This window comes from Mizuhopecten yessoensis, unplaced genomic scaffold, assembly GCF_002113885.1.
Source record: "Mizuhopecten yessoensis strain PY_sf001 unplaced genomic scaffold, ASM211388v2 scaffold371, whole genome shotgun sequence".
NCBI lineage: Eukaryota > Metazoa > Mollusca > Bivalvia > Pectinida > Pectinidae > Mizuhopecten > Mizuhopecten yessoensis.
The window spans coordinates 88,810-152,934 of record NW_018403513.1 but is presented as its reverse complement, the minus strand read 5'-3'; the positions used below and the strand labels follow the sequence as shown (position 1 = coordinate 152,934).

The window sequence follows — 64,125 nt, the reverse complement described above, 5'->3', positions numbered from 1 at the left end:
GGGGGGGGAGAGATTTTTACTTTTTAACACTTTTATTCATAATTCATAAGTACAGCGTTTTTAGCACAAAGTCACACTTTTATTTAAACATACCTCCGACTTTCAGATATATAAAAAAAGTAAGCATTCACATACATTTGTTTTTATTCTGGTCAGATATCTCGTCGGTGTACCAAAAAACATAGTTATTACGTATGAATAAAAGGGCTAAAAAGGATGACGAAAATACGTTTTGTAAAATAGCGTCCATTTGTGATTTTGGTCCCCCACTTTTCCCCCTCGTATCTCGGAATGGTCTCCAAGCTAACCTTAATTTCATGTCATATCAGGATGACATTACCCTAATGTATGTTTATACAAACAAATACAAATTTGAATTTTTCAAATAGTTCTCTCTTATATTTTGTATACTACAATGTATTCAAGCTCTTTATGTTTTTGTTCATAATAGAAGTATTCAGTCTTTGTTTCGCAGTATACCATACATACACATTTTAACTGACCTCAATATCCAGAGCAATGATGCCCTTGCTGTTTCACATGGTAATAATACAATAAAAAGAATCATTTTAAAATAGCTGTACAAACAGATGTGCTATGAAAGTATACTGGTAATTCCTGCTCTTACTTAAATACATAATTTGTCACAAGTTACACATATTCAGGATACTTTCCTCCACCCACATAGTCAGGATACTATCCTTCACCCACATAGTCAGGATACTATCCTTCACCCACACAGTCAGGATACTATCCTTCACCCACATAGTCAGGATACTATCCTTCACCCACATAATCAGGATACTATCCTTCACCCACATAGTCAGGATACAATCCTCCACCCACATAGTCAGGATATTATCCTTCACCCACATAGTCAGGATACTATCCTTCACCCACACAGTCAGGATACTATCCTTCACCCACATAATCAGGATACTATCCTTCACCCACATAATCAGGATACTATCCTTCACCCACATAGTCAGGATACAATCCTCCACCCACATAGTCAGGATATTATCCTTCACCCACATAGTCAGGATACAATCCTCCACCCACATAGTCAGGATATTATCCTTCACCCACATAGTCAGGATAATATCCTCCACCCACATAGTCAGGATGCTATCTTCCACCCACATAGTCAGGATACTATCCTCCTCCCACATAGTCAGGATACTATCCTCCCCCCACATAGTCAGGATACTATCCTCCTCCCACATAGTCAGGATACTATCCTCCCCCCACATAGTCAGGATACTATCCTTCACCCACATAGTCAGGATACAATCCTCCACCCACATAGTCAGGATATTATCCTTCACCCACATAGTCAGGATTCTATCCTCCACCCACATAGTCAGGATATTATCCTTCACCCACATAGTCAGGATACAATCCTCCACCCACATAGTCAGGATATTATCCTTCACCCACATAGTCAGGATACTATCCTTCCCCCACATAGTCAGGATACTATCCTCCTCCCACATAGTCAGGATACTATCCTCCTCCCACATAGTCAGGATACTATCCTCCTCCCACATAGTCAGGATACTATCCTCCCCCCACATAGTCAGGATACTATCCTTCACCCAAATAGTCAGGATACTATACTCCACCCACATAGTCAGGATACTATCCTGCACCCACATAGTCAGGATACTATCCTGCACCCACATAGTCAGGATACTATCCTTCACCCACATAGTCAGGTTACTATCCTCCACCCACATAGTCAGGATACTATCCTCCACCACCCAACTAAGCTCAACAGGCTATTCGGATTGATCTTGATTTCCATAATTTGAATTAAAAACACTAAGCGATTACAGATCAGAACTCTAGTCCAGCAGAAATAGCAATTTTCTGGCAAACATGTGTGTGTCGCAAGTTTGAAGCAATTTAGAACTGATTGCCAGAAGGTTGCCACTAGCAACAAAAAGCTGGCATTCTGATTTAATTGTGGCAAGTCTGTCGCAAACATTACTTTTCTGCAAAAGTAGTCATGATTTGCTATTACACCATGAATCTGAAACAGACATATATATAAGCTTATGACTCAACTTTATTGAACTCTGGGTCAACCATATCTGATATTCCATGTAAACTACATTGTACTTTATGATGTTGACACGTGGTTTAATGAAAACAAGACGTCAATAAATGTAAATAAAACTTTATTTTAAAAATGTATGTTAGTTACTACTACTAAGTAGAAACCTGGCAGACTAAATGAAAGCTTCAATCTTGAACTAAGGGGCAAAACTGTGTCCCAGGTAAGAAGGCTTGTATTTTCCCCAATTTCCTGTACCTAGGGTATTCTAACACAGTCTGGTCTGGTGCTTCTCCAGACAGATTATCAAAAGCTCAAAAGCGAGCAGCGAGATTGATTTTAGATGTATCATAATTATGATGCTCCTTCATTAGAAATGTTCAGAATTTTGAAATGGTTGCTAATTCAAAAATATTTTAAATTTCGAAAAGTCAATTATGACTGATAAATGCATCAATGTAATGGTACCACATTTTCTTTCCAAATATTTTATTTTGGCTGGAAATGTTCTTCAACGTTCTACTAGGCATGATCCAGTTAAATGAATGAGTTCCAAAACACACAAAAAAACGTATTATTCAAAAGAGTTGTTTTTATCTTACAGTCGAGAATGGAACAAACTTCCAAATGAAATGTCTTTTTCGATGTTCAAAAAGAGGCACTTACGCAATTATTTGAACTATGAACACACCATTATTTTTATTTTTTTCCAATGCCATAATGCTTTAATAGCGTATAACTGTCAATCTTTACACTTCACTATATTAGTATTAATGTTGCTCCTATTTGCATGAACTTTTGTGCATTCTGTGATTATTTTAAATATGTATCTATGATAAATGTATCATAAATCTTATGCATTATTTTGTTACCAATCTTGTATCTTAACACTTACCATTTTTCACTTACAAGAGGACCCTGTGAAGGAAAAGCATGAGCTAAACAGGTTTTCAATCCTCATGAAATAAAGTTTATTATTACTATTCTGCCACAACTATTTGGTTTAAATATGTCCATTAATTTCTGCAAGTAGATGTCAATTAAAGCAAACTAGCCAATTTGACTCTTTTTAACCGACCACTCGGATCCTTTATTCCTTTTAACTTTTGATTGCTATGGGCCAAGCATACTGCCATTACAATTTGGTTGAAAATTATTCAGTATTATGGGGGCTGTCATTTAATGCAAATTAGCTTATGAGCCCAACTGGTTGAATTCTACACATTAGTTTTGGAGATGCCCCACCACACAAGTTCACTCCGGTACTTGTTACAATATGAGCTTATGAGCCCAACTCATCCCTCAGCACACAGTAGTGTCTGCCCTATATCTGTACGACTTTTGATCACAATGGTCCATTTGATAGTAGCTCCAAAATTTGGTTGAATTCTACACATCAGTTTTGGGGATACCCCACCACACAAGTTCACTGGGGTACTTGTTACAAGATGAGCAAGGATGCTATGATGGACACAAACTTCATGTTTATAATGTATTGTATGGATCGAGGATGGACCAAATTTGTCGCTATTACTCAGCAGTTTCAATGTACACTTGACATTAACATTTTTAAAAACATAAAATCTTCATTAAAGTTGTTTTTTTACTCATTCACCCCCGAAATTTCATAATGAACTATTCCAACCTATGAATAGGAAGAGTTCAAATGTGTCTTCAGGGGTGAATGAGTTAAGGATTAGATAAACTTTCACTTGAAGTGGGGTTTTTTCAAGTACAAAATATCTGTGCCAAAACAAGTCTGAAATATGGTAATAATATTTTAATATTGCACAAATCATATCAGCATTACAATACAATCATAATACATTCAACACAGAAAGGCAATCAAACATCTTCATCTTATAAACACTTACAGGTAGCGTTTTATTGTTTGAGTGTCAGATTTACTATATACTAGTGTATTTTTTCTTTCTTACTGGTTGACTAAATGTTGATTTTGGTCAAATCTGTTAAATAAAGTTAGCTGTGAAGTCTCGAATATCTACGAACAGACTGAAATCAGCTCACCAGGTACATTGTATATTGCAATGATGGCTTTAGTTCAAAATGATAAGCTTTTCTAAACATCAGAAGAGGTAAAAATCTTCAACCAAATTGACTGTTCCTGAATAATTAACTTCATTAGATAAAAACTGTACATAGTCAAGCCGTTAAGTGTCCTAACTTCTGACCTGATATTACAGAGAACATAGCATGACATTTCAACTGAACAAATAATTCAACTCTCCTTGATGGAATGGAAATGGTACTATCAACATATAATCACTCTTCTTTCTTACAGGTTCACTTGCCTATCTCCATTGTTCTAAATTCATTTTTCCACCTCTAACTTATTTTCTCTCTGTCATAATCACTTATTCGTCACTATTTTTACTTTCTTCCTCTCATTCTCATACTTTTGTTCATTCTAGTCTCATCTACTCCTTTTCTATCTCTGTCTGTTTCTCTCACTGTCTCTCTCTCTCACTGTCTCTCTCTCAAATGTCTCTAATGCTCTTGTTCACTTTCAGTCTCTTCTTCTTTCCTCCGCATTCAGTATCATTCCTCTCCTTCCCTCTTCCTCACGATGTGTAGATAAATATCACCCAAAAGTTCACCTCAGTCCTGTTGCATCATGGATAGCACTGTATTGTCAAACAACCTGCAAAACAAGAAATACTATTCATGGTAACAGACTGTGCAGATTGTTACAAAAATGTGATTACTGTACCAGGTATTTATAAATCAGGCGTTGTCAATACAATATAAATGTGGTTACCAGGTAGTTCATGGGTATCATAAATGTACATGTGGCTAATTTGTTTCGGTAATTTCTCCACAACAAAGACACCATTACAACCTATTCTAAAGAAAGGAGTGGGTAACGGGAGAACAGAGTGGGGAATGTGGATATGTTTTGCTTTCACTGATCCACAACAATGGGGGAATGGGGAATGAGATATGCATTACCTTAGAGAGGAAAGAGAATACCAGATGTCTGACCTTGACAAATTCAGAAGAGAGGGGAGGTGAACAGAGCATGATTAACCTTGAATATTCATTTTGATCCACCTTCCCTTGCACATTAACTACAGCTAATACAGGAACACTTACCTGGAGGTTATGTTCTCCCCTGGAGTGTAGAAAGGATTACAAAGCATGTCAACATAGCCATTGTGCAGTTTGCGGAACATCTGAAAAAAATTCAAAATATTTCTTGGGTTCAAATATTCCTCTAAGAAATTCCTGGCATAGAATTGTATCAGTCAGACTCAACAATCAAAAAAAAACTAGAAACCTGTTTTTGTGAACAAAAACATGTCTCCCCTTAAAAGCCAATAGACAAACTTCGATATAAAAAATTAACAAAGGGCCATATCTCTTTAAATATTGGGGCACGAGACCTGAATTTAGAATGCGACACTCCTACTTCCCAAGATACATTAAAACTATAGCATGTTTGGTCAACGTAGGTGAAATAACATGGAAGTTATGCTGTGGACAAACTTCGGTATTAAAAATAAACAAAGGGCTATAACTCTGTATACAGTGGGGCATAAAACCTGATTTAGTGCGAAAGATTACACCTTCCCAAGATATATAAATATATGGTAAGTTTGGTCAACGTAGGTGAAATAACATGGAACTTATGCTCTGGACAAACTCGGTATCAAAAATAAACAAAGGGCCACAACTCTGTATAAAGTGGGGCACGAGACTAAGTTCCAGTGCACTGCACACCTTTTGTGAGTGATGCAGGTATATTTCAAGTTTGATTAAGATATCTTTAATGGTTTAGAAGTTATGCCGTGGACAAACTTTGGTATTACAAATAAACAAAAGGCCATAACTCTGTATATAGTGGGGCATAAAACCTAATTATAGTGCACTGCACACCTTCTCTGGGTGATACAGGTATCCTTCAAGTTTGATCAAGATATCTTTAAACGGTTTAAAATGTATTGGCCAGACAAGAATTTACTGAAAATGTTGCACTATTTTAACCTTTGACCTTGAGGTGAAGGTCACAGTAATCTACATTTGTAATTCCAGTGCACCGCACACCTTCTGTGGGTGATGCATGCATACCTCAGGTTTCATCAAGATATCTTTAACGGTTTAAAAGTTATAGCCCGGACAAATTGGGATTAGAAGAACCAGTACTAATACAATATGTCTCCCTTTATTTGAATGGGAGACATAATAATGTCATGAAGGATTGATTGGTAGAAAATGAAAAAAACATGGTTGTAACAACAGGCACAGAAGGAACTTTATAAAAAAAAAGAGTAGAAATGCAAAAGATAAATATTCTGACTGTTGCAATATTAGTGTAATTCATCTACCAGGTACCAGGTAGTTTGGTGTCCTAGGTAGTACAGAAAGCGGGAATGATTGGTAGAAAATGGGAAAAACATGGTGCAAGAAGAGATGCAGAAGGTAAAATATGAAGGTAGAAATTCAAAAGATAAAAACCCTGACTGTTGCAATATTAGTGCAACTCTTATTTTGCTGTCTTAGGTAGTATAGAACACAGAAAAAAAATCCACATCTGCAGGGAGTCCCATATCAGTAGCCTTGTACAGTCATCCACTGGGACACAGCAGGCCTACTCTTTCTGGGAACCTGCACATCTAAGGCAGTAAGTTTAGACAGTTCACCTGATGACTTACCCCTCTGATCTCGTTGTCTCTCAGACTGGTATTAGACGACTCCACCACAATGACAAACTTCACCTTAGTATTGGTAACATACCCATATCTGTTTGGAAGTTAAGGCAGTGTACCATTCATATCTATTTGTCTGGATTTATATTTTAAATTTTGAACATGAATATTGTTGATTAAATTCTGGTTTCTCTGATTTTTTTTCAAAGATGTGTTAGTGCTATTCTGGAAGCTTTCATAAAGCTTTCCACTGTAAAACAGGAAATTTCATAGCAATTTTATCTTTGCAATCGAAAATAATAAGATAATAACTCATGAGACAAAACTTGTTTACATGTATCATTTTTAAAAACAAGATGAAAAATCAACCCTAGATGAATTTGTTTTAAAAGGCAAAGGAGCAAATCTGGCAAGGCCTGGAACCATGTGTACTACGGACCACAGTAAAAAAAAAATAATGAATGATTTCTAACTTTAGTTAAATAATCCATTTCACATCTTAACACATATATGCATTTATATCTTTATGATACATAACTTAAAACCCTTCAGATCCTCATTCCTTAAACAGAAATGAATGTGTGAGCCACGTCACTAACTCATAAAAGGATACACTTTGTAGTCTTCAGTTGGGTAGAGAAGTCCCAGGTACAGCTCCCTCAAGTCATTGGTGTTCTTTCCGACAGAAGAAATCTTCTCCTCCACAACATCTAAGGAAGTGTGGACTGTGTATTGAAACTTCAACTCATTATCTGTGGGTATTGTCTTAATATACAGCGGGTAGTTCTGAAATATAAGATAATTAATAAGTTTACATATTCTACATTCCTGTACATGTACAAGAAAAAGAAGACACCTGAGTAAAAGTTGCCCCCACATTCATCTGACAAAGACATATTTCAGTAAACATCAAAACAATTAGTTCTCTTTTTTCTCAAACAATCATCGAAAATTATTCATAGCAATCCCTACTGTAGACCATAGATTCTCACCTGTACAGATTTTAAATTGTTGGAAAATTTGGATTTTAACACTGGGCACACTAATATGATTTGTAGGCTATAAACTATATAATTCTACCCATCATAGTAATGTGTTCACAGGTGCTAGACACACTAATAGTAATATAATATCTGTCATATTACAGTAGGCCTAGTGTCAGTGTGTCCAGCACCTCAGCCTGCACTGGAGGTGTGGACAGTTATTTACTACTTGAAATTTCAAAGCATTGTGAATATAATGTATTGTGAAACATCAGCATACGGTCCTGACACGTGTGTCTCACAAACGATAACTATTTAATCTCAATATGATCTATACAGCACAATAAACATATACCTCCTTGGCAATGACAGCAACACACACCGCCATCTTCTGCTGAGCAATACGGAACTCTTCGGACACGATTAATAAATACACGGATAAACGATTCCGAACAGGTCAGACTAATATATAAAACGATATTTTTTCCGGAAATATGATTAAAGAGGCGTGTTCGAAGAAGTTTATTCTGAAATCGCCCTGATAGTTCGACAACTATTTCTTCACATCAACATGTAATCACTGAAATCTTACTTACATATATGTAATCCTGCAAGTCAAGTAAATAAAGTGAGGCTCATTAGATTACATGCAGCATGTCTCAAAAATCCGTTCTTTGAAAAGGGCATTTCATCCTTCGGTAGAAGCAATTCAAAAGATGATGTCTGCAATATCAAAAATGACTAAAAAAGACTATCATAAAGGCAAAAGATTCCACAGTAACAGAATTTTAGCTTATACAAATTAATAAGAATCATTTAAAACAAAAACAAAACAAAAACAAAAAACTAAAACGAAATTCTGTGTTTACATCATACTGATCAAAACAAGAGTTGAAATATACCATTTGTATAATTAGTTTACCATCCTTAAGTTTTACCTCGCTATTAAAGGATCGTGGCCTCTATGTCAAAAACCTTCCATAAATTATTCCACGGAATTAGATTAGTCCGTGATTATTCCAAGGGTGCACCATGGTCATCACAGAGCAACATATATATGATTCAGTATTTTTATGGATTTGGGTGTACCGACATCACCCCAGACTGGCCGATCTCCAACATTATCGACAGCCAGGTCAAGTAAAAACGTCCAAATCACTTGCATTTGATGTCCGATCAACCAGCTCAACGGTGAACCGCTCTGTATTATGCTGTGTTATAATTACACTGCTATGTATATATATTGGTGTGCATTCCCAAAGGTGAGATTTTCTACCGTCCAGATGCACTTTCCATCCTCCATTCATGACATCCAAGTTGTTAGTTCTACATAGTGTGCAATAGCTGTCCTATCTTGACCTGTCGTTGCATTGTGCAAAGCGAATGAAAGTAAGACCTGTATGTGTTCACTACCTCTTTAACGTTCTCCAGAGATACCTGCTATTCTGTTCAGGTTGCAATATGTATCAGTCCTCCCTCTTGGTTTTTACCGCGTAAAGTCGCAGCACTTCTTGTTCCATGATGCCTCGTTTCCCATGACCACAATCAACTGGGCAATATTTAAAGCAGATATCACTTACGATGATATAAATGGCATTCAGCGGCTATGCACATGTCCTGGTAAAACCCCGGATAAACCATACGAATCCGTCTACTGGAAGATGACAGCAGACAACCCTTGGAAATGTCCACAGATGATTCAATGACCCTACTAAGCTATTCATCCTAGTAAGTTGTTCCCTGTGCTACACATGAGTACTAGGATGCGTCGGTCGTGGGATAAAGTTAGATGGGATGAGTTTTTGTCATTCTAGCTTGTGTAGAACATGAAACGGGATGGGTTGTAGGGATACTGATGTCGTTGGCCATCTTGTTGAATGTTGTAACCCATTCCTTCCTTCTCTGCTCCGAATACTCCCAGTCGGTAATAATAATGTTAACTAGACTGGTGGTAGATTGTATGTAAACGTAGCCAAAACAGGTCTGACTAAGGTGTTGTACGTCTCAGATGAAAGCTTCCTCGGTGCATGCCGTGGGTTACGTCCAGTCAAAGTTTTGTTGCAAGGCGACGGACATGGCATTGTCTGTGGATATATCTAGCTAGCTATAGATAGTTAGTTGTCAGCATGAAGACTCATATGACTGTATGTTGTCTACGAAGTCATAGAAGAAGATAAAAATGACAGATGCAAACGAGGATCTTTTTGGAACCCATGAAGTAACATTTCCAAATTTAACTATTGGCGTCTACCATTATCTGCGTTCTCCTATTCAAAACGTCAATTGTCAAGCCATTGACAACGTTCCTAGTGCTGCAAAGTTTTGACGGAAGGCGCTAGTCTTGTTAGATGCCTTAGAAGATTCCAACATAGCAAGACCATTAACTGCCATGAGAAGTTGAGTGATACAAGAGTGTGAATGCCTAAAACCAATTTGTACTTCCGTCAGTATATACTGTGTTGGTCTATGCATGCAACCCAGAATATCGCTTAATACGTCGATGAAACTATATATAAACGATAATTAAATAGGTTAGGAACTAGTGTTTCACAAAAGACCTACCCCCCCCCCCCCCCCCCCCTTAAAATAAATCTAAAAAGGGGGATTGTTAACAAACTCATAATTCGCACATCAAATCAAGAAAGCTAAGACAAAATGTGAACAGAGGAAATGTATGCAAGAAGACCCTTAATAAATTACAAGGAAAAAGGAAAATAAAGCAAGGTGTTCCAGAACGGTAAGCGTTTTCTGTGTTATCGACGACACCCTGTATGTAATATTAGGTCAGATCCAAGTAATGTCAAGTTCTCTGAGCGAGAACTGAGGTTGTGATAACAAACATATCGCACAATGGAATAATGTCTTAAGTGATGTAGCAACAACGTAAACTTATCCAGGACATGGAATGTCGTCACACAACCTGTCCATGACAAGGGCGGATCTAGGCCCGGCGCGCCGGGCGTGCGCCCCCCCGTTTGGAAAATCGATCTTTATATATTATATATATACATAAATAAATAGCGCTAATAAATGGCAATAATAATTTGTATGAGAAAAATATTGATAATATAATTTGGATTAAAANCCCTAACTCATGGTTCCCGCCCCTAACTCCCGGTTCCCGCCCTAACTCCCGGAAACCTCCTTCCCTAGCCCCCGGTCTCCCGCCCCCTATCCGCCTCCCTCCTTGAACTCGATGGTCAGGTGGTTGCGCCCCTCCCTTTCCGCACCTCACCCACTCCATAATCAGGTGCGCACCCCTTCCCCACCATGATTGAGTGACTCACCCATCCGGTGCCTGTGGGTAACTCAGGATGGGGAAGGAGGGGCGCGTGACCCTTCCCCCGTAGCACCCCACCCCACCCCGTCACCCAACTGGCGCCGTACCTATGCAATATTTGCGCTCATGAGTGGGTTTGGGTGCATATGGACTTTGTATGGTTATATTATTGATTGTATCAAAAGTAGGGTGATCATATTAATAGTATATGCTGTACTCTTGTGTTACTGTATATATGTTATGTTGTATTTTGAACCGATGAACCGTAAGCCTCAAGTTAAGTTTAAAAGTACTTGAACTTGAAGACAACTGCTTTAATTTTGAGACTCTCCTTAATGTTGATTTGCATTTCTCAAACCTCTGTTAAATTTATGATATTATCACACTTATTTTTGTACGAATTTCCACTTCAGTATAATAATGTACCAGTTTCATAAGGATTTAAAAAACAACGAAATCGAGTTTCTTTTGATGTCTCGTTTTTTAACGGCTTCCAAAGTCGTGAAATGCTTTCAAAAACGAAAATTGTTCAACCAATAGTTTTTTGTAATGACCAATAGATATAGCGATTTTCAATAACGAAAATTAATCCATTTTTTTTATAGAGGTAAATTAAAGTAGATTAGAAGTGCATTCAGCAATAACATTCAAAGGAATTACGCAACTGTGTGGTAGTCATGAATATACGGAAGTGTGCCAAGATGCTTAAAAAACATCACATCAAAACTGAAAAAAAAGAGACTTTACAAGGTAATATACACCAATCTGAGGCCAGATAATTTGTTGATTTTATGATGGAAAAGTGCTGAAATGCAACCTCCGGCCATCTACATATTCAAAAAAATCAGGGGGAGACCCCCCCGTACCCCCCTTACGAGAAGGGGGCATCCATGCCCCCCTCACGTGCTCTCCACCCGGCTCCGGCCTATACGGCCCTCGTTAGCCGGCCTGCGGCCGCCCGCAACGCCTGCGGCGGTCAACCTCGCTGCGCTCGGCGAACACTTTTACCGGGAGCGCGCCCCACCCCGTTCAAAAAATCCTGTATCCGCCCCTGCATGATACAGTTATATTTCCTCTGTTCGTGTTATCACATAGTGTCCATTTACGTTTGTATCTACTATTTCCGCCATAAAGAATGATAGTATAACGCTAGCTCTCGTGTCTTTGTAATATTAGAAGGCAATGTCAACATTGATTGACGATCGTATATGTTGGTTACTAATTTCTACGATGCCCCAAGCCTTAATGTCTTCTGCTCTTCATTGATACGTGTAATTTGCTGTTATTCCAAAACCTTTTCAATCGATACCTACAACGATTTCCTCCACATTTGAATCTTTCAATGCCTCTATAGCTGTCCAATTACAATAAAGGAATCCGTGATATAAAAACGTTCTTACAAAAAAATATTTAAAATATTTTACTGTCATGGAAGTATGGTTGCCGAATGGTTCTCTATGTAAATTCAATGTATTTTATTTGATGTTATGCTTTGGATTCCTATGTGTACATATGTAAAAAAAAAAAAAAAAAAAAAAAAAAAAAAAAACAGAGAAAAAAATTAAGCGGTGTCAGACACCTTAATAGTATTTTTCCGGAATTATTTTTCCGAGTTCCGTTTCAGAAAGTAAAAAGAACGTTGCTAATCTCCCGCCATTGCAGTAAAATAAGGGTCCTCAAGTTCGCTGACTGTGCATGAAACACAGTCATGGCGAATCTTCACGCCGATAAAGATGCTTTCTATAGACGAATGGGGAGGTTTTATGCCGCATGGAATGTAAGTAATTGTATGTCAAATGTAATCGTGTGTAAATCTGCCTGAGGGAGAGCCGAAAGGAGATGACATTTTTTATGCAATTTACGCACGTGAGCTCATTGTAAACAATGTCCTATCGTCATTTGTTGATTTTAGCGGAGTGTCAGTTAATTGATTAAATGAAAATACATATACAGCCCATTTGTCACCAATCAAACGTAAAGCGGTCAACTGTTATGTGAAAAAATCCCAGTGTGGCTAATAACGGTAACGGGTTGTTTCGCGCTAAGGGTTGTTTCGGCCTAAATCCCGTTCGCGCTAAAAAAAGAAACATATATACGCTAATATAATAATCAATATTTAAATATATCACCTAAACTTATTGATAACTTTCTATATTGTTGTTAGATATATTTCGTGTAGAAAAATACGCAACTGTGAGTACGGAGTCAGCTTTTCACAGCTGCCGTTTGAAAACAACAACAAACAAATTTCTTTTTATAAAATTTCTTTTAATTAATTGGAAGACTAAGAAAACTTATAACTACTAAAATCGAAAGAAAAATACCAAACTATGTTTCGCCCTAAAAGTTTTGTTTTAGGGCGAAACAACCCTGAACCGCTAATAACGGACTGGTCGTTATACAATTCATCATGGTAACAACGGTCGCTCTATAGCTACTCCATTTACATTTGCTAGCATTTCTCCTACGCTCCGTATCAGAACTTCTGACTAGAAAACTCAGGGTCGCTGGTTCGATACCCAGAGGCAGCACGTATCACTAAACAATGTTGACAGTTCACATTTACTTATCTATTATTCAGTAGTGAGTTTATACGGTAGGTACTTGAGCACTGGCAAATATGGCTAAGGAGGCAGTACCCAAATCGTATTAGTACCCAAAACGGATCACTTTTTTGCAAAAATACTTGTAAATAAATAAATAAATGTGTCAACAAATCAGTTATAACAATGATGTAGTCTTAGAATAGATAGCCATGTACCATTTTTTGGCGCCAAAAACCTGGCACGTCCTTAAATGACCATAGCTGTTAATAGGACGTAAAAAAAAAAATGATAAACGCTTCCCATCCGTGTTTCAAAAGCCATTGCATCACAGATTACGTAAGATTATTCAGGTTATCAAAACAACATGGCCACCATGTGTAGTGAGCTAGGCTGAACTTCTGTGTTTGTCTTATTTTGTTAGTCACCTGATGAAAATCAAAACGCAGATTGAAGCCTTGCTAACTAACAGACATCATTAATTATAATTATACGCATTACACGCTGCTAATTGTGGTCTATTGTTCACGTTTCACACCTATACGTAGTTCACATCCCCACAGGTAAATCTACTCGCAGGGCAGAGTTCGTTGATCAGGGTGTCAACCGTAGAGAACAATAAAAAGCTGGTCTAATGAAATGTAACAAAATTATTGATCTGGGCAAGATGTGGGAACACGCCCTTACATCACATATGAAAAGTAAAAAACATGTGAAAAGGAAAGGAAAGCTTACACTACGTAGTAACACAGTCAAACTGCATGAGAAAAAGGTTGAGGGAAAAGCAGGATCGAGGACACCTTGTCAAAATAAGTTGATTCTTTAAAGCAGTAAATTTGTTGTTTTCTTGCAAAAAGAAGAAAACTGAAAATAGTAAAGTAAATGTTTATTTTGCAATATAAATGAGCCCTTGAATTTTTAAAATTTGTCTTGAAAACCCCTTGAAAAGTCTTTAAATGTTCAGGTCAAAAGTTTATATGGACCATGTCATGATTTGTGAGAAGTTGTCAGTTAATGTGTAGGGATAAATGCATGCATATTAAACGGTAAAATGATGATGCGTAGCGGCTCAAAATTCATGCGTAACGGTACCATTGCGCTTAAACAGCCTGAGGATAACGCTGATTAATAGTGTTCTGAAGAAAATAAGTGAAAATGTTCTTCAAAGTATCAAATGAAGAATGTGTTGTTGTTTCCAATCAAAGCCAATCCTCATTATAACATATTGATTGCAATATAAGAAATAACAACTACAAATGGCTTTTTTGATAGAAAAAAAGAAATACAAGAAATTAATTTCAGATACGTTTTTGTTTTTAAATATGCGAAAGAAAGTAAACCAGTTTTATAAACAACCAGTATCGGTCAGGTAAGAAAAAAAGGAAATACAATTTTGTAAGCAGTTTATTCGAAGTTTAAAAATTGTAATGGTTTATGGTGAAATTTTGACAACGAAATTGCACTACAATGCCATCAAAATCTATATATCTGAATTTCTCCAGTTTGAATTCTCCCAACCATGATTGTACAATTCCACCAGTCGAAATACCTATGGCTAGTAGATCAGATAGTAGGACTAGCAAAATTATTCAAATTTTAAATTTTTACTCTGAAAATATGGGTTTGATTTGTAAACATTTCGTAGTATGCTTACAAGCTAGTACCTTAAATAATGAATTGCATAGCTCCTGCTAGCTTAACATCATTGAGTATATATTTCTTACAAAATTTCTCAAAGTCATTTTACTTGTGAAAATGTATAATATTTAAAGATTAACTGATTAATTTATGTGAGATGTTTATAGAAAGCATCGGGTGGAGAACCCATGGCCCAGATGGATGCTTTGGTGGCTGCTGTAGGAGTTGATGAGGAAGTGGTGTACTCTAAATCTACAGCCATGCAGGTAAGTTAGGATAGCTCACACCATTCTATATAGGATACAGGTAATAATAGGAAATTAAAACAGGTACAATCAGCAGACCCTCTGGACTAGAACTGAAGTGATGTCACATTTCTCACACTGATCTATCTAAATTATATATATATAAAAAAACAGTATTTCACTGTTATTTTTTTATGTGGGGCCATGTGGTGGCATATAGTGGTTAAGGCTTTTGACTGTCGACCATCACTGACCCTGCACCACTTGGTCAGGAGTTCGAGGCTTATGTGGGGCAGATGCTATAGGTACTTGCGTGGTTCAGTGGTTTTTCTCTGGAGACACCGGCTTTCCTAGGCCTCCACCACCACCAGTGCCTGGTGCATCCTTAAATGCTCATAGCTGTTAATAAGACAAAAAACAAAACAAAAATAAATTAAACGAACTTTATTGTTTTACTTCCTTGAATGATTTTAAATTGGCTGATGTGTATCTTATATTTCAGACCTGGTTGTTTGGGTATGAACTGACTGACACCATCATTGTGTTGTGTGAAAAATCCATCAACATCCTTGCCAGTAAAAAGAAAATAGAATTTCTGAAACAGGTTGACTCCTCCAAGGAAAATGATAATGGTGTTCCATCCATGAACCTTCTTGTTAGAGATAAGGTGAGTTTAATTAAATATTTAATTGCTTCTTTAAAAGATGATTTATCTAGCAAGGAGATATTCAGGAAAGTTTCTGATATCTAGGACAAGGGTGTGCAGTTTCACTAGCCTGTTTGATGCCTGGTGCTGGTAAATTTATGTCCAGGCTGTTGACATTTTTCAAAAGTTACTTTGAAGTTATATATTTTGTTACCGTAACACAATTTTAAAGGACCTGTTACAGGAACAAAAGAATTTTGCCCACAAAGCAATTTAACCATTACTGGTTTATATTTGTAGCTCCCTAAGACACGACCCATGAGATATTTTTAAAAAATTAAAAAGGTCCCCAGGGCCTGTGCTATGAACTATTTAGTGCCGCCTTCCAAAGGTGTACGACAGGGTTCACTTTATTGTCCAAAAAACTATCAAAACAATGTTTTACGCTATCAAATAATATTATATTATTTAAAGTAGGATCTGCTGCAAATTATGAACTCAAATATTTAACAAAAAATTGCATAATAAAAAAGTTATAAAATCTTAAACTCTAAAAATGTTGGTATTTTCATACACTTTTTTGCTACATCAATTGTTTTACGGAAGTAAAACACCAATTTCCGGTTCTTGTACACCAAAAATCTTTTAATATTATTTGGTGCATTATGTTGTGATATGATAGTGAAAATTTCAGGAAATTTGAGAACCGGTAAATTTGTCATATAAATGTCAAATTGTAGCAACGTCTATTTCCAATAAAATCCAACAACCTTATGACCTATAGTCATGTTTGATAATTTAACAATATGTCGCACCAATTTATTATCGCAACTGATCAAATTTTCATCAATAAGGTCTGCTGCTCATGATGAGCCCAACTATAAAGCTAGATGTTGCAAAATAAAAAAGTTATGCAGTCTCACACACATAAAAGTTTAGTATGTTATGTACATTTTTAGTTGTTTCGCATCTTTATGGAAGTGATAGACATATTTCCGTTTTTTGTACACCAACATACTTTGGATATTATTTGGCACATTATGTTGACTGACGCTAGTAGAAATTTCGAAAAAATCGGTATGCGGTAAATGTGTCATCTTAAGGATAATATGTTGTATGACCAATTTCAAAATAAATCTTCAATAACTACAGGTCAATGCAAGAACTTCATAATTAACCCAAAATCATTCCAATATACTATCAAGGTGGATGATATGGTTTATAGTAGAGTATACGTATGACTGTTTAACTAAACTAGGTAGTTAAAGGGGGGAATACAGCAAAAGTTAGGCAATTTGTCAGAACAATTGGTGTACCAGTATAATATGTTGAACCCATCACATTGTTTCTTTTTAGGAGAGTTATAGTTTCCAATTCATGGATTGTTGTATTTACAGTGGTTTTTTTTTAATTTGACAACACAAAGTCAAAATTGATCATTCAAATTTTTATTCTGAATTTCTCCTTTCTCAGTTCAATCTTAGGTCTCATTATTTTTTCATATTATTCCCGACAAGTAATTGGCCAGAAGTGCATCAAGTGTCGACTGATAAAAACTGATATTGACTTGGAGCACATGATTTTTGTTGAAGGACTGGGTGTTTCTAAAAATAGAATTATGACGTGTCTCCAAACAATGCACCATCCCACTTCCGAAGTTTTTTTGTTTTTTTTTCAGATTGCTTAGATTACTGTTTTGTAAAATAATAAAACAATTGAAGCTTTTAACTTCGGTTAATACCTGGATTTATCGACCCGAGAAAAGATATATTGACCTCGGAATGCGTCCTCGGTTAATATATCTTTTCTCGGGTTGATAAATCCAGGTATCGACCTCAGCCAAAGGCTATAATTGAATAATGTTTCTTTTTTGAATGCATTCATAATATGCAGTCTCTGAATTTGCGAGCTGAAGGCTGGAGCGGTTTAGCATCTGTTAAATGTGCATAGTATCATAGATAATACAGTATTGATGCGACATGAGTACACATACCCGATGTTCTCTTTCCTGCAGGACACACACAGTAGTATGCTTTGACAGGATCTTCTGATGCGTGTAGGTCAAACTCTATCCAGATATTGTATTTTGCCTGCGACCTGTGGCGAGGGTGTATTTGGCCTCGGAGAAGGTCATCAGCATGTTGGTACACCCATATCTCACAATCACCCCCATCTGCCTGATGTTCTGTGATATAGCCAGGTGCCAGCTTCAGCTGATATATACCACAAGCCAAAATCGCATTGACCTGTAGTTATTGACGATTTATTTTGATATTGGTCATACAACATATTATCCTTAAGATGACATATTTACCGGACACTGATTTTTTCGAAATTTCTACTATCGTCGGTCAACATAATGTGCCAAATAATATCCAAAGTATGTTGGTGTACACATACCGAAAATATGTCTATCACTTCTGTAAAGATGCGAAACAACTAAAAATGTACATAACATACTAAACTTTTATGTGTGTGAGACTGCATAACTTTTTTATTTTGCAACATCTAGCTTTATAGTTGGGCTCATCATGAGCAGCAGATCTTATTGATGAACATTTGATCAGTTGCGATAATAAATTGGTGCGACATATTGTTAAATTATCAAACATGACTATAGGTCATAAGGTTGTTGGATTTTATTTGGAAATAGACGTTGCTACAATTTGACATTTATATGACAAATTTACCGGCTTTCAACTTTGCTGAAATTTACACTATCGTATCTCAACATAATGCACCAAATAATATTAAAAGATTTTTGGTGTACAAGAACCGGAAATTGGTGTTTTACTTCCGTAAAACAATGGATGTAGCAAAAAAGTGTATGAAAATACCAACATTTTTAGAGTTTAAGATTTTATAACTTTTTTATTATGCATTTTTTTGTTACATATTTGAGTTCATAATTTGCAGCAGATCCTACTTTAAATAATATAATATTATTTGATAGCGTAAAACATTGTTTTGATAGTTTTTTGGACAAAAAAGTGAACCCTGTCGTACACCTTTGGAAGGCGGCACTAAATAGTTCATAGCACAGGCCCTGGGGACCTTTTTAATTTTTTAAAAATATCTCATGGGTCGTGTCTTAGGGAGCTACAAATATAACCCAGTAATGGTTAAATTGCTTTGTGGGCAAAATTCTTTTGTTCCTGTAACAGGTCCTTTGCCTGGACCTTAGTACTCTAATTATGAATTTGTACTTCCAAACTAGGATATACCTCACTGCTCTAAATTAGTTCACACATATTTTTTTTAATGATAAAGTTAAGGATAAATATATGCTACCTTACTTAGACTTTTATCTCCATTTAAAGAGTTTGGATTTGTTTCATAGTAAGAAAGCTGTAAATTCTGTTAATGGTTTTGACCTGAGGTTCGTTGATGTCACCTCTGAAATGTACAAAAAAAAAAATCCTTATCTGTGCATTGATAAATTAAACTTACTTCAGTTAAAGAAGATAACGTAAATAGAAGAGTAGCAACTCCTGAAGCTTTGTTTCTATAAAGTATATTCTTCCTTTGCCTGTGTTTGTTTACAGGGCGACAAAGACAAGGCCAACTTTCAGAAGCTGGTGTCTGCTATAAAAGGGAGTAAAAAGGTAATGACAAGTCTTGAACCTTATGTGTTTAGTCTGAATGAGTTACTTTTGTCTTTTACCCTTAAATTTGTTTGATGATTTTATTTTGCATTTGTTTTTGTCGACCATTTGTTGGCCCTAATGACCTATCCTGTAATGATGGGCCATTAAGCATTAAATAATATTAATAACACTGTTGAAATAAATCTGTATCAAATCTTGTAAGCTATAATGTATAATGAATTTATTTGTTCTTTTTTATTGGGGCAATTTCTTGAATGTATGTTCTTACTGTTGCCTTAACTGTTTGTATAAACTACTTTTAGGGTAAAACTGTTGGAGAATATTCAAAGGACAAATTTCCAGGAGATTTCATGAGCTCATGGCGAGCAGCTCTGAAGGGAGAGGGCTTTGAGAAAGTATGTATGATCATTAGACTTAACTCTGTGTGTTCAATATCATTAACCTACCTGTTGAATTAATTTTATCTGTACCCAGTACCGCCCGGTATCAGGTTGGGTGATCATTGACTGGTTATATAGAACAAACAACAATTTATCATACTCTCCTTGCAATCAATTTCCAACACTGTAACTCTGGTTATGGTGTTCCTTCAGGTTGACGTCAGCTCTACTATGGCATATGTGATGGCTTCAAAAGAAGAGTCGGAGGTGAAGGTCATTCAGCGAGCCTGCACTGTCACATGTGATATCTTCTCCAAGTATCTGAGGGATCAGATCATGGAGATTATTGATGCAGAGAAGGTGAGGACAGGATTATTGTGGCCCACATAGTCCAACAAATAGCAGATGTAGAGCAGAAAAATATCACGAAGTACCATATTTAGACAATTCAGTATTGTATCGCCCCTTTATGTTTCCTATTTTTCTAAAGGAATTTAATTTCACTTTTTGCTTTTCGGAAGGAAGATAATTTTTTTAGAATCAACACCTACAGTCTATAGTTCAAGGATGTTAAAAGTCAGTGTTGCATCATTAAAGGTTTCATTTTGTGTGCATTAAATGTACAAATAAATTGATGAGAGGCAAATATAGACTTATCAAAAGAAATAGACAAAACAATCAATGAATTTATTTTAAAATAACCAGATGACCCTAAACTTTTACCTTCTGTAGATACTTGACCAAACAAGTGCCCCTTATCCTTTCCTGGTCTGAACATCCGGTCATTTGCCATGGTTTACTGATTACTGTAATGTGCTCAGTGATGGTCAAATATTGCACATATCTTTATGATTAGTAGTCTTTTAATCATTATGAACAACGTTGTCCCAAAGACAAGGAAAAACTTATAAAACTTTTATTGGGTCTTTACTAGATAGTATTGTTATCTCTTACTATATACATTTGTCTCCTTTCTATCAGAAACTTTGGTCAGTGTTGCACATTTGAGCTAAAAATGATTTTATCTCCCTGACAGAAAGTGAAGCACTCCAAGCTAGCTGATGGGGTGGAGTTGGCCCTTCAAAACAAGAAATATGTGACAGGTGTGGACACGTCACAACTGGACATGTGTTACCCCGCGATCATACAGAGTGCTGGCAAGTACAGCCTAAAGTTTAGTACCACCAGGTAGGTACAGCCCTACGTTCTACATCATTAGATAGGTACTACCTCAGGTTCAGCAACATCAGCTAGGTACTACCTCAGGTTCAGTACAACTAGTTGATAGGTACTACCTCAGGTTCAGTACCATCAGATAGGTACTACCTAAGGTTTAGTGCCATTAGATAGGTACTACCTCAGGTTCAGTGCCATCAGATAGGTACTACCTCAGGTTCAGTACCATTAGATAGGTACTACCTCAGGTTCAGTAACATCAGCTAGGTACTACATCGGGTTCAGTCAGATAGGTACTACGTCGGGTTCAGTACCATTAGATAGGTACTCCCTCAGGTTCAGTACCACTAGATAGGTACTCCCTTAAGGTTCAGTTCCACTAGATAGGTACTACCTCAAGTTTAGTACCCCATGAGATATGTACTTCCTCAGGTTCAATACCACAAGATAGGTACTCCCTCGGGTTCAGTACCATTAGATAGGTACTTCCTCAAGTTCAGTACCCCATTAGATAGGTACTCCCTCAAGTTCAGTACCACTAGATAGGTACTCCCTCAGGTACAGTACCATCAGATAGGTACTACCTCAGGTTCAGTACCATCAGATAGGTACTACCTCAGGTTTAGTGCCATTAGATAGGTACTACCTCAGGTTCAGTGCCATCAGATAGGTACTACCTCAGGTTCAGTGCCATCAGATAGGTACTACATCGGGTTCAGTACCATTTGGAAGGTACATCCTTTAATACCATCGGCTGATGAGAGTTTAGAGCTATTGACTGTAATATGCAGCAAACTCCTTATTCTTTTCATCAATTATTCTTATTTAAAATTCAGTACCATTTGGAAGGTACATCCTTTAATACCATCGGCTGCTGAGAGGTTAGAGCTATTGACTGAAATATGCAGCAATCTCCTTATACTTTTCATCAAATATTCTTATTTAAAACATAGAGAAACTTAGAGAATCAAATATGTATTGGTTATACAATTGTAAGAGTTGTAACATATTTGTTACCGTATCGAGCTCTCCTGATGTCCTACCCACTTGTTTGTATGTTTAGTGATGACAGCGTGCTCCACTTTGGGACCATTATCTGTGCTATGGGAGTGAGGTACAAGTCCTACTGTTCCAACATTGTCCGCACTCTGTTTGTGGATCCTACAGAGCCCATGCAGAAGAACTATGAGTTCCTGACACTGGTGGAAGACGAAATTCTTAACAAACTTCAGGACGGTAAGATGATGGTCAATCTTCTTTATATCTGACAGACCTGGGTGACAAAAGTTTAGAGATCTATTTTGGGGGGGGGTTATCAAGTTGTTAACCCTTTCACCACTGTAGATCATAATGGACTCATCCAGATCAATGCATGGTAGAATCTTCTAAAGTTACATGGGGGTGAAAGGGTTAAGTGCACTGAGTATTCTGACAGTATGCCATAAATTGACCGATCATATCTTGCTCTAACTTGCAATTAAATATACAAGAGAACCAATGTTGGCTAGTTTCACTTAACGGGGAAGACTTTACCAGGACGTTTTACAATGTTTCACACAAATTGAATACTCTTTGGATGGATCTCATTTATACTGTGTTGTAACAGACTAATGAAATTAAAAGTGCTTTAGCCAATGGCAGATAACAATGGTTAACAGTATATCATTGTCTAGGACATAATATGGGATGTCCTGTAATTGTTAGTATGATTATGTAAAAGCTATGTCCTCACCTATGATCATGATGTCACAATTTCATCACACAATGTATCTTGCCAACATAGCGTAATTATGTCTCTCCTTCATAAGAAAGATTGTGTGCGGGTTCTTCTGTTGCTGCTAATAGCATCTTGTCTAGGCTGTAATTTTTAACCATGAGATAAAGGTTGACTTGTGTTCGCCAAAACAAATATCTAGTTGAAATATGTTTTTTGCAGGTGTCCGACTTAGTGAAGTGTATGAGCATGCTGTGAGCTATGTTAAGAAGGAGCGATCAGAGTTACTTGACAAGATGACCAAGAATGTCGGGTTCGCCATGGGAATCGAGTTCAGGGAAGGCTCACTTCTTATCTCTGGGAAAACGAACATCAAAGCTAAGAAAGGTGAGACAGTGATCAAAAATAAATGCTTACAAGTGAAAAAGCCTGCCAGCATATCTTTATGCTTAATCGTCAGTTGTTTTTTTTTGCCCAGTTTTTTAGTCGACAACAGTTTGCTTTCCCTATTATGAAATTGTTTTATTTTCCAAAAGATAATGAATAACTTTCCAATTTTCATGAAAGTAATGCTTTATTTTCCTAAATCATGTAGGAACACGCTGTGGTAAAATTTAGGAAGAAAAAACACTGATGGTAGTTAAACTGCACACATAAATCTGTATTCCATTTTACATTTCTCTGTAGTCTGCATACCTACCCCTGAAAAATGGAGATTTGGTCAATGCATTTATTTAACACAATTTCGTAGAAAATCACAGATGTTTGATATATATACTTCTGTACTACTGGGTTGTCAGGCAGTCGCCAGGTTTTTCTCTGGGGAACTCCAGCTTTCCTCCACCACCAAAACCTGGCATTTCCTTAAATGACCATCGCTGTTAATAGGATGTAAAACACAAATAAACCAAACTGTCCGATGTTACCATGAATTATTGTCAGTATCACTTAGTATGTCTGATGCATATAAATAGGCAAGTGTTTTCACTGTTGTAACAGACAACCATAATGCCGAGTCGCTGATAGCCGAGATATTTTCATTCTAACAGGGATGGTATTCAACATCAACGTTGGGTTTTCTGACCTGAAGAACAAGGGCGCCAAAGACAAATCAAGTGAGGTGTACGCTGTGTTCCTGGGTGACACTGTCATGGTTAATGAGGTACAACTAAACAAAGTTATCCTTACAATTAAACTATCATCAAGTAGGTAGTACTGTTTTATCATGACTACACTGTGTTCTGTTGTAATTGAATCTAATGATAATCTTTTCATCAGGAATTTGACCGAGATATTTAGGGCCACCGTTTTGAGTATACTGTGATAATGTATGTTGTTTTTAATGGAAACTGTACTTCTGAAGAAAGTTGGAAAAATAAAGTATGTTATTATCATCTAAATCATTTTATTTTCTTAATCCATAAAGAGTTCAAATTAGATGCAAAACAATGGTTATCAGTACATAGTATATTTGATTTTCTTAATTTTTCACTGTCATGGAGTAGCATTTCATTATTCCATGAAGTCTGGACCCAATTGAAATTGATGTGAAAAATCTTACTTCAATAGAAATATGCAAAATATTGAAACTTGAAAATTCAATTTTGGAATTATTCGCAAAACAATTAGCAACATTTGTAGTGTATAATGGATATGTTAGTTCAAAACTGTCTTTTCTGTACAGGGATCACCATGTTCTTTGCTGACAACAATGAAGAAGAAAATTAAACATGTAGGAATTTTTCTAAAAGATGAAGAGGAGGAGGAAGAGGAAGAAGAAGAGGAGCCAGAACAAGAAGCACTCCTAGGGCGAGGACAAAGGAATGCTGTCATGGGAAGTAGGACCAGGGTGAGTCACTGGGTTAGGGCCAAAGGAATGCTGTTTTGGGAAGTAGGACCAGGGTGAGTCACTGGGGTAGGGCCAAAGGAATGCTGTTTTGGGAGGTAGGTCCAGGGTGAGTCACTGTGGTAGAGACAAAAGGAATGCTGGCCTTGGAAGTAGGGCCAGGGTGAGTCACTGGGGTAGGGCCAAAGGAATGCTGTCCTGGGAAGTAGGACCAGGGTGAGTCACTGGGGTAGGGCCAAAGGAATGCTGGCCTGGGAAGTAGGACCAGGGTGAATCACTGGGGTAGGGACAAAGGAATGCTGTCCTTGGAAGTAGGACCAGGGTGAGTCACTGGGGTAGGGACAAAGGAATGCTGGCCTAGGAGGTAGGACCAGGGTGAGTCACTGGGGTAGGGACAACTGGAAAGTAGGACCAGGATGAAGCACGGGGGGTGGGGACAAAGTACTGCTGTCCTGGGGAGTTAAAACAGGGACATATTGCTGTACTCGGGGGTAGGACCAGGATGAGTAGCTGGGATGGGGACAAGAGTAGATTGAATTATAAGATATGCTTCTTACATGAAGGCTGTATGAAAGGTCAAATACTGGAATACAGTACAGCAACAAAGAGATTGGAGACACAATTCATGTACATTAGAGACACTGACTGAATAGCTCGTTTTGTGCTCCTTTTGTGCTGATTTAGCTTCTGTGTATCACATTCCACAGCAATTTCATTTTCATTATAAACACCCAAAAACATGTGATATGGAAACTGAACTTGAGATTTACATTAAAGCAAAAGAACATTTGACCCTGTTAAGTAGCAGTGCTATGCAGAATAACAAAAATAGAATAGATCACACAGCTAAAGTAATGTTGGTACAAAAATGCTTGTGGTTCATTTAGACCGAGATGACAACAGAGGAAAAACGAGCAAAACATCAGAAGGAGCTGTCTGAGAGACTGAACGATGAAGCCAAGGAGAGACTGAAGGGGATGAAAGGAGGCACTGAGGACAAAAAGTAAATTAATATAAGTTTTGTCACTTTGTCTTTATTACCTATAAGTAACAAGTAAGGAGTTTTTATTACCTATAAGTAACAAGTAAGGAGTTTTTATTCCCTATAGGTAACAAGTAAGGAGTTTTTATTACCTATAAGTAACAAGTAAGGAGTTTTTATTACCTATAAGTAACAAGTAAGGAGTTTTTATTCCCTATAAGTAACAAGTAAGGAGTTTTTATTACCTATAAGTAACAAGTAAGGAGTTTTTATTACCTATAAGTAACAAGTAAGGAGTTTTTATTACCTATAAGTAACAAGTAAGGAGTTTTTATTACCTATAAGTAACAAGTAAGGAGTTTTTATTACCTATAAGTAACAAGTAAGGAGTTTTTATTACCTATAAGTAACAAGTAAGGAGTTTTTATTACCTATAAGTAACAAGTAAGGAGTTTTTATTACCTATAAGTAACAAGTAAGGAGTTTTTATTACCTATAAGTAACAAGTAAGGAGTTTTTATTACCTATAAGTAACAAGTAAGGAGTTTTTATTACCTATAAGTAACAAGTAAGGAGTTTTTATTACCTATAAGTAACAAGTAAGGAGTTTTTATTACCTATAAGTAACAAGTAAGGAGTTTTTATTACCTATAAGTAACAAGTAAGGAGTTTTTATTACCTATAAGTAACAAGTAAGGAGTTTTTATTACCTATAAGTAACAAGTAAGGAGTTTTTATTACCTATAAGTAACAAGTAAGGAGTTTTTATTACCTATAAGTAACAAGTAAGGAGTTTTTATTACCTATAAGTAACAAGTAAGGAGTTTTTATTACCTATAAGTAACAAGTAAGGAGTTTTTATTACCTATAAGTAACAAGTAAGGAGTTTTTATTACCTATAAGTAACAAGTAAGGAGTTTTTATTACCTATAAGTAACAAGTAAGGAGTTTTTATTACCTATAAGTAACAAGTAAGGAGTTTTTATTACCTATAAGTAACAAGTAAGGAGTTTTTATTCCCTATAAGAGTAACAAGTAAGGAGTTTTTATTACCTATAAGTAACAAGTAAGGAGTTTTTATTACCTATAAGTTACAAGTAAGGAGTTTTTATTACCTATAAGTAACAAGTAAAGAGTTTTTATTACCTATAAGTAGCAAGTAAGGAGTTTTTATTACCTATAAGTAACAAGTAAAGAGTTTTTATCCGAAAAACAATTGGTTGAAACCCTGTTTTTTGAAAGACTGTCCTATATAACTTAGAACCTGGGAGTACAGAATATCAAAAATCTTTAGAATGAACCCAAAATCAAAAACTCATGGGGAACATGTCTGTTTTCACCTAAAAATTGAAAATCACCTGATGAACTGTTTCAATAAGGAGGGGGTTTTGGCACATCCATGTTTAACTTAGCAGGTTTGCCTGTAGACAAGTTTTATAGAATGATGCACAGTTTAACAAAATACTGTATGGAAATCTTTAACACTTTATTTTATTTCTTTCCTCTTGTAATTTTAGGGTTCGGAGGTCCAATGCCTCTTACAAGAATCCTTCACACATGCCGCAGGAGTCACAGTTACGAGAACTAAAGCTGTTTGTCGGTGAGTATGGATGAGCATAAATGTCAACTGGGGTATGATATGTAACAACCAACTAATGTATTAGGCAAATAACTTTCGGACAGGCACAAAATTCTAGGGTCGGTAGGGTAATGGAAAACTCACATATTTTTTTGCCTTATATGTATAAAAAAACAAATATGCATTTCTACAGTTGGCATTCATACTGCCTATGATTTCCATTGTAGTTGTACAGTTAACTGCATCTATGATTGTTTTCTTTTGTTGATAAAATAGTTAGAGATGGGAAAAAAGGAAATGAGACATAATTAAGTTGCATTCCAGTTATGTTGGTTTTCAGATAAGAAATACGAGACTGTGATTCTGCCCATTTTCGGGATTCCGACACCTTTCCATATATCCACTGTGAAGGTAAATTATCACAACACCCTGTGAAAGTGAAGTATTTTAATGTTAAGAATCTTAAACCACTATATTATCTAAACTCATATCTTGATTCTCAGTAGAGTGGTGATTATTGCTTCAGCGTGTACCACTTTAACTCATTCACCCCTGAAATTTCATAATGAACTATTTCAGCCTTTGAATTGGAAGAGTTCAAATGTGTCTTCATTCAGGGGTGAATGAGTTAATACAACCAAGCGCTGTCAATTACATATGGTCTGGACTACGGCAGCTAATGCAGTAATACAATCCTCAAAGGAGGAGTAGTATCTACACATATTTGTTAATAAGTTACAAAAATAAAAAATATGACATGGCAGCCAGTTAAGCATAGAATATTCATCAATAAAATCACTATGCAGCTTTGTTGTCTATTCACCAATAGTTATTTTTGTGGTCTTGAAACAGTCTGCCATTTCGCTGCTATTTCGCTCTGTGTTGAGTTTGTTATTTGATGTTACCTATTATGTAGTTCTTTTAAGCAGAGTGTTTTACAGCCATGTAATATTGCAGATTTCTGAAGAAGTCTGATAAACACTTTATGAAAATTGCCTACTGTATTCTGTAATTGGAAACTTATAGCACACCAAGCCAATTAGTGGTATCAATATTCTGTGTTATGAAGAATGTCATTGTAATGTCCCTGTTTGTACAGAACATCAGTCAGTCGGTGGAGGGTGACTACACCTACCTGCGTATTAACTTCTTCCATCCGGGGTCAGCACTTGGAAGAACTGACGGAAACCTGTATCCTCAACCAGATGCTACTTTTCTCAAGGAAATGTAGGTTAATTTTGTTTGATGTGTATTTGACTTTCCTACGACTTTTCCTGATATGAAAATGTTTATTATACGCCCGTCAAATTTGACAGGAGTATTATGGTATGGCGTTGTCCGGCCGGCGTAAACTTTTGTTTGTCCGGCAATCTCCTCCTACATTTTTCAACCGATCTCTTTGAAAATTGGTATACATAATGATCATGATATGAAGTTGTGTCTCCCTCAAAAGAATTTTGATTCAACAATATTTACAAAAGTTATTGCCCTTTGTTCATTTCAGTATTTGAATTTTTGTCCGGCAATATCCTCCTACATTTTTTGACCGATCTCTTTGAAACTTGGTATACATAATGATCATGATATGAAATTGTGTCTTTCTTAAAAGAATTTTGATTCCACAATTTTTACAAAAGTTATTGCCCTTTGTTCATTTCAGTATTTGAATTTTTGTCCGGCAATATCCTCCTACATTTTTTGACCGATCTCTTTGAAACTTGGTATACATAATGATCATGATATAATGTTGTGTTTCCTTGATAAGAATTGTGATTCGACATTTTTTGCAAAAGTTATTGCCCTTTGTTCATTTCAGTATTTGTTTTTTTTTATCCGGAGATTTTATCCTACATTTTAATAGCATGTCAGCTAACCACTCGTTGAATGGTGCAGATCTTATTTCAATGTAAGAAAGTATATACACTATATGGCATTCGACGGGCGTATATTGTTCTGTCCAGCGGTACTCTTGTTTTTAACGGAATATCCCTTTAGCTTTAAAGGTGCAAATTCATTTTGGTAAATTTCTTACCATTCATGCACACTTGATTTCACAACATGTTTGCAGGACACTTGATTTCACAACATGTTTGCAGGACATTAAACATGTTTCACATGTGAAAATGATGCTATATGTAGGCAGTTGTTATTTTGGTACTTAAATTTATGCAAAAACATCACATGGATAATAAGTAATCTACTGTACTAGGAACAGTAATATTCAAACTAGTTCTTTAAATTCAGGTGTTATTTGTCCATTACTGTACTTTGTGGTGTATCAATTAGATATCTCTTTACTATTCAGCACTTACCGAAGTTCTAACACCAAAGAACCCGGGGAGATTTCTGCACCATCCTCAAATCTTAATACAGCCTTCCGCCTCATCAAGGAGGTACAGAAGAAGTTCAAGACAAGGGAAGCAGAGGAGAGAGAAAAAGAGGTGAGTCAGAAACTACCACAAGACAAATTGCAGTGATAATCCTGGAGGGGGCCATTGACCCATCAATGTTTTGATTTTCTTTTAATTTTACATAGAGTGGCCCCTCTTAATTTTGATATTGACTAAAAAAAATGCTGAAAATAGCCCACTGCTCTCAAATTCCAGGATTTTCCCTAGACAAGTATCAGATTGTATTTAGGAGCACCTATTGAGCAGTTTTAATCTTCCAGTGCCGAAATTCTGTTATACTGTTGCTCAGTGTTACATGTTCTTGAAAGAATGTTCATTTATTTTGACAGAACAAGGATTGGCGACAATTAAGGTTCAATAGACAGATGATAATTAAAAATCAACAGATATTAAATTTATGTTATAGATGATTTAATTTAAATGCACAACTTACTAGAAATGGTATTATTTGGTAGGATGACTTGGTCTCACAGACTGGTGAAAGTTACTACCTACTGTCGTCTCAGGTCTGCATTGATCTTACCGTCCAAAATGAAATGGCCTTTATAATTTCAGGGCATTGTAAAACAAGACACCCTCGTTATCAACCCCAACAGAGGAAACCCCAAGCTGAAGGACCTCTACATCAGACCAAACATTGTGTCCAAAAGGATCTCTGGGACACTGGAGGCACACACCAATGGTAAGTTCCACTCATAGTGATTCTAGTTTTGTGATGCTAGGTGGTTTGTTTGTATTTTACGTCCTATTAACAGCTATGGTCATTTAAGGATGTGCCAGGTTTTGGTAGAGGAGATAAGCCAGAGTTCCTGGAATAAAACACCGACCTCAACCAGTACCTAACGACTGCCCCATGTAGGCCTCAAACCTAGGTGGCACTCTCCAAAAATATAAGTTTAATTGTACCAACACTCGGGCTGAGGCTGGGTTTGTGTACCAGGAGGTGCAGACACGTAGCAAGTCTGGGTTTGATATTATGAAGTGCATTGCCTCAATAAGTATAGGTTTGTGATATTGAAAGCACTTATATGCCAGTGATGTTAGGATGTTTTAAAGAAACTCATTTCTTTATCAATAAACCAAGATTAAAGGTGTAAACCATCTTTGACTCAGTTTGAGTGAATTATTTCTGCTTTCGTGTAAAAGTACTTCTGAACTTGAAATTTAAAATTGGCATATCTAGGTCACCTATGTACTGTCACTACTGACACTTTTAGTTTAAATATAGTCTATTTTGAAAGATTTTAAAAAGGTTTGGAGAACTTATGAATGAAATCTCTTCCATATTTGGTACCTTGTGATTTAAATACATTTTCAAAATCCAGGTTTCAGATTCACATCTGTTCGTGGTGACAAAGTGGACATTCTGTATAACAACATAAAGAATGCATTTTTCCAGCCATGTGATGGAGAAATGATTATTCTGCTTCACTTCCATCTGAAGGTAAATAACATCCTCATCAATGGAGCTCAAAGTTACAGTTAAATATTAACGACGAAGTAAATTTAACTCTGTGTTAGATGACGTGTTTGGTATCCAAGGCTAAATTTACATACATTATAAATTAAAAGTATATTTCTCCTGTGGTGCCTTGAATATAAGGTGCTTCCAGTATGGAGCAGGTATTTTTTTAAAAGAAACTGAACAGTTTTGTATGATGCCATTGGTCACTCCTTACTTGAACGATGTTATATGATACATGTGTGTTGGTTTCTGTAGCATGCCATCCTGTTTGGTAAGAAGAAGCATGTCGATGTCCAGTTCTACACTGAAGTTGGTGAGATCACGACAGATCTTGGCAAACATCAGCACATGCATGACAGAGATGATCTACACGCAGAACAGGTATATCTACCTTCTTATCAACAAGACAGATAACTTCTCTGCCGGTAAATTAACCCTTAATAGTTCCCGCACGTTTCACAATTAACAATAGTACATTACAAATTTGCCAACAGTAAAAAGCAGGTTCATTTTAGTTCATTTCCATTTTCATGAAATAAATCCAGTATTTGTGCAGTTCTGTTTAACATGCATTTGCTGTTCTCTCTCTCATTAGGCTGAACGTGAGTTGAGACAAAAGTTGAAGTCGGCCTTCAAGGGCTTCTGTGAGAAGGTGGAGGGCATTACGAAACAGGACATTGAATTTGATTCTCCATTCCGAGAGCTTGGTTTCCATGGCGCCCCCTACAGAAGCACAGTGCTGCTGCAGCCCACCAGTGGCTGTGTGGTTAACCTGGTGGAATGGGTAAGACTTACAGTAATCAATCTACAAATATTTTGTATGTGTCTTTTTCCGCTATATGGTTAAAAGATAGGGGTCCTACCATGTTAAATTTCAGTATTTTCAAAAAATCTATAGGTACAGGACCAAGGACTTGCATGTAGATTTATCACTGGGTCACTTATCCTGTTGACCTAATCTACATACCCTGTTTGAGCATTCCTGGCTACATTGAATGTAATGCATTGTGTTACAGTCTGCTCATTCAAAGACAGGGGGAGAACTTGACATGTGATGGTATTAACCCTTTCACCCTTATGTAACTTTAGTAGACTCTGCCATTGATATGGATGAGTCCATTATGGTCTACAGTGTTGAAAGGGTTAAGAGGTGAAAATTCACATGATAAACAGTTGAGGATGTGGAATTACCATTCTGTTTTTACTCCAAGAAAAAAGTATTTGGTTACGTTTCATTGTCAGTCGTCACCATGTAGTCATTTATGTATCAGAATGCAAAATTAAGCAAGACATGTTACATTATAATTGATTAACCCTTTCACCCCTTTGAAACTTCAGTAGACTCTACCATGCATTGATATGTATGAGTGCATTATGGTCGACAGTGGTGAAAGGGTTTATAGAAATGATTTTTTGTAATCAGATCACAAAAAAATGTTATGGATGTACACACACTGACCTGGCTTCTCTTACCCACAGCCACCATTTGTGATATCCCTAGAGGAAGTGGAGTGTATCCATTTTGAAAGAGTCCAGTTCCACCTCAAGAACTTCGACATGGTGTTCGTGTTTAAGGATTACAGTCGTAAGGTGGCCATGATCAACTCGATACCTATGAACGTGTTGGACAACGTCAAAGAATGGCTCAAGTAAAGATACCACTTATTATTCTAAACCTTACATAGACCGCTGTGGTGCATTTTAAACATCAAATATGATAGGTTGCTTGGCACTTTGGCAAAGTTGCGGAAATGTACTTGTTAGTTATCATGACATCGTGAATCAAACTGATATTCTTGAAGCAGTAAAATTTTGAAAATATTTTATGAATTTGTTTCTTCAGAAACAAGATTTACAGTATTTGAAACAGATTGCATTATAAAGATTAGAAAAGAAAGAGTTTATTAAATGTTAAAACTTGATTCTCTGGCTTTCAGCTCCTGTGATGTGCGGTATACGGAAGGAATTCAGAGTTTGAACTGGTCCAAAATCATGAAAACTATCACGGATGATCCTGAAGGTTTCTTTGATAGTGGTGGCTGGACTTTCTTAGATCCTGAAAGTGATGTATGTATTTTTTGTGGTCTGTCATAAGAATGAATCATTTAATCCATTTCCCTAAAAAAACTGGAGAGCATTTTGGTCAAAATAAAGCCCGACCATCAGGGGACGGACCTTGGTCAAAATATATTCCAACCATCAGGGGACGGACCGTGGTCAAAGTATAGCCAAACCATCAGGGAACGGACCTTGGTCAAAATATAGCCCAACCATCGGGGGACGGACCTTGGTCAAAATATAGCCCAACCATCGGGGGACGGACCTTGGTCAAAATATGGCCCGAACATCAAGAGATGGACCTTGGTCAAAATATAGCCCGAACATCAAGGGACGGACCTTGGTCAAAATATAGCCCAACCATCAGGGGACGGACCTTGGTCAAAATATAGCCCAACCATCGGGGGACGGACCTTGGTCAAAATATAGCCCAACCATCGGGGGACGGACCTTGGTCAAAATATAGCCCGAACATCAAGAGATGGACCTTGGTCAAAATATAGCCCAACCATCAGGGGACGGACCTTGGTCAAAATATAGCCCAACCATCGGGGGACGGACCTTGGTCAAAATATAGCCCAACCATCGGGGGACGGACCTTGGTCAAAATATAGCCCGAACATCAAGAGATGGACCTTGGTCAAAATATAGCCCAACCATCAGGGGACGGACCTTGGTCAAAATATAGCCCGAACACCAGGGGACCTTTTATCATATGACCTTGACTGCTGTTTATTTTTCTAAGTGTTAGGTGTAAACTAGGAAATTGGAGAATTCTGCTCGCAGATGAAGAATTGATAGATTTCTTTTTTAAGGTGTAGATTTTTCATTCTGTGTTGCCAAACGCTTTTAGCTTCATTTCATTTTAATGCAAATAATGTATGTAACTTGAACAAAGAGACATTGACATGTGGTACAGTAGAATCAGGATAAAAATGACCTGTAGAAAAACGAGATATTTCTTACTGTAGGCTGAGGCAAATGATGACGACGATGATGAAGAAGATGAGGTATATGCGCCTACTGATGAGAATAGCGCTGGAGAGGAGAGTAGCGAAGATTACTCTGAGGAGGAGAGTGACTGGGAAGGCGAGGAAGAGGAGGAGGAAGAGGATTCAGGTATATATGTTGTATTACTAAAAGTGGTTCATTTTTCAAAGTTGTCATTGTCTGGGGCATGTTTCACCTACTGTCTTTAGAAACCTATTCCTTCAATATGGATATTTTAACCTGTTTTGGTCTGAGGCATCCTTTATCCTGGGGCCTTTCTGTTTATGTGGAACAACCGGTTTGCCTGTTTTTAAAAGTAACGTTTTTGGTTGTAAATCCTGGCGGACCTGCAAATGTTTATGCAGGCATTGCAAGGCTTTGTCAAGGCTCGCCTGAAAGTAGCATCAGATTACTAGGTCCGACTTAATTTCATAAACGAACAACTCTGGTCAAACCGGTTCAACCGTTTCGATGGTAATAAACAAAAGCGACCCAGGGGACTCTTGTCTGTATAAGCAAAGGATGTGGTCCAATGGGGCAGTGCAGAGGGGCTCAATAGGCGAATCCTTGCTAAAAAAAAATAAGACAAAAAAAATATTTATACAAAACCTTACCTTCATGGCACAGGGATGATTCATACAAAATATTGTCAAAATTCTGTCAGGCTTTCTGGATTTGTCAACTTTAAAAGATAAAGCCATGACAAACTGACCATGTACCACAGCATTAACTTGCTTTGCAATTTTGGCAAGGTAAGCTGAAAATTCATCCATTAATCTTTTATTATTAAATATTTGCAGAAGACGACCTTGGATCCAGTGAAGAGAGCGGTAAAGATTGGGATGAGTTGGAGGAAGAAGCTCGCAGAGGTAAATATGTCTTATAAATGGTCATCATGATCAGCTGTAGTATTTTGGTGTCTTCTCACTAAATATGTGTATTATTGATTACAGTACAGTAGTCAGTATCCACGATTCAAGCTTGATATAAAATTCAGTTTTATTTACCTACGGTATACAGGGAAATGTTCACCTTTGTTTAGCATCTTCTTACTAAATACGTGTATTATTGATTACAGTACAGTAGTCAGTATCCAAGATTCAAGCTTGATATAAAATTCAGTTTTATTTACCTACGGTATACAGGGAAATGTTCACCTTTGTTTAGCATCTTCTTACTAAATATGTGTATTATTGATTACAGTACAGTAGTCAGTATCCACGATTCAAGCTTGATATAAAATTCAGTTTTATTTCCCTACTGTATACAGGGAAATGTTCACCTTTGTTTGCCCTCCACAATGCTGGCGAATTTATCATTACAACGAACATTAGTGATATAATGAACATAGTAATCAAGTGTGAAAGGCGATATTGGATTTCATTGGCGTCGGGCAAAAACTTTATGGGCGAAAGGTTCTCTGTATTCAGTATTAAATTCAGTGATTAATTTTGATATCTGGTTAGGGCTATTCACTTAAAACATACCCGTACTCCACGGACGGCAAAATAAATAATTTCTGTGCGTGTTTGGTGTGAGCAAAAAAAGGCTTCTGTACCATATGCTGTTCTGGGGGAAATAACTTCTGTTTATGGTCCATTATTGTCATTGAAATTAAATAAAATCTATTACATTGTTGCACCTTAAGTTCATCTGGTAAAATTGTGTTTGTTTTATCTTTTTTTCCCCCATTTCAATGTCGGGAAACGTTGAAAATGTATTGGCCCGACGCCACCAGATTTTCAGCTAGGGCTAATGACTTTTATAGGATGTCATAACTAACAAAAGTAGTTGATTTTTGTCCGGCAATCTCCTCCTACATTTTTCAATGGATCTCTTTGAAACTTGGTATACATTATAATCATGTTATGAAGTTGTGTCTCCCTTAAAAGAATTTTGATTCAACGTTTTTTGCAAAAGTTGTTTATTTCAGTATTTGTTTTTTTGTCCAGAGATTTTCTCCTACCTTTTTTTATAGCATGTCAGCTAACCACTCTTAGAATGATGTAGATCTTATTTCAATGTAAGAAAGTATATCAACACTATATGGCATTCGACGGGCGTATATTGTTCCGCCCCGCTGTACTCTTGTTTTTTAAGGAAAACATATTCATCTCTGAATGAGATATAGATTGTATGATTATGTTGACAGCTTGATCCATTTTGTATTTGTCGGGATAGCAGAATTTTATTTTAGGCTAGTGGATTATTAGTGTCGTCTAGCCCCAGGCTAGGATACTGAAGAATATTTTTACGCTCCTGCTGTAGGAACAAAACAAAACAAAAAACTTGTGTTTCCGCTATTATACTCAGAAAAAATAGGGTAAGTAGGTAGGGATTTATTTTTATTTTTGAAAATATTTTTACTTTGCTTATATAAAGCATAAGTTCTGACATTAACAGTGCTTATCACAAAATGCCAATAAAAACTTTAGGGACAGGTTGGGGACAAAAATCTAGAGGCAACCAGAGACATAGAATTCTATGTCTCTGAGGCAACACAAGATTTTTTATTTGGCCTAAATGATGTTTTTATTGTAGTATCTATAATTATCAATATGGATTTAAATTGCTTCTATGGATGGAAATAAATTGTTTCTACGGTTGGTCCTAAAACCCTGAAATATGCATCTACGCCATATACCTCCCTTGGAAAAAACGCTTCTGTGGGTGGTCCCCCCCCCAAAAAAAAGTGCCTTTCGGGAGGGGTATGTTTTAATGGAATAGCCCTTACTACATCAGTTGTTTTTTAAGGAAAACTAAATTTGATAATTATAACTACTTGAACTGTTTTGAAGGAGAACTTAATTTAATCATTTTAATATTTTAGCGGATGCTGAAGGTGACATGATGGTAGAACAACCACGGAGCCACAAGTCCCATCATAAGTCGCACCATCGATCACCCAGCAAGTCCTTGTCGCACAAATCAACTAGTAAATCTTCACACAAGTCCTCCAGCAAACCTTCATCTCATAAATCGCCTAGCAAGTCTTCATCCCACGGAAAATCATCTTCATCCCACGGAAAATCATCTTCATCCCATGGAAAATCATCTTCATCCCATGGAAAATCTTCCTCTCACAGTAAATCTTCATCATCCCACAAATCTCCAAGTAAATCTTCATCCTCCCACAAATCTCCAAGTAAATCTTCATCCTCCTCTTCCTCAAACAAGCGGAAGCGCGAAGAGAGTGGAGATCGTCATGACAAGAAGAAAAAGAGGTGAAGAGATTCTGAAACAATGTCAGAAGAACAAGCAGAAAAAAACCTGTAAAAAATGTTGATATTTGTCGGTCATTATTACAGTGTATATACTGTATAGAAGTGAATATGTGGTGTGTTAAACATTTCTTCGATGTGCCCTTTAGTTTTATATCGGTGTTATCAATGTCGGAACAAAGAAATGTGATAGTATAGTGAAAGAACAAACCTATGTGATTATGTAATGTTAAAATGGTGAAGTTCACATTCAAGAAGTGCTTTGCTGATATTGTACATATTACTATTTCTGTTGGTATTCTAAATGACCACTATTGTATATATCGAGGCTGGCATATGTGGGCTTCCATTCTGGCTTTTAATACCTCATCTGTTAGTACCCAGTTAGTAAACACAAACACTAAACATCCTTAAAAACTTCATACATGTGCCAGTCATCATCAGTGAGAAACTTAGTTGGGACCACATCTGTTATATATTCAGCATTGTCTGCATCAGCACGATTCCTGTAACATTTTAGCCTGTGAGGTTGTATTCTGGTACAGTAACTGTTCATTATCATAGTTCCTTTTAACATCAATGTCCATTCGTTTGGGACTGACTTGTATGGTTCGACACTTACCAAAAACCCAGGTCATGTAAAAGATTTGTCACTTAAATGCTTCGCTCAGCCAGGAAATGTTGACGTCTTGACTTGTAACTTTAACTGTGTGGGTCTTGTAATTGTAAAATCCACAAGCTCCATGGGATAATTGGTGGAAAGGAAGGCTCAAACAAGCTGTTTGAATCATTTTCATTTGATTGGCTTAAATTTAAAAAAATGTTTGAACAGTGATGACTGAAGTAAATTAACTCTGAGGACTGGTGCAAGGAACAGCATAATTTATTTGTGGATATTATAGTCACTAATGTTTAAAATAAAAACTCTGAATAATCTATTGTCATATTCGTTCTTAAGTCCAGTGAACTAAATTGAAAGTGGCAATTTTTGTCCTTAAATAAAGGCGCAAATTTAACAAGGAACAATACATGTCAATCTTGAAATACTTTATGTAGAAATGCAAAATCATAAAGGTAAAAAAATGATTATTGCCTTTGATTTGTATCCTTACGGCCTAACTTCATTTGACTTTCTCTATTAGAAATTCTGGTAAAATGTGTGTATGTGTGAATTAACACTGCATTATGATGTTTTATAAATCACAATTAGTTACTTAAATAAGATTGGGGTTGGGGGATTACGATCAAATTAATCTACGATATGTACAGACAATTAAAAAGAAAACTTCTGTTGTATTCTTCTACAAGTACAAGATATGGTTTATTGTTTGTGCTAACATCAGTGCTGAATAAAGAATGAATGTACACCATTTCTGATTTGGTTATATTTAAAAGAGAGAAATCAACATGAAGATGAAGATTTTAATCAACAAGAATTACTTACGTGTAATTATGTCGCCTGTCCTGCTTTGTCAATATAATAAGCATTTGACATAGTACATAAGGAAACGGACCTTAATGCAAAATCATAACAAGTCCAAAAGTTTCAGGTTTTTGAGGTTTTTAGCCCAAAAATACAGAAATCGTTGAAATGCTAGTAAATAGTGTAATGCATTCAGCTATACATCCCATGATACACCTATGACCCAAGTTTGGTTGCTCTAGCATTTATACTTTGTCAGAAACAGCCTAAGATGTAATAGCTAAACGCAAAACCTTAACGTTGAGTTTTTTTCTAAGTCCAGAAATTTGATTTTTTTACCAAAAAAATGCAGAAATCAATGAAATGTTTTTAGTGCAGTAGGCTCCACTACCCATGCTTCATCTATGATCGAGGTTTTGTTGCTGTAGCTTTGTCAAAGACAGAGCTAAACTTGAAACCTTAACATTGTTGACGCCGCCGTCGGAAAAGCAACGCCTATGTGTCTTTCCGACATCCGTCGTAGGCGACACAAAAACTGCCATGACCAATCAGCCATGAAAATACAACATACAATATTGCATGAATCAAAAGTTGAGGCCTCTGCAAAATCAAAATATATGTGAATTTCGACCAATTAGGCAAAAGCCAGTATACGAAGACTGTCTTGTCAGATCAGAAAACGGATGCCGCGGTTAAGTTCGCAGTGCCAAAATACATGTACTTAACCAAATTTGATTGAAATCGAACAATAACTGAATTTCGACCAATCGGAAGCCAGTATAGGTGACCATTATAACAAATCAAAAAATGGATAACAGGCTGAGTTTGCAGTGACAAAATACACCTACATACAAAATTTGAGCGAAATTGAACAATATCTGAATTTCGACCAATCAGAAGCCAATATACGGCAACCATGTTGTCAAATCACAAACTGGACGGTGCAGTTGAGTTTGCAACGCTAAAATACACTTGCATACTAATTTTGGAGACAAAATACACATTGTATAATTAATTTATAAAAAAATGCAAAGATATAAGTATAATCTAGGTTTAATTTTGACAGCACTTGTACTTTGTGAGAAATTAAGCTCAACCCCCAGCTAAACGGAAAACTTAAACATAGTACAATTAATTAAACAAAGTCCAATGAACAGTACTGTAGGTGAAATTCAAAATCTGAAATGTGTGTAGGGATGCCCATGCATAGATAAAAGTATAATCCAGGTTTGGTTATGACAGCGCATATACTTCGTGAGAAATTGAACTCGACCCCCAGCTAAACGGAAAACTTTAACATGGTCCAATTAATTAAACAAAGTCCAACTCAAAGTAGATTTTAGTTGAAAATCTGAAATGTGAGTTTGGATGGTTATATATAGATATATGTAGATTTCAGGTTTCATTATGATAGCTTATGTACTTAGAGAGAAATTTAGCTTAATGTGGAGCTAAACAGAAAACTTCACCATGGGCCAATTAATTAACAAAGTCTAATTAACAGTAATTTTTTGTTAAAATTCTGAATCTGAAATGTGCATTTGAATGGTAATATATAGATACAAGTATATTTCAGGTTTCATTAAGATACCTTATGTTCTTATAGAGAAATTTGGAGTTTAACAGAAATGTTGACGCGGCCGGAAAAGTAACGCCTATGTCTCGCTTCGTGACTCCATCGCAGGCGAGACAGAAATTCTATTTATAAAAGTGATGATCATGTTTTTGACTTAAGTTTATAAAGCAAAATCGTACAATAGTAATATTTCAAACATGGATGTTTAGTTTCATGACAATCGGGATATAAGTTGGCAATGCAATGTCAGAAAAATTCTATTTATAGTACACTGGTGACCTTATTTTTGATCTCGGGGTTATTTTAAAACATGTACTTTTGCAATAAGTAATGTTTTGAACATGTATAAATCTGCAGAGCAATGACATGTATGTATATTACATATACTCAATGATTGGTTGTGCAAGTGTAAAATTTTAAATACAAGTCATCAACAAGAGGCCCAAGGGGCCTGGATCGCTCACCTGGTATTATCTAACAATTGTAACCTTAAAAGTATACTTAAATAAAGCTACAGGCAAAATATTGGTACCTTGTCATTCAGAAAAACCTGTTTCAACGATTTAAACACATTTGACACATGACCTTTAAAGTCAAACATGGACATTAAATTGAACAAACTTTATAGCCTTCATCCCAGAATGCAACTTGTAAAATATCAGCACCTTAATGGCCCTATAAGATTTATGCACTGTGGACCAGCTGTGACCTTGAAAGCGTGTCAAGGTCATTCACATGCACAAGCAATCACCCTGGACACTTTAATCAAATAACCCTTGGGACCTTGAATATGGGTGAAAGTCATTCATTTGAACCAACTTGGTAGCATGCCAACATGCTTCTGGCCTAATATATCATCACCCTAAACCTTTTGGTATACAGAAGTAGTTTAAAGGTTTTTATGACAATTGCCTCCTGTGACCTTGAATATGAGCAAGGTGATTGGGCCAGGTGAGCTGACAATGAAGTTGTAATGGGAGAAAGAGAAATGTAAAGGCCAGATCGGGATTCGAACCTAGGACCTTCTGAGCTTTAGATGGATGCATGCTCTACCAATTGAGCTACCTGGTCGCTGACGATCAACCCAGTCAAGTTCTGCTACAAAGGTATTATGCATTTAGCAAACATGCATTTATTGTCCAAGGTATATGTCGCCTACATGACAGACAAATCATACATCGTGATCAGATAAAATAGTTTATTGTACATTTATCACATTGAGCCTCCACAATTTCTCACTTTTATATACGACTTGCATATCATTCAGAAGTAATGGGATATGAAATACTATCAGCAGCATTGCAGGATATGAAATTTGCCTGTACTCGATGAAAAAACATGATTTATCTTAATAATCTTGTGAAAAATGAACATCTGCAACAGTCTGTCAGACTGCGACTTAAGTACTTTGTGTAATGCATACCGTAATAACACATTGTTAAGTTAGATATTTCGTTTATGTTAAAGAATGAGTTTTATAAATAAGAGATGCAAATAAATTCAGGATTGTTTCTACCACAATTTATGTCATCTGGATTTTTTTGCACTTTTTTTTTTAACTTGAATTAACAATCAAGATATCTAATATCATAAAATAACCCGAGATCAAAAACAAGGTCACCAGTGTACTATAAATAGATTTTTTCTGACATTGCTCTGCCAACATAAAGCGAATCTTCATCAGGACAGCAAGATATTACAAAATATCCCCTGAGATACCCTCAGGGAGGGGGGGGGGGCTCCTTTTTATCTTGTGGCGTCATACATAATGGACATTCTATGACGTTAGTTACAAAGGCGAAGGTCGAAGAGCCCCATTGATCAACCCATCTATACAACCACAAGACATTGGCTCTGCAATTATTATTTTTTATTTCGTTTGAGGTAACAAACTATTAAAGGATATAAATTTGCGAGTAAGAAACAAACTTAAGACATACAGGTGTTCGGGGAATTATAGAGGACAGATAATTCTCATTGAGTAATATTTGTCAATACATATAAATACTAAGTCGTCTGTACTAATGTGCTTGACTTGTTTCGTAGTGAGAAGTATAGGTATAGAAAGGAAGAAGGAAAGGACAGAAATAATAGTCACAATCGTGATTTCTTTTACAGCGACACATACAGACATCTAACATTAGACACACAAAATTCATGCACATTCTTAATTTCCACATGTAAAAATTAATTGCAGAATGGTAGCAGTTGATCCTTGTTCTGAGATCCTCCCATCTGTGTTGGCAAACGATTAACTAGAATTTGTGACAGATGACACTGAATCTAGTTTCATGTTTGTATTCACATCCCGTAGAACACAATAAATTCTCACATCCCGTAGAACACAATAAATTACCAACGTTTTTAGAGTACAGTTCTACAATATTCATTATCCACAAGAGCCAGATAACGGGTGATTAGAGAAGAAATGTGTCTTGTCTGTTAGACACAGTCCAGTCTTAGATGTCCAACTGTCTGTAATCTTTAGGTCAATGTTTACAATGATTATATACCACACAACACCTCACACCTATATTTCACTTGTATGCAGAGTATTTGCAATTTTCAGCTCTAAATATTCACTCCCGGCATCCTGAATATCTGCTTGGTATTCTGAACTGAACGTCCATATTTATCCTCCTATCTGGAGAATGTTGTCTATGGCTTCCTTCAGCTGATCACAAAATGGTTCTACGGCGAATAGCTTTATGGTGGCATTGGACGCTGATTTTCTTTGATCCAGGGATGTTCCAGTACTTTTTCCAAAGTTATTCGCTGACTAGGGTCATGTTTCAGCAACTAAAAGTACAAAAAATAACAAGGTTTTATCACCAGTTCACATAAATTGTATTCACTTCATCGGTTGACAAGGACTGTTACAGAAACTAGACATATCACTAAATCTATTTAAGCTGCATCCAGACTACTAAAGGGGCGGACCAAGGATTTTTAAAATACATGTACTTGTTATGAACAAAAGCCATCATTTTCATATGCCACCTGCATGGTAAGTTGAGTATTATTCATAGAATGATTGACTTAAATTTTACTATCAATTTGTACCAATAAGCTAATATCATCAACAGAAAATTGGGATTGAAAACAGCCAGAAATTTCAATTATAATATTGGCCTTTATGAATCTCCACTGACAGCCATTCTCAATATATCAATGCACTGCAAGAAAAGTGTAGATATTTTGCAGAAACACTTGATCAGACACTTAGAAAGGATTAACTGTTTACATGACTTGTAACACAGTGCATATTTTTATCAAATAAAGTTAGACAAAGATCTCACCAAACTGATAAGATTTCTAGCAGGAGTGGACACATGTGATGGGAACTGAAGATCCACTTTTGTTATCCGCCTGTAGGTGTCTGTTTGGCTAGCAGCCTCAAACGGAGGCTTTCCCACCAGGAACTCGTAACACAGCACGCCAAGACTCCATAGATCCACCTTCTCGTCGTGAAGTTTGCCCTCAACCATTTCTGGAGGTAGATAATCTAAGGTGCCACACAATGTGGTTCTCCTGTAAATCAAATATTGTATGTAAAACATATTATGAAGCACAAAAAATCTGGCTAGGAATCATCAAAATCTTAATTCATGCTGAGATCTAAATCCAGTAACATTTAAAAATCATATAGTTATCATCATCATCATCATCATCATCATCATCGTCATCATTATGAAAAAAAACTGAATTCATTTTACAACAATTCTGAAAGAGGTCATTGAAGAATTTCAAATGTTCATCAGTGTAAAGGAAGCTAATATGAAAAGTAGTTTGAATCTCTAGGAATTATATCAGGACTTTCAGCATACTGAATCTCGGATAAGCAGTGAGCACTACCCTGACATGGTCTTATCGTGATACAGCTTGTATAAAATTTCAATAGCAAATTGTGCATTTATGCCACAGTTATACATGTCATCAATTTTTCCTTTAAATGCTATAGCTTTGCAAGTTAAGAATGATATTGATCAGGAATTTTGACCAAATTACGTCTATTAAAGACATTGCTTGGCCCAAGGTACTCAAAATTGTATAATGGCACAGGGGCATGGCCCAATGCGTAAAATGAGGGGGAATCCAGATTTCCTTCTCTTTTAGTACCAGTCAAAACCATGTGTCTGGAACATCCTTTAGGGAAGGAGAATTAATTAACACTGTTTAAAACACTTGAGAGAGGGGCAGGGTCAAATGAGGGAAATAAAGTTAAGTCTTGAAAATTTTACTCCATCAGTACGGAGGAAGGGATTTTAACCAAATTCGGCCTGAAGCATGTTGGGGCCCAAAGGGACTCCATGTTGCATTAAAGGAAGAGGATGGATGGGCCGAATCGAGTGAATAGAGTTTAATATGAAAAGTACAGATAATGGAATCTTCACCTAATTTGGTCCAGAAAATTCTTGCGCCTGGAGACTCGATGTTGTAAACAGATAGTGTGTTATTGAAAAGGAAGGGGGTGTTTAGATTGACCAGTTAAGATTGTTACTTAATGGAAGAGGGTGTTTAGACTGACCAGTTAAGATTGTTACTAACATGGAAGAGGGTGTTTAGATTGACCAGTTAAGATTGTTACTTACCTTGAAGAGGGTGTTTAGACTGACCAGTTAAGATTGTTGCTTTCCTTGAAGAGGATGTTAATACTGACCAGTTACGATTGTTGCTTTCCTTGAAGAGGGTGTTTAGATTGACCAGTTAAGATGGTTGCTTTCCTTGAAGAGGGTGTTTAGACTGACCAATTAAGATTGTTACTTACCTTTAATATGGTGTTTAGATTGACCAGTTAAGATTGTAACTAACCTTGAAGAGGGTGTTAATACTGACCAGTCAAGATTGTTATTTACCTTGAAGAGGGTGTTTAGATTGACTAGTTAAGATTGTTGCTTTCCTTTAATATGGTGTTTAGATTGACCAGTTAAGATTGTTACTTACCTTTAATATGGTGTTTAGATTGACCAGTTAAGATTGCTACTTACAAGGAAGATGGTGTTTAGATTGACCAGTTAAGATTGTTACTTACCTTGAATAGGGTGTTTATACTGACCAGTCAAGATTGTTACTTACCATGAAGAGGGTGTTAATACTGACCAGTTAAGATTGTTGCTTTCCTTGAAGAGGGTGTTAATACTGACCAGTTAAGATTGCTGCTTTCCTTGAAGAGGGTGTTTAGACTGACCAGTTAAGATTGTTACTTTCCTTGAAGAGGGTATTCAGATTGACCAGTTAAGATTGTTGCTTTCCTTGAAGAGGGTATTAATACTGACCAGTTAAGATTGCTGCTTTCCTTGAAGAGGGTGTTTAGACTGACCAGTAAAGATTGTTACTTTCCTTGAAGAGGGTATTCAGATTGACCAGTTAAGATTGTTACTTACCTTGAATAGGGTGTTTATACTGACCAGTCAAGATTGTTCCTTACCATGAAGAGGGTGTTAATACTGACCAGTTACGATTGTTGCTTTCCTTGAAGAGGGTGTTTAGATTGACCAGTTAAGATTGTTACTTACCATGAAGAGGGTGTTAATACTGACCAGTTACGATTGTTGCTTTCCTTGAAGAGGGTGTTTAGATTGACCAGTTAAGATTGTTACTTACCATGAAGAGGGTGTTAATACTGACCAGTTACGATTGTTGCTTTCCTTGAAGAGGGTGTTTAGATTGACCAGTTAAGATTGTTACTTACCATGAAGAGGGTGTTAATACTGACCAGTTACGATTGTTGCTTTCCTTGAAGAGGGTGTTTATACTGACCAGTCAAGATTGTTACTTACCATGAAGTGGGTGTTAATACTGACCAGTTAAGATTGTTGCTTTTCTTGAAGAGGGTATTCAGATTGACCAGTTAAGATTGTTGCTTTCCTTGAAGAGGATGTTTATACTGACCAGTCAAGATTGTTACTTGCCATGAAGAGGGTGTTAATACTGACCAGTTAAGATTGTTGCTTTTCTTGAAGAGGGTATTCAGATTGACCAGTTAAGATTGTTGCTTTCCTTGAAGAGGGTGTTCAGACTGACCAGTAACGACTGTTACTTACCTTTAATATGGTGTTTAGATTGACCAGTCAAGATTGTTACTTACCATGAAGAGGGCGTTAATACTGACCAGTTAAGATTGTTGCTTTCCTTGAGGAGGGTGTTAATACTGACCAGTTAAGATTGCTGCTTTCCGTGAAGAGGGTGTTTAGACTGACCAGTTAAGATTGTTACTTTCCTTGAAGAGGGTATTCAGATTGACCAGTTAAGATTGCTACTTACCTTGAAGAGGGTGTTTATACTGACCAGTCACGATTGTTACTTACCATGAAGAGGGTGTTAATACTGGCCAGTTAAGATTGTTGCTTTCCTTGAAGAGGGTGTTAATACTGACCAGTTAAGATTGTTGCTTTTCTTGAAGAGGGTATTCAGATTGACCAGTTAAGATTGTTGCTTTCCTTGAAGAGTGGATTCAGATTGACCAGTTAAGATTGTTACTTACCTTGAATAGGGTGTTTATACTGACCAGTCAAGATTGTTACTTAACATGAAGAGGGTGTTAATACTGACCAGTTAAGATTGTTGCTTTCCTTGAGGAGGGTGTTAATACTGACCAGTTAAGATTGCTGCTTTCCGTGAAGAGGGTGTTTAGACTGACCAGTTAAGATTGTTACTTTCCTTGAAGAGGGTATTCAGATTGACCAGTTAAGATTGTTACTTACCTTGAAGAGGGTATTTAGACTGACCAGTTAAGATTGTTGCTTTCCTTGAAGAGGGTGTTTATACTGACCAGTCAAGATTGTTACTTACCATGAAGAGGGTGTTAATACTGACCAGTTAAGATTGTTACTTACCTTGAAGAGGGTGTTAATACTGACCAGTTAAGATTGTTTCTTACCTGGAAGAGGGTGTTTAGATTGACCAGTTAAGATTGTTACTAACCTTGAAGAGGTTGTTTAGACTGATCAGTTAAGATTGTTACTTACCTTGAAGAGGGTGTTTAGACTTACCAGTTAAGATTGTTGCTTTCCTTGAAGAGGGTGTTCAGATTGACCAGTTAAGATTGTTACTTAGCTTGAGGAGGGTGTTTAGACTGACCAGTTAAGATTGTTACTTACCTGGAAGAGGGTGTTTAGATTGACCAGTATACAATTTATTATATTACCAAATAAATATTAATATCAATGCTGCATGCAATGTTGCCATTGCTTCAACACTGAGTCGCGGTCACCGAAACGCTTGAAGGGGGCTCTCGAGGGGAGATTTCTGCGCATCGAATTCGCGCCGGGTAACAGTTTGCTCTGACCGGGAAAACAGTTTTGACTGTTTCACCCCTACAGCCGAAATTGGACAAAAAGCCATAAACAGTCAAAAATGTCTAATTATAATTCATATAGACTATTGGGTAATAATTAAGATTGTTACTAACCTTGAAGAGGGTGTTTATACTGACCAGTCAAGATTGTTACATACCATGAAGAGGGTGTTAATACTGACCAGTAACGACTGTTACTTACCTTTAATATGGTGTTTAGATTAACCAGTTAAGATTGTTACTTACCTTGAAGAGGGTGTTTATACTGACCAGTCAAGATTGTTACATACCATGAAGAGGGTTTTAATACTGACCAGTAACGACTGTGACTTACCTTTAATATGGTGTTTAGATTAACCAGTTAAGATTGTTACTTACCTTGAAGAGGGTGTTTATACAGACCAGTCAAGATTGTTACTCACCATGAAGAGGGTGTTCAGATTGACCAGTAACAACTGTTACTTACCTTTAATATGGTGTTTAGATTGACCAGTTAAGATTGTTACTTACCATGAAGAGGGTGTTAATACTGACCAGTTAAGATTGTTGCTTTCCTTGAAGAGGGTGTTTATACAGACCAGTCAAGATTGTTACTCACCATGAAGAGGGTGTTTAGACTGACCAGTTAAGATTGTTACTTACCATGAAGAGGGTGTTTAGATTGACCAGTTAAGATTGTTACTTACCTTGAAGAGGGTGTTTAGACTGACCAGTTAAGATTTTTACTTACCTGGAAGAGGGTGCATGGACAGACCAACCAAAATCAGCGATTTTGAGGTCACCTGTGAGTCCCAAGAGGAGGTTTTCAGGTTTAATGTCTCTGTGGATGACCTTTTTACTGTGGCAATACAGCAGGGCACTGGCCATTTGGAACATGTACTATGGAAACATAAATAAGCATGAATTCAATGAAATAGATTTGTTCCTAATCTTCACAATGTGTATCTGCCTAATTGATTTAATTGAAATTGAGTAATGATGCAGAAACCATCGGCCAATCAGACTGTAAGATCGCTTTTCAGAGATGCACAAGATCCATCCAGCATCTGTCTATCCCACTTCTGTTTCTGCACTCCTTAATTTGACTTCCTGTTGTTTAATCATATGTTTACATTCTAAACAACCAAGACAACAGTGATAATCTGATAGCTGTCATAACAATATGGAAAATACTAATGTGAGGTCCCCATTTTGGGTTTTTTGTCCAGAAACTTGGATCTTGGAAACATCATTATCTTACCTGCATTGCAACAACTTATTTGGTTGCCCCCCCCCCCCTTGGCTAGATACACATTCAAAACAAACTTAAATCAGAGCATACAGTAATTTCTGTTAAGTTAATGATGTGATAGAGAGATATGAACAGTTTCTGATTGGAAAAACATAGCTCTTGGTTTTGTGCTTCCAAGACAACTTTTAATAGACAGAACTTACTGTAGCTGTTCGCTTCTCATCAAATCTTGTAACCTTCATCAGCTCTTTGTACAGTTCGCCCTTTGGTGCATACTCCAGGACAAGGTAGACTCGTGTTTTGTCGTGGAAATATTGAAACAAACGCAGGATATGGGGATGTCTGCAATATTTGGAAAATTATTCTCTTTTTATTTTGAATACAGTTGTATTTAAACCACAACACCATTATCTTGAACCTAGTTACAAAGTCCATCACCTGGAATTACCACAGCACAATTTTTTATATATTCATTCAATTAAAATTTTCAATTTTAAAGTCATTTTAAAGTCATTTAAAATTATTTCAACCAGCCAATACCATGAACTGTCTATCCCTCAAAATTTCATTATGTAGATTATACTCGACATCTACCTTTAGTATAACATATCTGCTTTCTACTTACCTGAGATGTGACTGTATTTCTATCTCACGACGAAGTTGATGCTCAACACCATTTTTCTGTAACTGTGACTTGAACAGAACCTAGAAGGAGAACAATACACTTGCATTTTACCTGCATTGGAATAATAAATCAGGGTTGAAATTCAATTAAAATTTATACCTATTAAAAATCATGGGAATAGTGGCAAATCTCAAAGGTATCACTTTAACTTCTCTTTATTTTATATCACACACACGAGTATAATGCTAGGTTTTTCAAGGTCATCCGTGCAATTATCAAGAAAAAATGTTTGAATGTGGAGCTAACAGTTTGCAGCTTGAAGTTGCTGCGCAAATTTCAAGTTAATCCTACGATATTGAAGCCCTTGTGTATGGACTATCAGATTATGGGAATATTCTGTTCCTTCAAGATAAGTGTATGATAAATGCGTTTGGGAACTTGTATTAACAAGAAACCGCCAATGGCGATATGGCCAGATTGCTACAGTACATTTTCATGTAAAGCATCACATGTGATAAGCATCCTTTAAGATACATAATCCATGCAAGTTTAGTTGATGTACAACAAGTAGTTACTTAATTAGTAACTGACCTTAACCAATCTTCTTGACCTGGTAACTGAAGTGAAAAATGTAGGTCAGAACTAGCATCTAAAGCATGTCATGTGTTAAGCATTCTTAGATACATTTATGCAATGCAACTTTAGTTGATGTACAATAAGTAGTTACTTAGTAACTGACCTTAACCAATCTTCTTAACCTGGTCACTGATGCGGTAAATGTTGGTCAGAACCAGCATTCCCATGTGATAATTATAAGCATCCTAAGATACATAAGCCATGCAAGTTAAATTGTTGTAGGATAAGTAGTTACTGGTAAGTGACCTAAACCAATCTTCTTAACCATATTGCAGAAGGGGCCTGACCTCAACCAATCTTCTTGACCTGGTATGCGGAAAATGTAGGTCAGAACTAGCATCTAAAGCATGTCATGTGATAAGCATTCTTAGATACATTTATGCAATGCAACTTTAGTTGATGTACAATTAGTAGTTACTTAGTAACTGACCTTAACCAATCTTCTTAACCTGGTCACTGATGCGGTAAATGTTGGTCAGAACCAGCATTCCCATGTGATAATTATAAGCATCCTAAGATACATAAGCCATGCAAGTTAAATTGTTGTAGGATAAGTAGTTACTGGTAAGTGACCTAAACCAATCTTCTTAGCCATATTGCAGAAGGGGCCTGACCTCAACCAATCTTCTTGACCTGGTCACTAATGCGGAAAATGTAGGTCAGAACCAGCATCTGAAGCATTGCATGTGATAAGCATCCTTCGATACATAAGCCATGCAAGTTTAGTTGATGCAGGATAATTAATTACTTGGTAACAGAACTTAACCATTCTTCTTTACCTTAGTGCAGACAGAGGTACGGACGGAAAACGCCAATCTATAAGCCCTGATTGCGTTGTAATCTGGCCAAAAATGCCAGACGTTATTCTACACATAGGTATCTGGCATAAAAAAAACATGTTTTTGAGATGTTTTTTCTCTCTGGATTTAAGCAGTGATAATATGCGTATCACATCATGATAAGGGACATATGTGCTTCTGGTAAACACCAGTAATCTGAGAGCTGTCATAAATTAATAACATGGAAAAACACTGATGTGAGTTCCCCATTTTTTCGGGGGTCCATAAACTTGTATCTTAAACAACATATCATCTTACCTTTATTGCAACTATATATTTGGTTGACTTCTCTCTTGCCAGATAGACATTTCCGAACTTTCCTTTACCTAGAGGCCTTCCAATATCGAAATCCTGCAAGGACCACTTCTTCCTGAAAAAATAACAAGATTTAAAATAAACAGTCATTTCAGATTTTCATTTGTAACGAGCCATTCGGATTTATATGTCTTGCCTTTACCCCGCTTTGACCATCAATGCACATATCAGAGAAACTACCAGTAACTTAGACACAAAAACTTATGTTGATGGAGATGCTGACAAAGTCAATGGACCATGAAAGGTAGGCCGCATCCAGCATTTGATTTATACTTTCAGTGAAACTAACTTAAACGCAAAACCTTAATGTTGACGCTGCCGTCGCCAGAAAAGCAACACTTTAGTGTCGCTACCACTTCGTGACAGAGAAGCAATAAAACAGTATTTGACAGAATTTGACTTTACCCTTCTGGTTGTGTGGAGGTATTCTCCTTGGCCTGTAACGTGACTGTTCCAGGTTTGAAAGGTGATGTGAGATCTGTACTGCTAAAACTGTTCACAGGTTTCAGCACACGCCCAGGCTCAATAGCCATCTTTTACAGACAGCGTATTTACGATCAGGTTATTGGTCACCTGGAATATGAAGACAAAGTTGGCTTACAATAGATCAAAATACTAGTTTAAACTCTATTTTAATTGAGACCACACACACACACACCACTCTTTGTAAAGAAATATAACAAACACTGTCAATAAAGTAAAATTGGTTTAAGTGTTATGAATGTTACTAACAATGGAGTGGGAAATTTCCATCTTACACCCCATTTCACGACACGTCACAAATTAGGAAAACACTGATGCCGCAATGCGGAAAAGGCAAAGTGATAAAATTAAAACCTTTTATGATATATTTATCGTACACGTTAGAAAGATGAGATTATTTTTTCTTCACAAACTTTGTTTGCAAATATAGGGTATGCTAACTCTTGCTGACAAATTCGTTTTGGTAAAAAAGAAATGGGAAAAAATTGATATTTTCAAAATGGATGCCAGTCCAAAACACACTTTCATGGTTTCTGAGCTTATTCTGGTAGTTGGAAGGAGAGAAAAATACTCTTTCATGACCAAGGGTGTAGGATAGGGAAATTCCACCTTCAGGATTTTGGAATCTGGCGAAACCCTCTGCAAAGCCTCTTGTTTTACCAAATTTGAAAACCCCTCGGTTGGAATTTCCCTTTCCTACACCCCTGGGCATGAAATAGTCTTATATTCTCATATTTTCATGTGTATAAGATAGAGCTGTCCAGGGTATAAAGAAAGGGGTGTCGGAAATTTCTATCTTACACCCCATTTCACGTGACGTGAAGTGACAATGGCTCAACATTGACGTGACGTCACAAATTTGGAACTCTCCGATGCTGCAATGCAGAAAAGGCAACGTGATGAAATTAAAACCTTTTAAGGTATATTTACTTTATACGTTAGAAAGATGAGATTCATTTTTCTGCGTAAACTTTGTTTGCAAATACGGGGTATGCTAAATCTCGCTGACAAATTTGTTTTGGTTAAAAAAACTTGGGGGAATATTAATATTTTCAAAATGGTAGCCAGTCCAAACACACTTTCATGGTTCCTGAGCTTATTCGGGATTTTCGAATTTGGCGAAACCATCTGGTTTTAGCAAATTTGAAAACCCCTCGGTTGGAATAAAGAGTCTTATAATATTCATTTGCATTAATCATGTGAATTGGAAAATATATTAGATACTATCAGAACAGTTAGTCATAAATGTGCGATTATTATAATGTTTGATATAGGGTTAGGGTAGCCAAAATGGAACCCTTTTTACAGAAAAATATAACATTTCCTATAAAGTTTCATAAAGACCATTTTTTTTACTTTTAATGAAACAATACATGCAGCATGTGTGTCTATTTATAGAGCTCATTAAAATGCGGAATTGGAATTCAGCTGGTCGAGTACCCAAAATGGAACACTTCATCATATAGGTCAGTTTATGTAAATAACTGACGGCATTTAAGTAATTTTCTTCATTTAAAAAATGTTTTGACAATTTCTGCTAAATTTTTCTTATTTATTCCCTAAAATATTCGTTTGAACATTTTATTTCATGTTTAGAAATATGATAGAATATTTGTTGTCGCATCGTACTGTTTCTCAGGATTGTTTTTCATTTCGTTTTTTAATGTTTAAGAGGTAGACAGATGATATTTGCATAAAATGCATAAAACTATATAAATTTTGATTGAGAATACATGTATAATATTATTTTTTATTGTAAAAAAAAACAATTCTGTGTCATATATATCAAAAGTGTTCCATTTTGGGTACCCTCACCATAGACATAGAGGCAGAAGGCCTTCATCCAATGCTAATATTTACAAGAAAGACAATAATGTGCTTCCACTCGGGATCAGACCCAGGCAAATTGAGTAAAGAGAAATTCCATCTAGCGTGAAACCAGAACTGCAGGAGGCAGGTTTTTTTTAATACATATACAAAATATTGACCCCCTTTATCAAGTTGAAGAGTATGTGACAGTGAGAGGATGCTAACGCTAAGAAGAGAAGAAACAAAAAATAGGGAGAGATAGGAAGAAATGACTTTGAGAATTGCAGATTTGAAAGCCGAAGTCAAGGAAATTGATGCAATGTCAGGTGACAAGGAGTTCCAGTCAATGATTGTTCTTGGAAAGAAGAAGAATTTACGTGCCAGCTGTGTTCTAAATGAGAGAGTGTGATATGTATTCTGGTGTTCATGTCTTGTAAGGCGGGTTGGAGGGACAAGGATATCTTTTCTGGTGTTGATTTTATTGTATGTAGTTAGCTGTATATCGTTCCTTCTGTGTTCAAGGAAATGCCGGTTTAGGTGTTCCATCATGTCACCAACATTGAAGATGTTTGTGGGTGACAAATATGAATTCTCTCCTATGTTCCATTTCTATTTTTGATAAAAAAAATTACATCAAAATAGCAAAAATAAATTCTGACAGATTTCACTCAAATTCAATGCATGTTCATGTAAAATAAATACAAAGCAAACACTTCTTCTTCCGTTTCAAGGATCAGAAATCAAAGGTTGGAGTGCGATTGACCCTGGGACACATACTGGATAGTGAATTAACAAACTAAACGTTAAAAAATTGTGTTACTCATAATATTCACGTGTGTGTTACGGGGGGGGGGGGGGGGGGGGCAATATTTCGGTCCAAGATATACTGGATCGCCCAGAAGCTTATATTTACAACAGCGATGATATAAAGTTAAATAATAACACATTTGTCTATATATAACTATTGACGTTTGAGTAAATTGACTTAAAAATCGTCTTCGTGCTGTTATTAAGCATACCAATGAAGCGGTGTCATCTCGTTCAGTTACATTGAAATTACATTGCAATTTAAGTTTCTAACCGATTTCAACACGTGGTCCAAGCATAGGGCCGGTTATATTTAGTATCAAGTCAGTTGTCAATGTCGATTTTTTTCAAGACCTTGGTTTAACCAAGAAACGGTCAGCTTCATTGTTTACAGTCGAGATGGACATATGGCTGCGGACCGGGACGACGAGTACGATTTCCCGAAGTTCCGTGTTTGAAATTCGTGTCGAACAATTTGATTGGCTGTAATTTCTTCGGTAAACTAAGGGAGGGCTCACACAACTAGGTGTTATTACTAAGCTTTTGAGCTAATAGCGTTAATATTTGGAAGTTCAACACTAGAGACAACTGTCTAAATTCACAGATACATACCTGACAAAGGATTCAAAAGGTATTTTTTGGTGAGTTTGGTCACGGAATTAGATTAGAAAAGAGCGCTACAGGCGTCTGCTTTTGACAACCGGAAGTACAAGCCAAACCGGTGAAGCGCCAGTCGGAGGCCCAGTCGAGGGGGGACACCCATGTCATCAATCGGGAACCGTCGGCACTTTCCGTAACGAAAATGGTTCCCGATTGCCATGACATTGGACCCCATATCAATCCGCCATCACATTTTTTGCCAAGTGAGCTGATGCCGTGGTGCGGCGTCCGTCGTCCGTCCGTCGTTCGGCGTCAATATTTTATTTAAAACGACTTCTTCTTAATAACCGAAAGGCCTAGGGTGATGATATTTGGCCAGAAGCAAACTGGGATGAAGGGCTACCAAGTTTGTTCAAATAAATGACCTTCATCTATTTTCAAGGTAACAGGGGTCAATTGTTTAAAAAAATCTTTATACAACTTCTTCTGAATAACTAAGGGGCCTAGGATAATGATATTTAGGCAGTAATATGCTAGGATAAAGGGCTACTAATTTTTGTTAATATTAATTACCTTTACCTATATTCAAGGTCACAGGGGTCAAATATGTTTAAAACATTTAAACAACTTCCTCTCTATAACCAAGAGGCCTAGGATGATGCTATTTGACCAGTAGCATGCTGTAATAGAGGGCTACAGAGTTTGTTCAAATGAATGACCTCTACTTAAATTCAAGGTCACAGGGGTCAAATATGTTTAAAACATTTAAACAACTTCTCAATAACCAAGAGGCCTAGGAGGATGCTATTTGACCAGAAGCATAGTGTAATAGAGGGCTACAGAGTTTGTTCAAATGAATGACCTTGACTTATATTCAAGGTCATCGGGGTCAAATATGTTTAAAACCTTCACACAACTTCTCCTGAATACCCAAGAAGCCTAGATCAATGATATTTGACCAGTATCATGCTCAGATGAAGGGCTACCAAGTTTGTTCAAACAAACGACCTTCACCTATTTTTAAGGTCACATGGGTCAAATATGTTTAAAACCTTTAAATAACTTCTCCTGAATATCCAAGAGGCATAGGCTATTGACATTTTGTCAGTAACATGCTGGGATAAAGGGCTACCAAGTTTATTCAAATGAATTACCTTCATCTATTTTCAAGGTCACAGGGGTCAAATATGTTTTAAAACTTTAAACAACTTCTTCTCAATAACCAAAAGGCCTTGGATGATGATATTTGGCCATTAACATGCTGGGATAAAGGGCTACCAAGTTTGTTCAAATATATGACCTTTGCTCATATTCAAGGTCACAGGGATCAACTATGTTTAAATCTTTAAATGACTTGTTCTGAATATTTAAAAGGTTCAGGGTAATGATATTTAGCTAGAAATATGCCGGGACGGAAGGCTATAAACTTTCAAGGTCGCAGGCGTCATATGTTTAAATCATTTAATAGATTCAAATGGATCGAACACAGATATTTCGCCTGTAGCTGTATATTAGTCCACTTTTAAGATTACAAGTGTGAGATTAATATCAGGTGAGCGATTCAGGCCCATTGGGCCTCTTGTTTTCTACAGTTCAATATCTGTAGATTTCATTCAATGTAAAATATGTCAACAATTACCTGTTTAAATTACTCAAAGGCACTGTATTAACCCAAAGCAAATTCTAGAAAGGTAATACCATCGTAACACTTGCTGATTGGCTAATTGCCTAGTTGTGTGAGCCCTAAGGCAACAGGAGGTAAAACATAGTTCATCGGATTCCCTACATCCTTCTAAACTACGTTAAACCTTGTCAAACTTACAGGTTTTTTGGGGGTTTTTGAATGGCAATAACAATAAAAATGACAACAGGTTATACTTATTTGTAATGACGGAAAATGATCCGCGCGTTATATATTTCCGTCCAGCCATTTTTATCAACCTATATCTTGTTACTACATGACATGACGGGCAATACACAAGGATATTTTAGACGTTTGCAATTGGCCATCGTCAGTAAACTGACACAAAAATTACCGGAAGTTCGTCAGGAAAACAGTAGAATTAATCACTGATTAAAAAACACGCATAAAACTGCAGTTTTTGCTTTAATGCACTTTTTATCTTGCTCAAAATGAGCCCATACTTGAAAAAACGGTGATATATTTCAGTCATGAACCGGTCTTTTTTGTAGTCTGACAAACGTACGAAAATATCGTATGCAAATGAGGCCACATCTAGACATTCTTATATCGACCAAAACCGATATAAAACTGCAGAAAAAAATAACAACAGATTCTATATTATAACTAAATAAATATAATAAATAAATTACATGAATTCGTTCGATTTGACATCTTGAAAAATCAATTAAAAATGTGAAATTTAAAAAAAAGTTGTTTTGATAATTAATTTGAAGATCAAAGATATTTTTATTTATTCCAAACGAAGCTTAATTTGTTCTTGAAGGTCACTGTAGAGAATTTCCTTTTAGTGTAAATCAAAATAGACACACGGAAACATATGACGACTACTTCCGACGGGAGAAATTTGTTAAAAATTGTTTGTTCTGATTTTTTTTGAAATACAGTTTTATGTTGCTAGTTTTTTTGTTTCCTTTAGTAGATTGTATACATGTTTATGACAGTCATCCGTAATTTCAACAGTTTTCTGCCTATATGTGTACGAAATCGCGGTTGCTTCTTAAGTGCGCGAAAACCGGTAACCCGAGGATATAATATGCAGTTTTGCTTAATGCACATTTTATCTTGCTCAAAATTAACCCATACTTGAAAAACCAGGGAAATATTTCATTTATGAATCCGTCTTTTTTGTAGTCTGACATACATTCGAAAATGATGTATGCAAATGAAGCAACATCTCCTCGCCATTTTTTTTCCAATCTTCCGAAGATCGAAGACATTATTATATCGATAAACACTGTTGGTACTGAAACGTTAACATTGTAATGCAATGGACTTCCAATTTTCACCAATTTTAATAGTGAGAAATAACTTAATTACCATCAACCAAAACTGATATAAGACAGCACACAAATTTGATTTTACAGATTTTATTGAAAGTTAGTATATAAGATAAATAAATCTATAAAATGACATGAATTCGTTCAAGTTGACAAATTGAAAATCTTTATAAAAAAAATTGAAATATTTCAAAAAAATATGTTTTGATAATTAATTTGACGATCAGTGATATTTTTTTTATACCAAACGAAGCTTTTGTTGTTGGGAATTATTCGAGTGATCTTTCTTTGAACAATAAATCAAAATAGACAAACGGAAACATATGACGGCTGCTTCCGACGGGATTTAAAAAAAAACAGTTTTATGTTGCTTGTTTTTTGTTTCCGTTAGTAGATTGTGTACATGTCTCTGACACCCATCCGTAATTTCAACAATTTTCTACCGATATGAATACAGAATCGCGACTGCATCTTAAGTGCGCGGAAACCGATAACACGAGGATATCTAATGCCTGAATGCATGCGCATGCTCAAGGACGGCGCATCACCTTCATCATGTAGAGTTTAAATTCAATTTTCCCAAAACTAGCGACCTAATATCAGTAATTCATTATTTGCATCACATATTAGCAACATCAAGGATCATCATGGCGTACCAGTGGTCAAACAATCAATAGCAGATCGTCTTATCCAGAAGTTTTTACTGAAATCGACATCACTTTCGCAAGTTCCGGTTTCCAATGGCCAGCGAATTGCCTCTGACTATACTGATTTTGATGTCAGCAATTCTCTCCAGAGATATATAAGAAGCCAGAGACAGTCATGAACGCACTCCAACATATGCTTACCCATTGCAGTCTTGCCCTTTGTTTCTCCTTGTGCACGAAACCCAAATAGACTGTCCATGCACTGTGTATTATTGGTTATCATGTGTTAAACAATACCTTGGCCCAATCAAGTCATGGAACTTTGTCCAAGTGTTACTTCTCAGTGGACACATGCCAAGTGTTTACGGTTATCAGATTCTGTGGACAATGACCTAGCGAATGTATCCTTGTACTGTGCAACATGCCAACGCCCAAACCATTCTGTCGTACCATATGATCTCAGCCCAAGCCGTTCAGCTGATTCATCTGCTCTACAAACAAGCAGCAGTACCAAATCCATTGACTCACCAGTTAGCTCCATCAGCAGCCCTACAACCACGTCAAGACCAAAGAAAGCAAAAGCTAACCAACGATCAAACCCGAAGCAATCCAACATGTCGGAAATCAGAACACTCGTTATCAACTTCCAGTCTATCCGGAACAAATTGAACGAGCTCGATGTTTTGATTAATTCCACCAAACCTGACGTAATAATTGGTACCGAGACATGGCTTTATGGCTCAGTAACATCATCCGAGCTTTTTCCTGATATTTTTACCGTGTACTGCCGAGACCGGGCTTCAGACAACCACGGTGGAGTTCTTATAGCAGTTAAGAATAACCTGAAAACAACTGAAGTACATAAAGGTAATGTAACCGAATCCATCGCTGTGAAAATTGACCTACCGAATAAGAGATCAATGATTGTAACACCACCAAGTAGTGATGAGGAATACCTCCAGACATTCACAGATGAAGTTACAAATTTGAGACGCTCGCATCCTACTTCATTCTTCTACGAAGGCGGCGATTTCAATCTCCCGGACGTAGATTGGAAACCAGCATCAGTACAGGGAACAAGATACCCAGCCAGGCTTAGTGATAACTTTCTATCTATGAGTGAGGATTTGGATCTACAGCAGATGGTGGACTTTGCAACAAGGGAAGATAACACATTGAATCTCCTATTTACTTCACATCCCTCCCTGGTGGACTGGGTAAAATCCACACCAGCACTTGGCAAAGCCGACTATGACATCATTTTGTGTAATTCGAATCTTCGACCACTGAGATCCAGAAAAGCGAGACGGATTATCAAGCTGTGGACAAAGGCCAACACCGACGCTATTAGTACAGCACTGCAGGGGCTTCAAGGTTACATAACATCAGACACTAGAGAAATCAATACACTATGGACCAAGTTCAGACAAGCCGTATAGAAAATCATGGACGAACATATACCATCCAAACTTACATCAACAAAAGCCTCGCATCCATGGATTATTACACGTATCAACAGGCTAACCAGACAGGAGAACAGGGCGCACACCAAAGCCAAAACAACAAGCAACAAACAACAAGCGGGACTGGAGACGATACAGGAAGCTGAAAGCACAGAGCAAACGAATGATCAGACAAGAACACAACAAGTACATCCAGGACATCATCACATGGGATATGAAAGACAACTATAGGAGATTTTGGTCGTATGTAAAACACCGGAAACAGGACTCCAATGGAATAGCCCCTCTGAAGAAATCGAATGGTCTGCTTTATAGCGACGCACCAACCCTGGCAGACATACTCAACAACCAATTTCAATCTGTTTACATCAGAGAGGAAACCAGCAATATTCCATCCAAAGGCCCAAGTCCACACCAATCCATGGCCCACATTACAGTCTGCACCAACGGTGTTAGGAAGCTACTGCGGGGTTTCAACATCCACAAGGCACTGGTCTTGACCAGATACCCACCAGGCTCCTACACGACTTTGCTGACGAACTGGCTCCTACTATGACTGCCATCTTCCAGAGGTCAATTGATACCGGAGCAATACCAGATGATAGGAGAGAGGCTGCCATCGTACCAATCTTCAAGAAAGGCGTCCAACTACCGTCTCACTTACCTCCGTCTCATGCAGGGTGTTGGAACACGTGATACACAGTTAGATTATGGATCACTTTGACAGGCTGAAGATTTTCACGTAGAAGCAGCATGGCTTTAGAAGCAGACGTCCGTGTGAGACCCAGTTGATTGTCACCGTCGACAGTATTGCCAAGTCACTCGCCCATGGAGAACAAGCGTAATTCTACTTGACTTCTCCAAGGCGTTTGACAAGGTGCCACACCTACGCCTACTATACAAGCTGGACCTTTACGGAGTGCGTGTGACTATATGCCTGTGGATTAAAGACTTCCTGACCAAGAGGACGCAGCACGTCAACCTACATGGTACAACTTCCAGCCAAGCTGACGTCATATCCGGAGTACCACAAGGAATGGTGTTGGGGCCACTGTAGTTCCTAACCTATATCAATGATTTGCCAGATCATACCCAATCAGATGTACGGTTGTTTGTCGGCGACTGCCTGCTCTACATGAGAATATTCAGCAAAGTAGATGCAGAGTAGCTACAAGAGGATCTTGGAACGAGCATATCTCCAACATCAGGACCAAGGCCACCAAATCCCTGAGATTCATCAAGAGGAATCTCTATAGATGCAAGCCACAAATCAAATTCATGGCTTACCAGACAATGGTCCGGCCAACTTTGGAGTATGCCAGTACAGTGTGGGACCCATACCAACAGGTCTACAACAGGGCTCTCGAGGGGGTCCAAAGGAGGGCGGCCCGTTTTTTAACGGAAAACTACAGGGACCGCACCCCAGGGTGCATGACAGCTATGGTGCAGGAAATATTGGAAAAATTACCAAAAAGGCCAACTCCACTATGGGCTTTCTGAGGAGGAATCTAAGAAGTTGCCCATAGCAGATTAAGTGGACAGCGTACACATCCCTAGTACGGCACATAATGGAATATGTAGCAATTGTGTGGGACCCCTACCAGCAGGGTGACATTAGCTCCCATTACAGAAAATCCAGCATCGGGCAGCCATGTTCATCACCGGGGATTACAAATCCCGTGATGACGGCTTCATTACCTCCACACTGCTAAAATTACAACTTCTCCTGACTTTCCCTCTTCACGACCGACGCCGGAACTCTCGAACAGGCCCAATTTGACGCACTGAAAGGGTGCCGCAGGGAGAATTTCAAACCGCATAAAGTACTATACCAATAGGTTTAAACTCATGTTTGAGATGATGTTTGAAGATGATTTTGATTTAGAATAAATACATGTATGATGACAAAATGTGACTTGAGGGGAGAGGGGAGGGGGGGGGGGGGGGGGGGGGGGGGGGGATCTTGGGGGGGCTGTTTATGAAAAAAAAACAGTTTTTAACAAGTTTAAGAAATGAAGTACACCTCAGGACTGGCTATTGTACAAAACCCAGAGAAATCACGTTATTAAGATCAAACGAGAATCTATGAGAGTTTATTTTCTCGAACGCTGCCACGGCGGCCCAAACTCTAAAGATTTCTGGCCGACAATTACACCTTTCCTATCTAAAAAGTGCCCTAACAGCGGCCATACTACCATTCTGCAGGAACCTAACTGACTGCAGTCTGATCGGAAATGATACTGCCTCTGTCAAGCCCATAGGCCCGCAGCTTCTCCACCAAGAAATGTCCATAAGTATAGCACCGACCAATTTATTCTCATTCAAGGCTATTCGACAGTATCATTTCAGATCAGACTGCAGTCAGTTAGGTTTTTAATGATTATTTTACGAACATGGCCACTGATATAGGCCAAAATCTTGAGTCTATATCGGACCTATCTACTCATGACAGTGTCAAATCAATTTCTTCCAATCTACACATAGATCTCAGTTTCAAAATTGCCCCAATTAGTCCAAACACTGTCTCAAAAACTTTAAGCAAATTAAACTGTAAAAAATCTGCTTGAGTGGATGGCATTCCTGCTAGAATTCTAAACTCTAGTACTTCTTCTCCATGTAACCCCCTATCAACTCTAATGAATTATTGTATAAAAAGGAATATTTTCCAAACTCTTTGAAGCCAGCACAAGTGATTCCTATCTACAAAAAAATGACCCCTTAGACTAGTCCGAATTATTCTGACGTTTTATAGACTTTTTTATATATCGTTCTGTCGTCATACTACCAGCCATGTCTAAGGCCCTTGAACGTATTTTACATTATCAGTTAAATAGTTACTTTCAAAATATATTCAACACCTTCCTGGCTGCCTTCAGGGCTGGCTTTGGGTGCCAGTCTACTCTGTTGCGTCTCCTGAATGACTGGCGAATAGCATTGGATGAGAATAAGTTGGTCGGTGCTATACTTGTGGATATCTCTTGGTGGAGAAACTGCGGGCCTATGAGCTTGACAGAGGGGCTGTGGGCCTCATCAGCAGCTATCTATCAATTAGAACGCAGTGGATTCGACTGGGGCCCTCGGCCAGTGCCTGCCAGGAGGCAGCTTGCGAAGCGGGTACCCCAAGGGTCAATTATAGGACCCCTTTAATTCAATGTTTTTATAAATGACATTTTTTTCTAACAACCAAGGATGGTATTTTTATACAACTATGCTGATGATAATAATTTATCTAACACATATGGAGATCAGCATGTTTTGAAAAATGTTTTAGGAAGAGAATCCAATGAGCTAATATCCTGGTTCGAACACAATGGTATGAAAGCCAACCCTGCTAAATTTCAGGCTATTTGTGTTGGCACCAAGGCTAATAGCAGCATCAAATCTTAACATCTCGGACTCTGTTGTACAGTGTGTAGATTCTGTAAATCTTCTGGATGTCAATATCGACCAAAACCTCAGGTTTGATACCCACATCTCTAACATATGTAGAAACCTGCTAAACAACTAACTATAGCTGTTCTCAAAAGAATTGTTAAATTGATACGATCCTTACGTTTTGTGGAAGATTAAACACTACCCCTTTTTATAATATTTTGATGAACTGTAAGTTAGACTATGTATATGCAAGGCGTATTAAGTTGATGGCCAAAGAGGTTTTTAAGATTGTACATATTCTATCACCTGCATATATTCTAGATCTTATCATGCTTAAGATGTTTCTTATAATCTCAGGAAAGAACATACAGTCGAGATTTTAAGAGTGAACACCACCAGATCTTTTTTTTAAGAGTTATTTCCCTTTGATGATTTTTTTTTGGTCCAGACGTGTCCTCCAAAACTAAGGGGTCAATTTCAACGAAAATATTCAGATATAATAACTTCCACCTGCTGGTATGCATCC

General features: G+C 37.1%; 3 protein-coding genes across 6 annotated transcripts; 1 reads left to right on the top strand and 2 right to left on the bottom strand.

Moving 5' to 3' along the window:
• Positions 1–3,824: 3,824 nt before the first annotated feature.
• On the bottom strand, positions 3,825–8,135 carry LOC110447022 (trafficking protein particle complex subunit 2-like protein). Its single transcript, XM_021492427.1, has 5 exons — positions 8,065–8,135; positions 7,340–7,512; positions 6,733–6,820; positions 5,174–5,253; positions 3,825–4,721 (listed from the first exon to the last, which is right to left on the bottom strand). Exons 1-5 carry the CDS (start codon positions 8,095–8,097, stop codon positions 4,679–4,681), a joined length of 417 nt encoding a protein of 138 aa, XP_021348102.1. The 5' UTR covers positions 8,098–8,135; the 3' UTR covers positions 3,825–4,678.
• Positions 8,136–12,622: 4,487 nt separating this feature from the next.
• LOC110446865 (FACT complex subunit SPT16-like) lies at positions 12,623–38,861 on the top strand. Its single transcript, XM_021492208.1, has 25 exons — positions 12,623–12,766; positions 15,338–15,436; positions 15,918–16,082; positions 19,607–19,666; positions 19,972–20,064; positions 20,263–20,409; positions 21,086–21,237; positions 22,289–22,461; positions 23,162–23,326; positions 23,989–24,101; positions 24,624–24,788; positions 25,673–25,788; positions 27,285–27,367; positions 27,687–27,757; positions 28,446–28,573; positions 29,652–29,787; positions 30,313–30,439; positions 31,083–31,201; positions 31,478–31,603; positions 31,818–32,006; positions 32,702–32,871; positions 33,160–33,289; positions 34,252–34,399; positions 35,071–35,139; positions 37,101–38,861. Exons 1-25 carry the CDS (start codon positions 12,698–12,700, stop codon positions 37,496–37,498), a joined length of 3,411 nt encoding a protein of 1,136 aa, XP_021347883.1. The 5' UTR covers positions 12,623–12,697; the 3' UTR covers positions 37,499–38,861.
• A 2,812-nt stretch (positions 38,862–41,673) lies between these two features.
• Positions 41,674–55,238, bottom strand: LOC110446999 (aurora kinase A-like). Of its 4 annotated transcripts, none has more exons than XM_021492398.1 (8): positions 55,145–55,238; positions 51,839–52,006; positions 51,377–51,488; positions 49,644–49,723; positions 49,222–49,360; positions 48,518–48,666; positions 43,790–44,021; positions 41,674–43,289 (listed from the first exon to the last, which is right to left on the bottom strand). In XM_021492398.1, exons 2-8 carry the CDS (start codon positions 51,964–51,966, stop codon positions 43,197–43,199), a joined length of 933 nt encoding a protein of 310 aa, XP_021348073.1. In that variant the 5' UTR covers positions 51,967–52,006; positions 55,145–55,238; the 3' UTR covers positions 41,674–43,196. The 4 variants fall into 4 exon arrangements, with proteins under 4 accessions (XP_021348073.1, XP_021348056.1, XP_021348049.1 ...); XM_021492381.1 differs by lacking the exon at positions 55,145–55,238 and adding an exon at positions 54,745–54,983; XM_021492374.1 differs by lacking the exon at positions 55,145–55,238 and adding an exon at positions 54,807–54,983.
• Positions 55,239–64,125: the final 8,887 nt, after the last annotated feature.

Excerpts from the sequence above, each read along its gene's own strand:
- LOC110447022 (XM_021492427.1), bottom strand. The coding sequence starts at position 8,097 with ATGGCGGTGTGTGTTGCTGTCATTGCCAAGGAG. Across the intron at positions 7,513-8,064 it reads TTGCTGTCATTGCCAAGGAG|AACTACCCGCTGTATATTAA; the intron begins GTATATGTTTAT and ends CTTATATTTCAG. Across the intron at positions 5,254-6,732 it reads GAGACAACGAGATCAGAGGG|ATGTTCCGCAAACTGCACAA; the intron begins GTAAGTCATCAG and ends AATTTTTTTCAG.
- LOC110446865 (XM_021492208.1), top strand. The coding sequence starts at position 12,698 with ATGGCGAATCTTCACGCCGATAAAGATGCTTTCTATAGACGAATGGGG. Across the intron at positions 12,767-15,337 it reads GGTTTTATGCCGCATGGAAT|AAAGCATCGGGTGGAGAACC; the intron begins GTAAGTAATTGT and ends AGATGTTTATAG. Across the intron at positions 21,238-22,288 it reads CTAAAGTTTAGTACCACCAG|TGATGACAGCGTGCTCCACT; the intron begins GTAGGTACAGCC and ends TTGTATGTTTAG.
- LOC110446999 (XM_021492398.1), bottom strand. The coding sequence starts at position 51,966 with ATGGCTATTGAGCCTGGGCGTGTGCTGAAACCTGTGAACAGTTTTAGC. Across the intron at positions 49,361-49,643 it reads GAAATACAGTCACATCTCAG|ACATCCCCATATCCTGCGTT; the intron begins GTAAGTAGAAAG and ends CAAATATTGCAG. Across the intron at positions 44,022-48,517 it reads GTCCATGCACCCTCTTCCAG|GAGAACCACATTGTGTGGCA; the intron begins GTAAGTAAAAAT and ends TTTGATTTACAG.